General features: G+C 51.2%; 1 protein-coding gene, 1 long non-coding RNA gene and 1 pseudogene across 5 annotated transcripts; 1 reads left to right on the plus strand and 2 right to left on the minus strand.

The window, feature by feature from the left end:
* Nucleotides 1-245: 245 nt before the first annotated feature.
* On the minus strand, nucleotides 246-25,459 carry LOC127034050 (C-factor-like; annotated as a pseudogene).
* A 912-nt stretch (nucleotides 25,460-26,371) lies between these two features.
* LOC127034059 (uncharacterized) lies at nucleotides 26,372-48,363 on the minus strand. Of its 3 annotated transcripts, XR_007769276.1 has the most exons (6): nucleotides 47,739-48,363; nucleotides 43,958-44,230; nucleotides 41,242-41,327; nucleotides 28,792-28,969; nucleotides 27,760-27,847; nucleotides 26,372-27,496 (listed from the first exon to the last, which is right to left on the minus strand). It is a non-coding gene; the product is annotated as an uncharacterized LOC127034059 (long non-coding RNA). The 3 variants fall into 3 exon arrangements; XR_007769278.1 differs by lacking the exon at nucleotides 41,242-41,327; XR_007769277.1 differs by lacking the exons at nucleotides 26,372-27,496; nucleotides 27,760-27,847; nucleotides 28,792-28,969; nucleotides 41,242-41,327 and adding an exon at nucleotides 41,923-42,938.
* Nucleotides 48,364-52,272: 3,909 nt separating this feature from the next.
* LOC127034030 (C-factor-like) lies at nucleotides 52,273-68,080 on the plus strand. Of its 2 annotated transcripts, XM_050922449.1 has the most exons (6): nucleotides 52,273-52,490; nucleotides 59,118-59,169; nucleotides 59,878-60,065; nucleotides 65,765-65,923; nucleotides 66,651-66,770; nucleotides 67,876-68,080. In XM_050922449.1, the coding sequence occupies exons 1-6, from the start codon at nucleotides 52,344-52,346 to the stop codon at nucleotides 67,987-67,989; spliced, it is 780 nt and encodes a 259-aa protein (XP_050778406.1). In that variant the 5' UTR covers nucleotides 52,273-52,343; the 3' UTR covers nucleotides 67,990-68,080. The 2 variants fall into 2 exon arrangements, with proteins under 2 accessions (XP_050778406.1, XP_050778407.1); XM_050922450.1 differs by lacking the exon at nucleotides 65,765-65,923.
* The last annotated feature ends 2,160 nt before the right edge of the window (nucleotides 68,081-70,240 follow it).

Here is a 70,240-nt window from a genome sequence, read left to right on the forward strand (position 1 = left end):
AGCACCCCTGTACCTTTCCCTCTCCTGGCTGGTCTCACCCTGTGCTTAAAGCCCACTCAGACTCCATGAGCAAACCGACCCCTCTGGGGCCACATGGTGTGTGTGTGTGCAGCTCCTCCAGGCTCTCCTTCCCACGCCCAGGGAAAGTGTGACACCCCCCCAGTCTCCACCTCCCAGGGCACTGTCCTCCTCCAACCAATGGCAGCGGGCAGGAAGAACTCCCCCATCCCCAAGGGGTCCCTCGCCCCATGAATTAAAAGAGCTGATATAGCCAGCGGCTCCTGGCTGTCCCCTTCCCAGTGCCCTCTGTGCTGTTTTGGGCGTAGGGGCATCTCGGATCAGGTTACAGAGCGTTGGCCTGTATATCTCAGCCTGGCTAAGTCAATACATTGCACTAGTGTGGGGGAAGGGGTGTGTGTAATGTCCGGTGGGGTCTCCATGGGATCTCTTCCCTGAGGCAGTGACTGCTCAGTGTGGTTCCTGTTCCTGGGTGAACTGGGCTCTCCCCAGATGGGGGCCTGCTCACCCTTCTCCATCCAGCAGCTGCTCAGCTCCTCCCACACAGGCCAGCTCTGGGCTTTGGCTGTGGTGGGAGGAATCAGTGAGAACTACCACATAGAGCCGCCCCCCACACGGCAGCTCCACCCGTAGTGCAGCCTGTGGCTGTCACGCCAGGCCAGGCAGGGCTCAGACTCGGCTGTTGCATTGGAACACTGGGTTTATTGAGGACACGGGCACGGCTGACAGCGTCGTCACTGGAACGGCCTGACCCAGGGCTCCTGTCGTGTGGCCAGGGGGTGTCTCACCAGGGAAGAACTTTCCCTTCCCAGCTCACGAAGGCCCCATTGTCCTTCTCAGAGAGCGTCGCGAGCACGTTCAGGATCCCTTGGACACTTGCATCCACTGTCAGTGGGGCCTGCATGGGGCAAAGGAGAATGAGGGGGAGGAACTTGCCCTGGGGATGGCCAAGGACACCATGTGCCCAGGGGAAAGATCAGGATCGGCTCCAGGGCTGGCCCAGGGGAAGGTGTCTAGAGTCTTGCAACCAGACTGGAACCTGACGGGACACAACTACAGGTGTCAGACTTGGGTCAGGTGGAGTCTGAAAACAACCTGACACACTCTGACTGGGGTCTGGGGTCTCTCATTACCTTCTTCTGCCGTAGGATTGGTGAGGTGGTGGCTGCATTTCTGTGCTCCTGCTGGCCACCACCGCCTCACTGCGCTATGCATGCTGTGGAGCGAGTGTGCTGATTACTGATTACTGGCAGCCCCTCTCTCCCGGCAGCACACACTGCACAGCGAGGCGGTGGTGGCTGGCATGAGCAGGGCATGCTGATCCCACGGGCGTGAGGCAGCTGGAGATGGGGGGCTGGCATGGGGCGTGTGAAGGGGAAGCCCCCACCAGGCCGAGCCCCAAGGACAAGGTGGCAGAAGTGATATAGACAGAAATTCAGGGGCAGTGTCAGGTTCAGATTGGATCTGGTTTGAAAACAACCTGACATTCTTGGATTGGTTCGGGTCTAGCTGGGCTTAAAATCGGGCCCAAACTATCAGATCTGGCCTGGTGCAGGTCCAGGCCGCTAGGTGCCCATGGGTGAGGCCAGGATCTCCATGGGGCCAGCCAAAACCATGAGAGGCCAACCCAGGTCACTGTCCCCTGATGCTGGGTGGGGAGTTGGGGCAGGATCCCCATGCAGATTCCTGCATACAGATGCCCATGATGACCAGGTCCCACCTCCCCCAGCGCCCCATAGCAGCAGCTCTGCTGACATTTGCTTTGTGAAGCCAGGAGCCAGAGGAACGAAGGAAGTAGCAAGAGGGGGTCAATGCTCAGGACACAGTGCTGAATCCCCAGGAGGTGGGATCTGATGACAGGCTCATTGCGACAGTTTTCTTCCATACAGGTCAAAAGTGGAGGGGGCGACAGGTTACTGCGTAACCATTCCCCCTACGATGAACATCTCCCCATGACATGAAGCGATGATCGGCCTCTGCCAGCGAGGTACCTACCTTGGGGGAGAGTGAGCTCCCCATGTCAGTCTGCACCCAGCCAGGATGGACAGTGATGCTCAGGATCCCGTCTCCTCCATACCCCAAGGATTGGCACTTGGTGAGCATGTTCAGAGCAGCCTGTGGGCAAGACATCATGAGCAGAGACAACAGTATGTGGGGATGGGGAATGAGCCCTACAGGAAATGACCCCAGATCCTGAGGGAAGGGAAAGGAGAGACAGCCAAGCGGCTGAGGACCCTGGTGTGAGCTGCAGTCTCTGATGCTCGATGGGGACAACAAGGTCCTCTCAGGGGCATGGCCATGGGGAAGGGGATGTAGCTGCACTTCGATCATCCACAGCTACTACATAGCTTCAGGGGGGCTGTGACAACTGAGTACAAGTTAGAGCAGTGCTGAGGCTGCTCTAGGTTTTGCATGATCATTGGGTGGCAGAGGGAAGTGTAAATGTGGCATCGATTCTCCTTTGTTTTCCCCCAAAGGTTTCACCAGGGGCAGAAGAGGATCTGCTCCCCTCCATTTAAACCTAGTGACGGTCTCTCAACTGGGTGTATTTGCCCCTAGGAAGGGCTATAATTAATAGCTCCGTAGTGGCCCTCCCCTGTCTCTGCCAAGACTGGCTAGTGTAGGGCTGAGGGGCCCCATGCGCCTCCCAGTGTGGGGATTTCCCTGATGGGATACACACGATGGAAGGTTCCTCACTGAGGGGAAATCCCGGAGCTGACCTGAATTCCAGGCAGCTGAACAACAGCTGGTCCCACCTGGCACAGCAGTGGAAGCTAGAAGGGCTGGGCAGGAGGGCGGGGAACATGGGGAAAGCACTGAGTGACACTGAGCATGTCCTGTATCTTGCTGCAGCGATAGGCGATAGCTTGGCCCAAATGCCAGATAAAGACATTCTGGATGGAGCCAGCCTCGCTGGACATGTTGACAATGGCTGCCTTGCTACAGCTCAGCCCTTTCTGGTTGCTTCCCTGGGCAGCCTTCTTCAGCAAGGGCAGGAACGCCTGGGCAATGGGGAGAAAAGATCACTCCCAGGTTAGCTTAGGAGAAAGGAGCCCGGGTTGTGAGGCAGTGGCACCGGAACAGAGAACGCCAAGGGGCGTGGCCCTGCCACTTTTGAAAGTGGACAGGTCTGGCTCATCCACTTTTTGCCATGGACCCAATCCCCTGCTCTTCCTCTTCTCCCTCAGGTCCTGCCCTCTGGCCCGACTGGAAGCTGGAGCCTGGCCGGGTAAGAGTGGACTGGGGAGTGATGGACCCTCCACCTGCCTGTAGCAGGGAGAGGCAAGAACTGCCATAGGTCTCTGTCCATACCCTGCAGCTCCTCACGCTCCTCCTGTGGCTAGGCGCAGCTGCGGTGTGTGCTCCTGCAGAGACCCTGAGGTCTGTCACCCCACCGCTGGCACCCAGGAGTTCGAGGTATGTGTCCCTGCCTGTGAGTGCTGGGAATGGGGCTGCTGTAGGGGACAAGAGAATAAGGCCCACTGGGATGCGAGGAGGTGCTGGGAAGCAGAAAGACAGTCCCTCAGGGAGGTAGGGCTGTGCCCAGCTGAAACTGGGATGAAGACTGGATAACTGGAACGTCCGGTCGAAAAGGGACCCTGGCGGTTCCGGTCGGCACTGGCGACTGGGCCATTAAAAGTCCAGTCGGCAGCACAGTGGGGGCCTGGAGGGCTCCCTGCTTCTGCACAGCTGCCAGCAGTGGCTACCAGGTTCCTGCAACCCCTAGGCACCTGGGCAGCCAGGGAGACTCCATGAACTGCCCCTGCCCAAATGACAACTCCACAACTCCCACTGGGTGGGAACCATGACCAATGGGAGCTGTGGGGTTGATGCCTGGGGCGCCAAGCTTCACTGGGAAAAGGAGGCCCCAAGGTATCATTCATACCATGACAAATAACACAGGTTACTGGAGACCTGCCAGTGCCAGTGTCTAGTTCCCAGCCCAGAAGCCAGAGGGGCTGCACCAAAGTGGGCAGGTCGAGGAGCTGCCTGGCATGGACGCTCTACCTGGTGTCAGGGGCGAGGCGCTGGGCAGAGACATTACAGGGGAGAGGTGCTCGATTATTGGCCCGATGTCCTTGGCAGCCAGCTGTAGCCAGGCAGAGAGCGGCTCTAACCCCACAGACTGCCGGACAGGAGCCGAGCTGCACTGGACAGAGAATGGTTCTCCCCAGCCTTGCCAGCCCCTCCTTCATCGGCAGGTCTCCAGGGAGCCAGAGCAGCCTTGCCCGTAGCTCCCGCTCTCACTTCAGCCCCTTGGCTCTGCTGTAGTACTGAGCCCGGGCTCTGCTCTCCATACACTTAGGGCTGCCCCGGTTCCCCTGCAGCAGCTGCTATTTCAGTTTGCTCTCTAGAGGCGTCTCTGGGCCCGTCCCTTCCATTCGCTGGCTCCCTGCAGCCCGCTTTGTCTGGCAGACTCTTTCAGCAGGAAGTTTGAAACCAGCTTCCTGACCACTTGGCTCCTGCTGCTCTCTGGGTGCTGAGCTGCCCTGATCTCACCTGCCACGGTCCTGGCACCAGCACAGCCCCGGCATTGGGAGTCCAGTCTTTCCGCTCTGCTGGGAATAGGGGGGTTAGTGCTTGCCCAGCTTTCAGGCTGGCTAAATGGCACAAAACCAGCCTGTGGAGCCCAGGCCAGGCCAGGCAGGGCCAGGCACGGCTGTCACATTAGAACAGTGGGTTTATTGAGGACACATGCATGGCTGACAGCACAGTCAATGGAACGGCCTGGCCCAGGGCTCCTGTTTCATGGCCAGGGGGCGTCTCACCAGGGAAGAACTTTCCCTTCCCAGCTCACAAAGGCCCCGTTCTCCTTGGAGAGTGTGGGGATCCCTCAGACACTCACATCCACCGTCAGTGGGGCCTGCACAGGGCAAAGTGAGGGGAAGGAGCCTGGTGGGAGGGAAGAAAAGAGCACCCACAGGGTCAGCTTAGGAGAAAGGAACCTGTGAGAGGGTGACAGGTCCACTAAGGGGAACTGGGCCCAGCCCCATCTCTGGCTGATCAGCTGCAGCTGCGGGGCAGAGATCAGACAGTTTGGAGATCCCCTGCAGGGGTGTAATCAGGAAGGCCAAAGCACAACTGCAGTTGCTGCTAGCAAGGGATGTGAAGGGTAACAGGAAGGGGTTCTACAGGTATGTTAGCAACAAGAAGAAGGTCAGGGAAAGTGTGGGACCCTTAATGAATGAGGGAGGCAAGCTGGAGGATGTGGAAAAAGCTGAAGTACTCAATGCTTCACAGACGAGGTCAGCTCCCAGACTGCTGCACTGGGCAGCACAATATGGGGAGGAGGTGAGCAGCCCTCAGTGTTGAAAGAACAGGTAAAGGTCTGTTTAGAAAAGCTGGACGTGCACAAGTCCATGGGGACGGGTCTAATGCATCCGAGGGTGCTAAGGGAGTTGGCTGATGTGATTGCAGAGCCATTGGCTATTATCTCTGAAAATTCGTGGTGCTGGGGAGAGGTCCTGCAGAATTGGAAAATGGCAAATATAGTGTCCATCTTTAAAAAAGGGAAGAAGGAGAATCTGGGGAAGTACAGTCTCTCCTCAGTCCCTGGAAAAATCAAGGAGCAGGTCCTCAAGGAACCCATTTTGAAGCTTTTGGAGGAGAGGAAGGTGATCAGGAACAGACAACATGGATTCACCAAGGGCAGGTCATGCCTAACCTACCTGATTGCCTTCTATGAGGAGATAACTGGCTCTGCGGATATAGGGAAAGTGGTGGACATGATGTACCTTGACTTTAGCAAAGCTTTTGATACAGTCTCCCACGGTATTATTGCCAGCAAGCTAAAAAAGTATGGATTTGGATTAATGGAATATAAGGTGGATAGAAAGCTGGCTAGATCGTCGGGCTCAATGGGTAGTGATCAATGGCTCCATGTCTAGTTGGCAGCCGGTATCAAGCAGAGTGCCCCAGGAGTTGGTCCCGGGCCTGGTTTTGTTCAATATCTTCATTAATGATCTGGATGATGGGACGGCTGGGGCACATGACTTGTGAGGAAAGGCTGAGGGAACTGGGTTTATTTAGTCTGCAGAAGAGAAGAGTGAGGGGGGGATTTGATAGCAGCCTTCAACTACTTGAAGGGGGGTTCCAGAAAGAATTGAGCTCAGCTGTTCTCAGTGGTGGCAGATGACAGAACAAGGAGTAATGGTCTCAAGTTGCAGTGGGGGAGGTTTTGGTTGGATAATAGGAAAAACTATTTCATAATGAGGGTGGTGAAGCACTGGAATGGGTCAACTAGGGAGGTGGTGGAATCTCTATCCTTAGAGGTTTTTAAGGTCAGGCTTGACAAAGCCCTGGCTGGGATGTGATTTAGTTGGGGTTGGTCCTGCTTTGAGGAGGGGATGGGACTAAATACCCTCCTGAGATCTCTTCCAACCCTAATATTCTATGATTCTATGGTCCTCACAGGAGCCTTCCTGAGCATGAGAAAGCCAGGAGGGGGCAGGCTCCGGGAGGGGAAAGCAGCCGGTTCATGTGTGACACAGGGTCGGTGCAGTGCTGCTGGGAGCAGGCTGGGAAGGAGAAGAAAGCACAGAGGGTTGGCTGGAGGCCCAGGCACGTGAGCTGTGGACAGGAGCCCTGTAGGGGTAGCCAGGTCCCTGCAGCAGACCCTGGGCTGGGGAAAAGGCCACAAGTGAGAAGCTGAACTTGTGTTAAATGGTTTGATTTGGAAGGGAAGGGAATGGAGCACAAGGACCTCAGAGCAGCCAGTCCTGGCCATTCTGCCCCATGGACCCAAATGTGACATACACCCCCGCTTTCATACCTCTACACCCCTTATGACAGCCAAGGAGAGTCAGTGCCGGGGGAGCGCCATTGCCGAGTCTCCTCTCACCCCGTTCCAGCCAAGGGCTGGCTAGACCAGCTGCCACTTCGGCTACACAAACCCTGCCTGCTACACTGCCTCTAACAGCCCCATCAGCTGGGCCTCTCCAGCCTGACAGCCTGGGCGTCTCTGCCTCACACTGCCCTATGCTCCGGACACGGGTTCCTTTCTTCCCCTGCCTCTCACCCATGGAACTGAGGACGAGCTCCCAAGGGGACGGGAGCAGAGATTCAGAGTGAGTCCCAAGAGCTGTCCCTGCAGCTGAGACAGGTTCTTGGCTTGCCCTGGCCATCCCCTGGCCCAGTCAGCCACCACTGCTGGGGAGTGATAGGGAAAGGAGCTGGTGCGCTGCAGCTCAGCACACACTGCACTCACTTCACAGCAAAGTTAGCCTGTCCTGTGAATCACACCTAAGGGAGGCTGGGCTGCTGCTGGGAAGGAAAAGGTAGAGGGAGAAGGGACCAGAGATGCTGAGGCACATGAGACAAGGCATGGCATGTTTGTAGAAATTTTGGGGGTGCCCAGAACCCACCAATGCCCAAACTCTGCCCCCCCAAAGTCCGCCCCCAACCTGCCCAAGGCTCTGGGAGAGAGTTTGGGTGAGGGAGGAGGTCTGGGGTGCAGGTCCTAGGCTGGGGCAGGGGATTGAGGTGCAGGCTCTGGGAGGGAGTTTGGGGATGGGAGGAGTGCAGAGGGATGGGGTGCAGGCGTGAAGGCTGTGGCTGCAGATGAGGGGTTTGGGGTGTGGGAGGGGCTCAGACTAAGAGGAGGAGTGTGGGGGGCGAGGGCTCTGGCTGGGACTGGGGGTAAGGTGTTTGGGGTGCTAGAGGGGCTCAGGGTTTGGAAGATAGTTGAGGATGCGGTGGGGGTGAAAGCTCTGGCTGGGGTGTGGGCTCTGGGGTGGGGCAGAGCTGGGGATGAGTTTGGGGTGCAGGCAGGCTGCTCCGGGACATGGGCCAGAGAAGAGGACTCCCCCAGCCCTTTCCCTGCCAGCAGCAGCAAGCTCTGGGGGAGGATCCCCCCTTCCCTGCCCTCCCCCAGGAGCACACAGTCACTGTAGCCTCACTGGGGGTGAGGGATGGGGCTGCCTCCTTGCATGGGGCAGGAGCGGTGATTGCAGGCGGGGTGGGGGCTGTGCTGGTGGAGTGTCCTGCTGGAAAAGGGAAGCGTCTGAGGGGGAAGGGCAGGCTCAGAGTCAGTCTGCCCTGGCAGTGGACATGGGGGCGCTAGGACCCTGCCGCAGCAGTTGCTGCAGGGAGGCAACATGCAGCTGCACAGGGAAGAGACAGTCAGTGATGCTCTGCTCTGGGCCAGAAAGGGTGTCAGGGGCAGCAAGTCGGGGCCATGAGACACTCGGGGGAGACATGGGGGGGCCACAGGTGTGGGGGGACACCCGGCCCCACATATTGCTGGAACTGGGCCCCTGGCTCTGAATATTGCTGGGGCCCGGGCACCACATGGGTATGGAACTCGCTGCCTATGCCTGAGACTGAAGCTAACCAGCGAGAGATGCAGTTTGCACAGGAGGGGCCCTTCACCCGAAAACCCCCTTTCCATCATGCTGGCTAACGATTCCACTAGGGACTATTTGTCACAGAGAAAGGATACACTGGAAACCATCACCACCTCATCCCGCGGGAGCCTGAATTTCTGCTGGAAAAGTTCCCTGGGCCCCTGAGTGAGACAGGCGCCTGGGGGTGTTGCAGGCACAGAGACTGCCCGAGGCAAGCACCAGTGTTTTGTGCCCGGAGTGCTTAGCGCCAATAAACACACCAGGGTGGAGAAGCAAAACACAAGTTTATTTGAGCTTAAAGAGGTGCTGGGAGACTTGGCACGCCTTAGATTCAGCACACCTAATACAAGCAGTTTACCTTTTTATACTTTACTTTTAGCTAAGCTTGTCCCTTTTTTTTTTTTCCTCTTTTTTTCCTCGTAGCAGTTACATTAAGCAGTTACACTAAACAGTTAATTAAAGCTGGAGACTACAAGTCTGTCTTGTTAGGTCCACTCCTTTGAATTACGACCTTGTCCTTTTTTTTTTGTGAACCGTTATTTCCTTTTTCTTGGCCAAAAGTATGCAGGCCTCATTAGTTTTGCCTTATACTGGTTTGAGCTGTATGGCAACTGATAACGGATGAAGCACCTGGCCTTTTTTATTTATTGGCCTGTTAGGTCAATTAGAGTTTAAACATGGAGGAACTTTTGCTCATCTGAGGCCTAAACAGGGAGATTCCATATCCTTATTGCCTTTTACCCTTTAAGTTACTTAGGGTTATGCTATGTGACACCAACAATTCCCTCCTTTGAGAATAATTAACAAGCTTTTAGCTGAGTTTTTTTATACTTTGCGGACAAGATATGATTAAATGCCATGGAGCTGAGGTAACTAATAAGAGGGTACATTGGGAGTTCTAGGGTACGGGGGGCACAAGGCTTACGGAGGAGCATTTTAAAACAAGCAATTAGGATGAGGGTGACCAGGCACAGCATTACCCCCGTGAGGAGGAGCCGCATGAGGCCCCCTCCTATTCCTCCCAGGTTGGGCAACGAACTTTAGAGGAAGTTAAAAGTGACAGGTTTTCTTTCTTGGGCCTTTTACTGCTTTAAAGCTTGTTTTGCCGACAGGATGTGTTTGTTAATGTCCTGTGCATTTTCTGGGACATAAGTACAGCATTTATTTTTAATAAGGGCACACACTTTGCGCTGTGAAGCCAGAACATAATTTAGGGCCTGGCGGTTTTGCAGGGCCAGCAGTCGGAGCTGATAAAGCTTAGAGCTGATGCCTTTTTTTATAGTCAGGGTGTTATTGGCAAACTTCGTGAGGAACACAGAAAGCCTCTGGTAGAGTTGGGCCAGTTGTTCCACCCCATATGATGGAAGGAGGATCATACCAAGCCTGTTTTCCTTACTAATGGGCTTTGGGGTGGCGTACAGCGACCTGCGCCGTCTGGGGCGGCCATACGGGGCTTGGGCCAGGACCCGCAACGGAGGGGCAAGGAATTTCAGGTAACAGCTTTCATACCACTTATGAGGGAGCCACTTATAGGCGTTTTGACCACATATGTGATAGAGCAGGCCATTGCCCAATAAGCCATTATATTCCTGAGCCATTTGTGCAGTTTTTGCAGGGGTTCAATATGCAAACCCATTTTCAGAGTTCTGTTCGGAGCTGTTATAAACTGGAATGGGCACATTAGTGGTCGGGGTTAAATAATATTGACAGGTGCTGTTACCTGCAAACCATGTGTGGTTGGCCGTCCTATTTTGCACACGACAGAGAAGGCCAGGGGGAACGGCACAAAGCCTGATGGGCTGAGGGATAACAGCGCTGTTCCAGATGGGCTTCCAAGGATAATTGGTGAGGCTAAACTGGGCTTCCTTGGAACAGTTTGTGGCTAGAGTAGGCCATTCAGGGGCAATTCTTGGGATGAGTGGGGGATATTGAGAGCCATTAATGCTTTGCCATACCTGGCAAATATTCGACCAATTTTGGAGAACTGCTTTTTATGGCAATCCTGCCGCATGGTGCGGGATTTGGGAGCATATTCAGCAGTTAGAAAGGTTAAACTTTTGGGCAAAGGCAATTTTTAAGGCTTTATAGGTGTTTGTTTTCAGGTTAATGAGATTTTTTTTTTACCCCGCATGGGCTGGGAGGGAAGCGGGGACTAACAAGAAAAGTGCTCCCATGGCAAAAAGTAACATTATGGCAGACTTTGGACCTGGACCCATACCAAGTAGGTGACCTTAGGGCCTAACAACTACAATTTTTCAAATATTTATAAAATAACAATTACTAATAGCAGGCAAATTAAGAACAGGAGGGACCAGGCCAACAAGTTAGGCCGGCCCTTTGAAAACAAACATAACCAGGTTTTAGGGTTTTTTCGGGGAAGGGAATCAGGGCACCCAAAGGGGAAACACTGCATTTATTATTTTGTACCGGTAGGGTGGAAATAATAGCGGGGCTGCTCACGAACCTGTACCCAGGTGGGACCCACAGGAGGTAAGCAGGGTGATAAGAACCCGTGAACCCTTTGGCTGGGGCCCCTGTGTACTGTGTGTACCAGTACGTGCACTGCCCACCGCTGGTGAAAAGAGCAATATTGTGGTCGACAAATAGGAGGATGTGAGACCACACTAAAGGGCTTTTACGCATATAAGGGCCTAAGAGATTGGAGAGGGTGAGGCTTGGCCCTTATGTCATTTAAACAACAGTTTAAGTTCCAGATTGTTGCTGGCAGTTTTTGGTGCTGGCTGGACGGTCCACTGCTCAGGAGCTGGCATTTTTTTTAGTTTCGAGCGGTGGATTTAGTTTTTATGTCCCTTAACCTTGGCCGCTGTGTGGGAGGTCAGCAGGACGGTGGGGTTTTTTTTACTTTTTTTGGAGAGGCTTGTTTTTTCAGGTATGAACGAGGACGGAGTTACCTGGCTGCAGGGAGTGGATAGGTTTGTTCAGTGGGAGAGGCTGCAAATTTTTGGTGTACCTGTGAAGAGAACAGAGAACAGCAGACAGAGAGCACGTACTGAGACATAAAGGCCTTTTGACACTCATCAGTCCACTTAACGGCATTTGGCTGGGTCTTTTTGGTCAGGTCGGTCAGTGGGGCAGCGATTTGGCTGTAGTGTGGTACAAATCGCCTGTAGTACCCGGCCAAGCCTAAGAAGGATTGGACCTGTTTCTTGGACTTTGGGACAGGCCACTTTTGGATAGCATCCACCTTGGCCTGTAGGGGGTTTATGGTTCCTCGACCCACCTGGTGCCCCAGGTAAGTCACTCTGTTTTGGCCTATTTGACACTTTTTGGCCTTAACAGTTAGTTCTGCCTGCCTGATGCGCTCAAAGACCTTTTCCAGGTGTAGTAGGTGTTCGGGCCAGGAGTCTGAAAAAATGGCCACATCATCGAGGTAGGCAACTGCAAATTCTCCCAGTCCAGCTAGTAGACCATCTACCAGCCTCTGGAAGGTGGCGGGTGCATTTCGAAGGCCGAAAGGAAGGACATTGAATTCATACACCCCCGCATGGGTGACGAATGCTGACCTCTCCTTGGCAGGTTCATCTAGCGGTACTTGCCAGTACCCCTTGGTTAAGTCTATTGTAGAGATGAACTGGGCACGTCCCAACTTTTCCAATAGCTCATCGGTACGTGGCATTGGATAGTTGTCCGGACGAGTTACAGCATTTAGCTTACGGTAGTCCACGCAAAAGCGTATTTCCCCATCTGGTTTGGGTACCAGAACCACTGGAGATGCCCATGCACTGGTAGATGAGCGGATTATACCCATCTGTAGCATGTTCTGGATCTCCCGTTCTATAGCAGCTTGGGCATGAGGAGACACTCGGTAGGGTGGGGTTCTGATTGGGTGAGCATTACCTGTATCAATGGAGTGGTATGCCCGTTCAGTCCGTCCTGGGGTGGCTGAGAACAATGGGGCGAAGCTAGTGCACAGCTCCTTGATTTGTTGCCGCTGCAGACGTTCCAGGGTGGTTGAGAGGTTCACCTCTTCCACGCCACCGTCTTTTTTCCCGTCGTAGTAGACACCGTCAGGCCACTCAGCATCATCTCCCTGGACTGTAAACTGACAAACCTGTAAGTCTCTGGAATAGAAAGGCTTGAGAGAATTAACATGGTACACTTTAGGCTTTAGTGAGGAATTGGGAAATGCTATGAGGTAGTTTACAGCTCCCAGGCGCTCTTGGACCGTGAATGGCCCTTCCCATGATGCTTCCATCTTATGGGTCTGTTGCGCCTTCAAGACCATAACCTGGTCTCCTACCTTGAAGGAACGTTCTTTGGCATGTCTGTCATACCAGGCCTTTTGCTCTTCCTGAGCATTCTTTAGGTTCTCTCTAGCAAGGGCTAAAGAGTGTCGGAGGGTGCTTTGTAGGTTGCTTACAAAGTCCAGAATGTTAGTTCCTGGAGAAGGCGTAAACCCCTCCCATTGCTGCTTCACCAACTGTAATGGCCCCTTAACCTCGTGACCATACACAAGTTCAAATGGTGAAAACCCTAAACTGGGATGCGGTACAGCCCTGTAGGCAAACAGCAACTGCTGCAACACTAGGTCCCAATTATTGGAGAATTCGTTGATGAATTTTCGTATCATGGCCCCCAAAGTTTCATTGAACCTTTCCACCAGGCCATTGGTTTGATGGTGGTACGGGGTGGCAACCAAGTGATTCACCCCATGAGTTTCCCACAGTTTTTCCATGGTCCCTGCCAGGAAATTAGACCCTGAATCTGTAAGGATGTCAGAGGGCCAACCTACCCTGGCAAAGATGTCTGTTAGGGCCAGGCACACAGTGTTAGCCCTGGTGTTGCCTAGAGCTACTGCTTCTGGCCATCGGGTAGCAAAGTCCACTAAAGTCAGTACGTACTGCTTTCCTCTGGGCGTCCTTTTTTGGAAAGGGCCCAGAATATCCACAGCTACTCGCTGAAATGGGACCTCAATTATGGGGAGTGGCTGGAGAGGGGCCTTGACCTGGTCTTGAGGCTTTCCCACTCTTTGGCATACCTCACAAGACCGGACATACTTGGCAACGTCCTTGCCCATCCCCTCCCAGTGGAAGGACTTCCCCAACCGGTCCTTGGTTCTGTTCACCCCAGCATGGCCACTGGGATGATCATGGGCTAAGCTTAAGAGCTTCCCCCGGTACTTAGTTGGAACCACCAACTGTTTTTGCGGCTGCCATTCTTCCCGGTGTCCACCAGAAAGAATTTCCTTGTATAAAAGTCCTTGGTCTATAACAAACCGGGATCGATTAGAAGAGCTGAGAGGCGGTGGGGTGCTCCGTGCCGCCGCCCAAGCTTTCTGAAGGCTGTCATCCGCTTCCTGCTCAGTCTGGAACTGTTCCCTTGAGGCTGGGGTCACCAGTTCTTCCTCAGACTGTGGACTTGGGCTTGGTCCCTCTGGAAGCGATGTAGGTGATGGGGTTGTTTCCGTTGCTGGTGAACCGCTCTCCGCTGGTGCACCTGAGGGTATTTCAGGCTCTGGCTGAGCCTTTTGGGTATGGCTGTCTGTTGCTTCTGCCAGTTTTGGCTCGCTGGCGCCCTCTGGCGTTGAGTTTGAAGATGGGGTTGCAATGGCTGGTGCTGGTTGCTGTTCCAGTTCCGGGCCTGCGACGGGAGGTGCTGTGGCCGTTTCAGTGGTTGGCATGGAATCCGGGTCTACTACCTCTGTCTGGGTCTCTGGTAACACAGACGGGGCCTCTGTGGACGGCTCAGGAACAGGAATGGGGCTGGAAGCTTGCCTGGTTTGGCTACGTGTAACCATTCCCACTCTCTTGGCCCGCCTCACCTGGTTGGCCAAGTCTTCCCCCAGTAGCATGGGGATAGGATAATTGTCATAGACTGCAAAAGTCCACATTCCTGACCAGCCTTTGTACTGGACAGGCAGTTGAGCTGTAGGCAAGTCTACAGCTTGTGACATGAAGGGGTAAATTGTAACTTTGGCCTTTGGGTTGATGAATTTGGGGTCAACGAAGGATTGGTGGATAGCTGACACTTGTGCCCCCGTGTCTCTCCACGCAGTAACCTTCTTTCAGCCCACTCTCAAATTTTCCCTTCGCTCCAAGGGTATTTGAGAGGCATCCGGGCCTGGGGATCTTTGGTGTGATGGTGGTGTAATGAATTGCACTCGCATGGTGTTCTTGGGACACTTGGCCTTGATATGTCCCAGTTCATTACACTTAAAGCATCTTTCATCTGATGGGTCACTGGGCCGAGGTGAGTTACTGGAGACTGGTGAGGTTGAAGGGTAGGGTATCTGTGGCTTTACTTGGGTGGTATGTGGGGTCTTTGGCTGTCCTCGGGTCTTTTTTCCCGTCGTAGTAGAAGATATCACACGGTACATACAAGATGGAAATCCCAAAGATATCGCTGAGGCGGGGGAGATTGGAGCCAAATGGATGGAACTGGCAGAAAGCAAGAAAGCTACTGTCAAGGGGAACGATTACCCCAGGGGGCACACAGACCATAAACCCTCGGTTGTAGGGTTTATGGTCTGTGTGCCCCCTGGGGTAATCGTTCCCCTTGACAGTAGCTTTCTTGCTTTCTGCCAGTTCCATCCATTTGGCTCCAATCTCCCCCGCCTCAGCGATATCTTTGGGATTTCCATCTTGTATGTACCGTGTGATATCTTCAGGAACACCATTCAAGAACTGCTCCATTTGTATGAGGAGGTTCAGTTCTTCCAAGGTTTGAATGTTGTTTCCTGTTATCCAGGCCTCATAGTTTTTTGCAATGTAGTAGGCGTGTTTGGGAAATGACACCTCTGGTTTCCACTTTTGGGTTCTGAAGCGCCGACGGGCATGATCTGGGGTTATTCCCATTCGGTATCTGGCCTTGGTTTGAAAAAGTTTATAGTCATTCATTTGCAGCTTAGGCATTTCAGCTGCCACCTCTGCTAAAGGTCCACTGAGCTGTGACCTCAATTCTACCATGTACTGGTCTTCGGGGATGTTGTACCCAAGACAGGCTCTTTCAAAATTTTCCAAGAAGGCCTCGGTGTCATCACCTGCCTTGTAGGTGGGAAATTTCCTGTGCTGTGGAGCAATATTTGGCGCCGGGTTGTTAGGGTTGGCTGGCACAGGCAGCCCAGCTTTTGCCAACTCCAGTTCATGTTTTCTCTGTTTTTCCTTCTCTTCATTCTCTTTTTGTTGTTTTTCCATTTCTTTTTGGTGTTTTTCCATTTCTCGGTGGTGGGCTGCCTCCTCTTCTTCTTGCTTCCTTCTGTGGGCCAACTCTTCTTCTGCTTGTTTCCTTCGGTAGGCTACCTCTTCTTCTTCTAGTTTTCTTTTGTGTGCTGCCTCTTGGGCTGCCTGTTCTCTTTGGAAGGCTGCCAGTTTCATGCTTTCTTCCTTTTCTTTCATCTCCATCTCTCGCCTGTGTTCAGCTTCTTTGATTTGTTCTTCGGCCTCAATTTTTGCCTTAGAAGTCATGGTTCCTGTTTTCTTGTGTTGGGGTGCCCTCCGGTGTTTATCTTCTGAACTGCAGGCTCTGTTCCCTCCTGAAGTCTGCCTAGCAACAGTGCTTTTTTCCCTTTCTCTCTCTAGCTAATGTTCAATGAAGGGAAACCAGAAAAACCACTTTATTTGCATGCATATAAGTGCTGGTACTTGCCTCCTAATGGGAGGGCTATTGCATGACAAAAGACCCTTAACAGTTTGGTAATGGCTTCTTGCTTAACATGCAAGCCACAAACTGCCAGAGAGAGCAGAGAAAAAAAAAATTCTCTCTGGTTCTCTTTTAAAACCAACTGTTTCTCTCTGCTAAAAAGCCCTTAGCAGAGAAAAGAAAAATATAATATTCCTACTGGCTTCTGGATTCTGTCTACATCCCACCTGCTGCCACTCATATCATAACCTTAGTCCCAGATTTGGACCTTAGCGTCCAAAATATGGGGGTTAGCATGAAAACCTCCAAGCTTAGTTACCAGCTTGGACCTGGTACCTGCTGCCACCACCCAAAAAATTAGAGTGTTTTGGGGCACTCTGGTCCCTCTGAAAAACCTTTCCTGGGGACCCCAAGACCCAAATCCCTTGAGTCTCACAACAAAGGGAAATAATCCTTTTTCCCTTCCCCCCTCCAGGTGCTCCTGGAGAGATACACAGACACAAGCTCTGTGAAACTACCCAAAGTGACTTCCCCTCTCCGTTCCCAATCCTGGAAACCAAAAGTACTTTCCTATTCCCCCAGACGGAATGCAAAATCAGGCTAGCAATCCAACACACAGATCTCCCCTTGATTTCTTCCTCCCACCAATTCCCTGGTGAGTACAGACTCAATTTCCCTGAAGTAAAGAAAAACTCCAACCGGTCTTAAAAGAAAGCTTTATATAAAAAGAAAGAAAAATACATACAAATGTTCTCTCTGTATTAAGATGATATAACACAGGGTCAATTGCTTAAAAGAATATTGAATAAACAGCCTTATTCAAAAAGAATACAAATCAAAGCACTCCAGCACTTATATTCATGCAAATACCAAAGAAAAGAAACCATATAACTTACTATCTGATCTCTTTGTCCTTACACTTAGAAACAGAAGACTAGAAGGTAGAAACTGCTTCTCCAAAGCTCAGAGAAAGCAGGCAGGCAGACAAAAGACTTAGACACTCAATTCCCTCCACCCAAAGTTGAAAAAATCCGGTTTCCTGATTGGTCCTCTGGTCAGGTGCTTCAGGTGAAAGAGACATTAACCCTTAGCTATCTGTTTATGACAGGAGAGGCTGCAAATTTTTGGTGTACCTGTGAAGAGAACAGAGAACAGCAGACAGAGAGCACGTACTGAGACAAGAAACTACATTCTACTTCCCACTCCCCTAACAGAACCGGTGTACCATTTATAGGCCATGCCCTTCCAAACATAATGTCGAAGGGACTAAGCCCTAATCTACCCTTTGGGAGAGCACGGACACGGAGTAAAACAAGGGGCAGAGCATCAGGCCACCGAAGAGAGGCCTCCTGGCAGACCTTTGAGAGATGTTGCTTGACTGTCTGATTGGTGCGTTTTACTACTCCACTGGCCTGAGGTCGCCATGGAGTGTGGAGCTTCTAGGTGACCTGTAGGACATCCGAGATACTTTGAATGATTTTTGATGTGAAGTGTGGTTTATTGTCAGATTTTATTCACTGGGGAAGTCCAAATTGAGGAATGATTTTCTTGACAAACTTTAAAGCCACTGTTTCGGCAGTATTATTTTGGCATGGGAAGGCTTCGGGCCATCCGCTGAATCGGTTTACTAAGACGAGGAGGTATTTGTACCCTTGAGTAAGAGGGAACTTAGTAAAATCTATTTGCCAGACCAGTCCTGGGCCCGGGGTGGGTTCCAGAGTAGCAGGTGGCACTGAAAGTCCTGGTTTGGGATTGTTTTTTTGGCAGATTAAGCATTTGGCCTGTACCTGGGAGACCAGAGGTCTGAGTCCAGAGGTTAGGAAATATTTATTTACAAGCTGGGTCAGAGACACTTTGCCAGCGTGAGTGGTTTGATGTAGTCTTTGCAGCACTGGCCGCATTAGGCTTTTTGGTACGAGGATTTTTTTTTCCATGGAGTGAAGCCATTTCTTTTTTTTCCTGGAGCCCAAGTGTGTCGGCCAGGTTTCTTTCCTCGTGAGAGTGCTGAGGGGCTGGGCGCTCCCCTACCAATGGGATGAGGGCATGCATCTGGGCATTTTTAGTTTTCAGTGGTTCCAGGGTAGCAGCTTGCTTGGCCTCCCTATCCGCTCTGGCGTTGCCCCTGTTTACATCATGGTCTTCTTTTTGATGAGCCTTGCAGTGTATCACTGCTACCGCTGAGGGGAGCTGTACTGCTTCCAGAAGCTGGAGAATCTGGGGTCCATGCTTGACCAGAGAGCCCTGGGCGGTCAGCATTCCCCTCTGCTCCCACAGACCTGCATGAGCGTGTAGCACTCCAAAGGCATATCTGGAATCAGTGAAAATGTTAACTCTTTTCCCTTTTGACAGCTCAAGTGCGTGGGTTAAGGCTACTAGTTCAGCCAGCTGGGCTGATGTCCCGGCAGGCAAGCTTTCTGCTTCCACTGTCTCGTGGAGAGTTACAACAGCATAGCCCGCCCTCCTCTGTCCATTTGTAACAGTCGGTGTACCACTTAATTTGCATTTGGGAGTGGTTGATTTTTTAAGTTCAGGTGGCTGGAGTATTGGGCATTTATGACATCTAAACAGTCATGTTCCTGCTCCTCTGTTTCTGGCAGCAGGGTGGCTGAGTTAAGGGAGGGGCAAGCCTGCAGGGTGACTTTGGGGTTTTCCAAAAGGTTAGCCTGATACCGAGCCACCCGAGCCTGTGTGAGCCAGAGACCATCTTTGGCATCCAGCAGGGCTTGTACCATGTGGGGAGTATAGACCTGCACAGTTCCTTCCAAATTTAGCTTTTCAGCTTTTTTAAGGACTAGGGCAGTTGCAGCGACTGCTCATAGACACGCCGGCCACCCCTTGGCAGCCTGATCCAGTTGTTTGGAAAAGTAAGCCACGGGACGCTTCCAGGTGCCTAACAACTGAGTAAGCTCTCCCAGAGCCACTCCTTTCCTTTTATGCACATACAGCTGAAACGGTTTAAAGAGATTTGGTAGACCCAGGGCTGGGGCTCTTATTAGTTTTTCTTTTAGAATTTTAAATGCCCTGTTAGCTTCTGGGAACCAGTGAAAGGGGTTGTGGTTCGCTTCCTTAACACACTTGTACAGTGGTTTTGCCCACAGTCCGAATTCAGGGATTAATATCCTGCAGAAGCCTGCCATTTCCAGAAATGCCATGAGCCCTTTACGATTGTTTGGGACAGGCACTTGACAGATAGCCTTTTTTCTTTTGTTTGAAAGCTGACGCTCCCCCTGCCTTAGGTGAAATCCTAAGTACTGCACTTTTGTGAGAGCAATTTGAGCCTTGTTTTTTGCTACCCGATATTTCCGGAGTTCAACAAAGTTTAAAAGGCTCACAGTTGCTTTAAAGCACAGGTTGAGACCCACAGCAGCAATTAACAGGTTATTTACATATTGCAGGAGGAGAATTTTATTCTCATTGTTTCACTTTTTCAAGTTTTTAGCCAGGGCTTGACCGAAAAGGGTGGGGGAATTTTTCAACACCTGGGCTAGCACTGTCCAGCAGAGCTGCTTTTTAACCCTTTTTTTGTTCTCCCACTCGAAGGAGAAAATTTCCTGAGATGCAGTATTGACTGGAATTGTGAAGAAAGCGTCTTTTAAATTTAGAACTGAAAATGGGTGTACTGTCCCCCTACAGAGGCCAACAGTGTATAGGGGTTTGGGACCAGGGGGTGCAGAGTTTTAACTCGTTCATTAACTGCCCTTAGGTCCTGCACTAGCCGGTACCTGCCATCGGGCTTCTGCGCAGGCAGGATGGGGGTGTTTCAAGCTGACTGACATTTTTGAAGCACACCACACTGTAGAAAGCGGTTTATAGTTTCCTGCAGACCCTCTCTGGCTTTTCTTTTGATTGGATACTGCTTGATTTGCACCGGACCTTTCCCTGGCAGGAGCTGAACATTAATGGGGGTTTGATGGGTAGCCTTTCCTGGGACCCCTGATGCCCATACCAAGGGGTACACTTGGTCCTTTCACTGGCTTCACTTTGGGGCTTGCATAGCTGAAGGTTTAATTGCAAGGGCCATTACCCAGGCATTCTCGGGGGGTAAGGTAAGGGTTATTTTGTTTTGGGTAAAATGCAGGGTGGCTCCTAAGCGACAAAGCAGATCCCGTTCTAGCAGGGGTGTTGGGCAATCAGGGAGGTAGACCAGCTTGTGAGATATAGTTCTGTTTCCCAAGGCACATTCCACTGGGGCATACACTGGACACTCAGCTCCTTTTCCTGTAGCACCCACTACTGTGAGAGAATCTGCCACTGGCAGCTGAAGGGGTTGGTTTACAGCAGTTTGTGCTGCTCCAGAGTTTATTAGAAAGTTTATTTCTGAATTTTTTACCCGCATTTTTACTCGGGGTTTTGGGGACAGGATGGTCCGACTCCCCTGACACCCCTAGTCTTGATTTTTTGCTGCCATTATAGGGGTACTTTCCCTCTCGGGGCACTCATTTTTTTAGTGTTTTTTCTGTTTGCATATAGCACACTGGTTGCAACCCAGACTCCTTTCCTGCGAACCAGGGCGTTCACGCCCATGGCCTTTCATTCCCCAGCCCCTACCACCTTCCTGAAACCTTTTGCCACCAGCCTGTACTGCTGCAACCATTATTTTAACTTTTTTTTTTCTTTTTTAAGGCTATAAGCCTTATTGGCCGTTTTTAGAATTTGTGCCATGGTTATGCCCATTAAATCCTCCTTTTTTTGTAATTTTTTTTTTAATATTAGGGGCTGCACGGCTAGTAAAGATGCCCTTGACAATTGTCCTAAGTTGCCTGGTTATTGGGGTTTGCATTAGTATGTTGCTGGATTGTATTCCGAATATGCTGCAAAAAGGCAACTGGGCTTTTCTTTGACTCCTGCACGATTTTATAGGGCTTGGCCCAGTTATTGTGTTTAACCACTGAGTGCTGGAGACCATATAAAATTAAATTCTTATAGGAAGTGAGGAGGGTGAATTGCGGGTCAGTATTAGGGTTTTACCCGGGATCAGCCCCGGGAACCGCCACATCAGGATGGGGAGCATGTAGGTTATGCTTATGTTTTTGTTGTGCTTCCTCCCTTGCCTTAGCTATAACCTGATTCCGCTCTACTTTAGACAACAGGGTTCTTAGAAGGATTTGACAGTCATTTCAGTCAGGCTTGTGACTAGCTAGGCACCCCTTAAAAACTGAGATAAACTGGCTTGGGTTTGTTGAAAATTTCCCAGCCTGTGTTATAAAGGCTGCCAGTTCCACGGGGCTAAAAGGGACATGGTTGTAAACTTGCAGGATAGTAGCCTGTTCATCATCTCTCTCTGGCACGCATGCTAACCTGGCATTTGTAACTAATGGATAGAGTCCCACCAGGGGACACTTCCTGGGGCTTTAGGCACCTTTTCGTTATACGGTGGGGGTGTTACAGCCAAAGGGGACACTGAATCTGTTATTACAATCGGAGGGGAGTTCTGGGGAATACCAGTAGCAACTACCGGACCTGCCGGAGTCAGATTACACTTTTGCAAAAGATCTGATTTATTTTTTAACAACCTAAACAGCTGTGCATACATATGTTCGTTTTATTTACCCGTACGCTGACAAAACAAAAGTAACTGAAGGATTGTGTTGTAATTAGGAGATTTCTTTGGTGGCCACCTCTCCTGACCTTCCAGTTGATATTGAGGCCAGTCTACTGTACAGAATTTTTTAAATTTGCTTTTAGTTAGTGGATTTGATTTAAACACTTTTCAATTGGCTAGAATGCATTTTAAGGGTGTACACTGTGCCCTGCCTGTACTCTGTTTCTGCCCCATATCCTAGAGTGACACTGGGCGTTCCCAGGTTCTAACAGACAAAAGGAAAAAATCCAGACAACTGGACTGTTTTTACCTTATCGGAGGGACCGGTTTTGCACCATTGCCCGCAGCTGCTTCTCCACTGTCCGAGCGCGTTGCACCGTTGTGCCCTTCGGGGTAGATCAAACCGCGTCTTTGCCGAGGCCCCCGATGAAGTCACCGGTGCGCGCTGGGTGTCGGTCGTCGTCGCGATCCGTCGGCCGCTGAGAGGGGTCCAGGTAAGGCTGATTTTAGCCTCGATGCCCACCCAGGGACGCCAAAAACTGTTGCAGGCACAGAGGCTGCCCAAGGCAAGCAACAGCGGTTTGTGCCCGGAGTGCTTAGCGCCAATAAACACACCAGGGTGGAGAAGCAAAACACAAGTTTATTTGAGTTCAAAGCAGTGCTGGGAGACTTGGCATGCCTCAGATCCAGCACACCTAATACAAGCAGTTTACCTTTTTATACTTTACTTTTAGCTAAGCCCGTCCCTTCTTTCCTCCCTCCCCCTTTTCCCCCTCGTAGCAGTTACATCAAGGAGTTACACTAAACAGTTAATCAAAGCTGGAGACTACAGGTCTATCTTGTTAGGTCCACTCCTTTGAATTACAAGCTTGTCCTTTCTTTTTTGTGAAACGTTATCTTCTTTACCTCGGCCAAAAGTATGCAGGCCTTATTAGTTTTGCCTTATACTGGTTTGAGCTGTATGGCAACTGATAACGGATGTTGCACCTGGCCTTTTCTATTTATTGGCCTGTTAGGTCAATTAGAGTTTAAACATGGAGGGACTTTTGCTCATCTGAGGCCTAAACAGGGAGATTCCATATCCTTATTGCCTTTTACCTTTTAATTTACCTAGAGTAATACTTTGTGTCACCAACAGGGGGGCCCAGTGTGGCCGTTCTTATAACGTGCCTGGGTCTGTGCATCACATCGCTCTTCCCCTGGCTCTCTCGGGAGCGTCACAATACCTAGGCCACTTGTGGATCTGGGACTCTGGGCCCATTTCTCAGGTGGGATGGGCCCTGCCCCCACCCCAGGGCCCTGCCCGGATTGGCTCATTGATCCTGTAACCAGATCCCGTAACCCCAGTGCAGCTGGCGACCTGCCCTCTGTCAGGGCCCTTACCTGGCTCACCAGCAGGGGCCCTGTCACGTTGGTTGTGTACACCAGGGACATGTCCTCCGGTGTCTCAGACTCTAGTGTGCTCAGCTTTAACACTGCAGCGTTGTTTATCAACAGATTGAGCCCCGAGCCTTTCAGATGCTCCTCAACTCTGGTTCTTGCTGCCTTGATGCTGGCTGGGTCTGTAGCTTCTATAGAGACAGAGCAGGGGGTTCAGATGCATGATTCTTCCTCACTCATGTCACCCCATAGCACACCCCACTCCCAGGCACCAAGGGGCTTCTTCCAGCCGGAATGAGAGGTAGGAGAGGCGGTGGAAGTTGGGAGGAAAAGTTGCTGCTGGGTCCAGAGAAGTGGAGTTGTACTGGGGCAACAATAGGAAAGGATAATGAAAATTAAAAAATAATAATTATTAGTTATTTGGACAAACTTAGTAGTAGATTTAAAAACCCCAAATTTATTGTAATTAGTGAATACTTCAGATGTGTGTAGTTGATCTACATTAGACAAAGAACTGGAATGATCTAAAACTATTTTTGAATGCATTGTAGGTGAGAGAACTGATCAGCTGGATGTGTGAAGCTCCATCCCAGAGGCGGGACTGCATGACAGAGCTCCCCTGGTGTGATTGTCACACGGGGGACCTGGCATGTGGTGGTCCTGAGGCTTTCCCAGCCCACCCAGGTCTATCCGACCTCTGTAGGGCTCCCCACTCACACCCACCTTCTCTGGGGCTGAGTAAGGAGTCAGTGGGCTCCGAGTGATTATTGACTCTGGTCCTGTTCTCCCCACTGAGATCTGGAGGGCAGGGAACGGGGCTATGGAGGGGGACAGGGAACGGGGACCAACATAATCCAGAGAAGGGAACCTTAACTCTGGGTCCAGGGCAGGATACCCACCTAGCACAACGATCACCAGGTTTGGATGCCTGGACACCAAGTTCTTCAATTACTGGAAAAGAATAAAGTCAATGATTATTGAGGGAGTCGCCACCCCTGGGGATGGCCAGGCTGGGCAGAGTCCAGCTCCCTGCTGCTACCTGGGGCCAAGTCAGTATCTTATTGTGTTGACTCTGCAAAGCCCCCACGTGCAGCACCCAGCTCTGGCTTTCCGGGTCTGTAGGAGGCGTCTGTCTGTTTCCTGAGCATTTAAAACGCCATCATCTAACTCAGTGCGATCAAGTCAGGGACACAAACCACTTCCCTGTCAGTAACACACCTGTGCTCTCTGCCCTCTCCCTGCGTGCGCTCTGGGAGTCTGTGACGCCGGGGGCTGGACAGGGCACAGCAACTGCAAGGAGCAGCTGGGACATTGTGAATGAGGACCCTGGAGAGGAGCAGGGCACTGGGGGGCAGGAAGCAGGTTTAGGAATTATATGGGGATGGGGGGCAGGTGTGAGGCTGAGTAGTTCAGAAAACAGGGATGGGGTTTGGGGCAGCTCCCCTAAGATGGGGCAGTTGTGGGGAAGAGGAGTCCTCGCTCAGGAGCCAGGGGAAGGGAGTGTGGCAGTGTTGCCAGCTCTCGTGAACTGGTTGTGAGTGAGGGTTTCGGCGATGATACGAGAAGGAACTCTGGTTCTGCAGTTTCCCAGGGTGGGCATGTGGGCAGAGCTCAGTGCAAGAGCCTCGGGGCTGAGGACACAGAGCAGCCCTGCCTCTATGTAAGCATGGCCCTAGAGCAGACAGAGGGTCTGGGGCAGTGGCAGACAAGGGAGGGGGGAGTCAGGGAAGTGGTGCCGTGGAGGCTGAGCAGAGAAGTGCTGCTGCTGGGTCAGACAGCCATAGGAAATGGATGGCCGTTCCCCTGTGTGAGGGGGAAAGAGGCGGAAGATGGGGAGTGATGTTGCCATCGGAGCAGCCAGGGAATGCCGTGCATTTTGTGTGCATTAAAGATTGACTTTTCCACCTGAAATGATCCACGCACACATTGACAGAGGGATAGAGGGGAGTTACAAAGTCACAGGACAGACTAAAAAACTGATTTTCTAAAAAGTATCATGATTTTGGGGGTCGGACGCATGATTGTGTCTCTCCTGAGGCTGGCAGTACTGGGTATGTTTCCATCGCAATCACAACGTGTAGAAGCTGTACAAGCCGGCCAGGAGCCCCTGGGGAATTACTCAAGGGCTAGCCTGTGCTGCCGCATCCTCACTGCTCCGGGACTCGAGCTACCTCTGTGAAAGCTAGCTCGGGTGTAGCTACAACCCTCAGCCTGGATCCGTGTCTGCAGTCGCCTCCTCCCCTGGCACATTGCTCTCGGAGCTGAAGGCTTCTTCAGATTCTCCCCCCCTCCGCACCACCAGGTACAGCTAACTCCCTCTCACCTCGCCCCGTTCTCACCTGCGCTCGCTCTCCCTCCGGGTCCCGGCAGGTCGCAAAGACCCACTCGGGTGGGTTTGATTTCTCCAGAAACTGCTTGACGAGCTCCAGGCCGATTCCCCGATTGGCCCCAGTCACCAGAACGCTGCGGACATTAAAGCCAGCCATGGTCCTCGCCTGCCGGTGCCCCAGCTGTCAGGGCCTGTGCTCAGCGAGAGCTGGGCTAGTTGTGGCCCCCACGCCCCCTGCACCTGGGTTTTATAAAGCTAGGGCTTGGGAATGAGCTCTCTGCTGCCATCTAATGGAATGAGACAGATCTTATTTGTGTATTTGTTACCCATCATAGAATCCTAGAATATCAGGGTTGGAAGGGACCTCAGGAGGTGTCTAGTCCCACCTCATGCTCAAAGCAGGACCAATCCCCAACTAAATCATCCCAGCCAGGGCCTTGTCAAGCTAGGCCTTAAAAACCTCTACGGATGGAGATTTCACCACCTCCCTAGATAACCCATTCCAGTGATTCACCACCCTCCTAGTGAAATAGTATTTCCTTATATCCAACCTAGACCTCCCCCACTGAAATTTGAGACCATTTCTTCTTGTTCTGTCATCTGCCATCACTGAGAACAGCTGAGCTCTATCTTCTCTGGAACCCCCCTTCGGGTAGTTGAAAACAGCTATCAGATCCCCCCTCACTCTTCTCTTCTGCAGACTAAAGAAGCCCAGTTTCCTCAGCCTCTCCTCATAAGTCATATGCCTCAGCCCCCTAATCATTTTCCTTGCCCTCCGCTGGACTCTTGCCAATTTGTCCACATCCCTTCTGTAGTGAGGGGACCAAACCTGGACACAGTACTCCAGATGTGGCCTCACCAGTGTCAAATAGAGGGGAATAATCACTTCCCTCTATCTGCAGGCAATGCTCCTACTAATACACCGCAATATGCTGCTGGCCTTCTGGGCAACAAGGTCACACCTTTTTCCAATCATCCAAGACCTCCCCCGATCGCCACACATTTTCAAAGATAGTGCCCAATGGCTCTGCAATCACGTCAGTCAACTCTCTCAGCACCCTTGGATGTGTTAGGGACTCTTAACCCAGATGACAAAGTTCATTGTCTGACCGTGAGAGAGACAGGCAACACCAGCAAGGTTCGATCAAAAGCTCTTTATTGACAAGTGCACGTATTAATAGAGAGCAGCTCATTTTTAGAGAGAACCAGCCTGCTTTTTACATTTTAGTATAAGCCTATATAGACAGTTTTGTTGCGTTATAAATTATTTACTGGAGCAACCCACCCCCTTTTTTTAACAACTAGAAACTAGACATTTTTAGTATACATGTTTTACAGCATTAGGTGATTAACAATATTTTAGCAAGCACCAGAAGTTAGGAATGTAGAGGAGTTAAAACAGACAGAGAACTGAACCAAGGAGTGAAAACAGGGAGGCTGGGATTTCTTATCAGTTCTTCAAAGGAACTGCTCCTAACACAGCACAGTTGGTACTATACCAGGAATGCAGCCCCTTGCTTATTTTACTTTTTCCCAGCGCTTCGTGAGATATGCTGCTTTTCAGTTCTTTTTTACTTAGGGATTACCCACAAACCTTTGTTAGCCTGACTCTGGTCAGGTTGGCGTACCTGGTTTTGTCTGCTACATCTTTATTCAGGCCTAACAGATGCATTATATCTGGACCCATGGACTTGTGCACGGCCAACTTTTCTAAATAGTTCTTAACCTGTTCTTTCAACACTGAGGACTGCTCACCTCCTCCCCATACTGTGCTGCCCAGTGCAGTAGTCTGGGAGCTGACCTTGTTTGTGAAGACAGAAGCAGAAAAAGCATTGAGTACATTAGCTTTTTCCACATCATCTGTCACTAGGTTGCCTCCCCCATTCAGTAAGGGTCTCAGGGTGAACAGTTTGGTTGTTTTGGTTACTAGTTATTGAAGATTTGGGAGCAGGGCCTTTGAAGGGTTGGTCTCCTTATTGTGTGAAAGGGCAGAACAACTGTACTCAGCACGCTCTGAGTAAGGAGTCACCACAACCATGATCTATTTTCCACAGCTGGGCAGTGGTGCTGGAAACAAAACGGAGAAACTGGGTGGGGGAATGGCATGTGCTTGGAAATAAGGATTTTGCTCTAGAAATCTGTGCAATGTTTAATTTTCTCTACAAAGTGACGATAAGACTGTGTGAACTGGGAAGGGTGAACTCTGGTAAGGACGTAGATCGGAAGTTGTAGAGGCAATGACATGTGGCCAGGTGCCCTGCTAGAGCTGTAGTACATCGAACACTATGGAAAGAGGAGAGGTAGCGTTATTGGCAAGGCATCTCTTTCACAATCTAAGATAACACCTCCCCTGAGGGACTGGAGACAGACCTGCCTGAGTGCGCGCCCATGCTTGGGAATTTCACTAACTACTAATAACAAACCATGAGTGGGGTATAGATGGGACAAAGGGGATATTTGTCCACTGGCCATTAACACAAGCTGGTGAGGAAATTGAGACTAAAGTCTACTGACCAAGATACTGGGGAGGTCGGTATTTTACTTACAATTCATCTAAGGACACGGTTGATTTCTTGTTGTCATGTTTTCCCAGCTGAATGCTCTGTTCCTTTGTCTTATGTCCAGACTCAGTGCCTGCAAGAAGGTGAGTATTGCCTGTAAGAGGACTGTTGTATTAATTCTGATGGAATATGTAGGCCCAAAGAGTCAAAGGCGTTAACATGACCCTGTTATGTTCAACATTAAACAGCTGTAAATAAGGTTCAGTGTTTGGTACCCAGAGACCTTAGCCAGCGTAATACCATGACAAACACCATTAAAAATCCTTTAAAACCCTTATCAGAGACAGAAAAGGAGGAAAAAACAGTTCTAGCATTTGAATTGTAAAATATTAAGATCAGCTTTTATTTTAACAACATTCCTTGTTCTCTTTCCCTTTGGCTGGAGAGAGTTTTTAGAAAGAACCCCTTTCCCCCGTATTTGACAGTTGTATAGATGGTGTCACGCTGCCTGGAGTGGCTCACAGTTGTGAGTGCCAATCTCAGGTCACGGTGTCAGAAAACAAAGGCAGACACCCCAAATTGGTGATTTCACCAAGCCAGTAACAAACGTGCACTCTGGGATCACTCTACCAGTCTTACCATGGAGTCACCGACAATCCCCTTAGACTCCAGCCTACCTTGCCACCCAGACAAACGGAACATTTTAGGTTTAAATAACCTTTTGTCACAATCACACCACATCAGGTTTCTTCCAGTCCCAACAGATGTTGACCTGAATTTTATCGGCTAGTTGTTATGGCTCGTCACTAATCACCTCCAACCAGAAGATCTATAGGTTCTTGTCCAATTCAGACTACAGGATCCAAGAACTCAGAGAGTTCTATTTCGGGGGAGGACTCTCGGGGTGCTCAGCAAAAACACTTACACTGAGGACAATACCAAATTGATAAAAGCTTTACTAAAAGTAACACAGGAATAATAAATGCTATGAAACTTATGACTGCAAAACAGTAAAGGAATTCCAGAGCTCCTGGTGGTCACATTCCTATTATAAGTACCTTAAGCTAACATACTCACACTCTTCCTTGAGGACCTGGTAATAGGAGGTGAAGGACTAGCCTCACTCCTGGCATGCCCGATAACACCATGGTTCTGGCTTCCCCAATGGTTAGGAATGTTGAGTGGTTCTACTGTACTGCACAAGCTCAGCTGATAACGTGATGGACGGTGGAATGTTAGGTAGATAGAGGATAGTCTATAGAAGAACAAAGAAAAGAAAAAAAAGCTCCCTAAGATATCCTTACATAGTGTCAGGAGCCTATAAACTATCACGCAATTCAGGCCCAACCTACTAGACCCAAATCTTATTTCAGTACCCTAAGAAATGTATGGGTACTCTTCTCCTATAGGTTAGTGGATTATGACTCTTACTCTCTAATATTAATAAGGATTATCTCACTCCAAAAACTGCCAGCCTAGGCTCTCTTGGCCATTTCCAGGTTTGTGGTGTACCCTGTGGTTACCAACCGATTGCAGATGCCAGATAAACCTATTCAGGGTTGTGTGTAGTTCCTCCCTTCGGTTCCCCAAAATTCAGGGACCATTTCTATCTTTACTAAAGGTTGCTAGTTTTGTGCTGACTTACTCTTAACTGATCATACTTTTAGCTATATAGCTGATCTTGCTGGATACAGGCCGGTAGCCTTCCTGCATTTTAGCAAAACTTATTTTATATATAATTATTAGGAAACACATATCATATGCCTCAACATACCCTAATTTCATAGGAATTAATACTGATAAAATATAAGAATCATATATGAAATGGATTAATTCCGAAAGAGAAACATTATTTGATACGTTTGGGTGGATCAGTAATATATAACAGCTAGCAAAGTAATCCTATGGGTTACAAATCCCTTCTTTGATGGGGTGATTACTAAAGAACCCCATCACACTGACGAAGGGACAGACAGTTCATGTGCGGGAATTGGCGCTATTTCTTGATATATCTCTATCATGGGCAGGGCCGGTGCAAGGATATTTTGCGCCCTAGGCGAAACTTCCATCTTGCGCCCCCCCGCCCCCACCAAATCACATACATTATACACAATACACAGTCACAGAATAACATGTTATAATTTAGAATTTATGTTTCTGTGCTTTAAGTTTAGCAAATTTAGAAACAAGTTCCTCCAAGTCAATGCTGTGAGCAATGTCATGTTCTATTGACAAGGTAGATAGCCCAACAAGTCTTGGTTGCAACATTGATGTTCGCATGTATGTTTTTATCAACTTGAGCTTCGAGAAGCTTAGCTCACCACTGGTCACAGAAACTGGGAGAGTCAAGAGGATGCGAAGAGCAATAACTGTGTTAGGGACACTATCTGTCAGCTTATTTTCCCATATGAAGTTCAATACATCTTGTGGTGATGAACTCCTTTGGACTCGTCTTGCAATAGCTTGCAATTCACTGCACAAGTCAAAGGCATCAATATCTTTGGATTCACCATGTTGCAAAGCTTTCTCCAGATTCAAGCAATGTTCCATAATTTGCTTTGGTGTTTTATTTTGCAAACTATAAACATCATATATGAAGCCAAATACTGAATTAATTTGCTGCATCAATGTGAATCTTACTTCAACCGAATGTATTGCTGTGTCAATGACTGCAAAGTAAAAGTTCACTTTGAATTTTTCTTTCGGATCATAAATAGGTTCGTCATCTGCTTCATATGTGAATGGCTTCCTCTTCTTTCTAATACGGATTGGATCTAGTTCAAAAAGTGCCGGTACATCCAACTCCTCCGCAAGTTCACCTGCATCTACCAATGTTTTCTCAAAGGCTGCGTCACTTCTGCAGCCCACAAGAAACCTCTTGGTTTCTCCAAGTTGATTAATGGCATCACATATATCAAATTATTTTGCCTGAAGTTGTTTGCTAGTTATGTTGATCTCAAACAATATGTCAGACCACAAAACAAGAGAAACAAGAAACTTGAAACTAGAAATGGCTTTTGTAAGAGCCTTTGCATCAACTCGTGATGTATTGCCAGATGATCCTGTCAAAGTTAGAATCAGGACTCACAATTTGTCAGACCACTCTGTTTATTAGCGCAGCGCTCTGCCAATAACATTCAGAATATGTGAGTGGCCATGCAAGGCCAAAACAGTCTTATTTATACAGATAAAAGAGCGGGAATCAGACAAAGGAACAAAGAAAGCAAAACTGTAAAATTCACCTGGGGCACAGCATGCATATCCTACTTCCTTACTAACTCTTTATGGATCTGAGGCTAATACTTCACCAATTGCCCTTAAATGGTGCAGTTGTTCTATGTGAATGTCTGTATTCCTGACACCTGGATTGCAGCATTCCAACAGTTTTTCTTAAAGGTACAGACAGCATTTCTTTAATCCTTTCTATTTTCACAATATAATTCATTCTACTTTCACAATCCCTCCTTTTGGTCAAGCGCACGCCATGACCAACAATTACTGAGTTCCACAAATTAACTGTTCCTTATCTCTTAGTTCATCAGCGATATTCAAAATCATCATATTAGCACTCTGTTTTGGGGCAGTCATCTGGGTGACACAATTGTGAATACAACAGGAGATTAACTGAAAGCATACAAAAATCACCAAGATTCCAAACAGGATAGTTAGGGCTCCCTGAAACAACCAGTTTCCTATGCCAGAGAAATTGAACAGGTTACTTAACCACTTTCATAAAGAACTCAGCTCTTCATGGGGAAGATATGCGATTTGTTCTAAGTGGCTATAGCGATCTATTACCTCATTGGTATTGTATAAACACACAACATTGTTTTCCAGTGAGAGCACAGGTCCCTCCTTTGGCCGTCAGCACTATGTCCAATGCCTGATGGTTCTGGAGGGCCACCTGTCCGATCGCCCCTGTTTCTTTGCTCAGGGCTCTTAAACTTTCTCTGGTTTTATTTGCCATTATTTAACTACTTAGGAGCCTTTTTTTGCCTGGTGTATTGCTCCCCCAAGTGGGATAAAGGAACTGCCAATAGCCTCTTCCCAGGTGTCATGACTGTTCCATATTGTGTTAAACAGACAAGGTCCTCCAGTGAGGTCTGGGGAATTGAGTGGGATAGCCAGAACAGGAACACCAGTTTGAGAGTGGGCTGGGATGTGGCTGCAGACCCAGCATTTAGAAATAATAAGGGTCTGAGCTATCCACACTTGCTGCTGGATAAAAGAATTGTCATTGTGGATTCCCCAGACCTTAAGATACCAGCAGCCAAAGAACAGGCACCACCAGAGGCGTATGTTGGAGGCAGGGCCCTTCTGGTTCTGACAACCTCAACTGAGGGAACTGCAGTTACAGTTTTATGTCCACCAGGCAGCAGGCGCTGAGCTCACTGCTGCTTCTTCTTGGGCCTTGCTTTATGTAGTCATCTGCTTCTGGCAACCCTTACGAGAGCGTAGATTGTAAGTTATTGCAGGCTGTTCCTCTACGTCTTCTTCTGGAGTCAAAAAAAATTGACTCTGCGTGGTCCTGAGGTGGTGGTGGTTGGTTCACTGGGGGTGGTGCATTCTTACACTGCGAAGCATGTATCCACTCTGAGATGCCAGACAGTTTAACAGCTGTCCCTTGACTCTGGCTGTAACAATGGCCTTCACACCTTGTCTTTTCCTGATGCATACATTCCTCATTCACACAAATAGATTGAGAATACAAACAGTAGTATTTTATATAGAACAAAAAAAGGCATTGCAAATTAAACCTTGCTAAGTTTTACAATTGATAACTAAGACAATTTACATTGAGACCCAGGCCTTCAATGTTTCTCTAATTTACTTAACACAGACACAATAGAGAATCCTGTCTCTTACTACCTAAATCTTAAAACAAAGAGTTAGAGAGGGCCCAATTTGTAATGCATATGGGAAAACAGAATCTTATAGTCCCAGAGGGTCATTTCTTTCTGGTATTTAAAAAAGGTGGCTAGCAGGATGAAATCAAATTATACCGTAATTCTTATGGGACATTATAAAATCCTGCTCCTACATATCCCCCTTTTGACACTAAGATTATTAATCGCCAGTGTCACTTCTTATTTAGTCCATGTAATAGAAAATACTGGGAGATGATTTGGGCCTGTGGCTTTAGCTTTAAATACATTTGTTTTATCCACCAGCACATTTTAAACATTTCAATTAAACACATACAATTTAAAACCAAAAACAATTAGGGGTAGTAACATTAGTATGCCAGTAGTTGTGGGAGACCATCCAGAAAATATGTTATACCAATGGTAAGCTGTTATGCTTTTCTGCAGTGGCAATTCTTAACATGTCCCCATTTGCGTGTATAATATGAATAGTCCAGTTTTCCACATTTTTGTTTTTTTTTTTAGGAACCATGTTACCTTTTTACCTTTTAACAGATTAATTCAGTGCCAAGATTGATAGAGAACTCAACTAAATCAGTGCTTACAGTAAGCTGAGACTCTTTTGGTGTTGTTGTTGTTGTGGCAAATAGTAAATGTGATTATTGGTAAACACAGTACTTACATTACATTTACATTTGTCTTCTGGTAAGTTGCTAACACTTTTTAAACACTTTTCCCCAAGAATTAACACATACACATAGTCCATTATACAGTACTTTGGATTATCTGAAAGACAAAAAGAACATTTTTCTACCCCTTTTGGGGTGGCATTGATTATTGCTTAAAGATTCCATTCTTTTACAAATACCCTTCCTGACTGCAGGCAAAACAGAGGAATTACCCCCTTATTTTCTTGTGGTTTTTTTTTTCTATAGGCAGGCCAGGTTTTAATGGGTTCTACTTTTTAAGGGTTATGCAAAAATTATTCCACTGTTTAGTTATTAAATTCATGAGGTGGTGTACCTCAAGTTTTGCCTCTTATATAGCAGACCAAGTTTGTAATGTTTTTCCTGCTGTGTTAAGCTTTAAGTTTATTCACAGGTAATAGCTGAGAAGCATCATTACCATATTACTTTAAAGGATTTTTCCAAAAATCATACACACTACAAGTTGTTACAGGGGTACTCACTAACATTAAAGTTATTTTAGTTTAATATTAACAGTAACATTAGCATCAAATCTATTAAAGGTATCTTGTTATACCATGCCTTTTATGTAGGCAGTTTGTTTGCTGACCAGGTATTTTCTTTATTTGCAGCTTCGTTTGTGCAGGCAGTTCTCACCTTTCTTTATCAGTTAGGTAATCTGCATCAACACAGGCTTGGCTTTTGGATTCAAAGCCATCAGCAGAGCTCAGAGACTCTGTCTTAACACACAGGGATCTGAAAAAGAAAACACAGCCTATTGCGGCTCTTTTTGGAGCCCTAATAGGATTTTAATTCAGCAGCATGTTTCATTTGCATTTTTTTTTACATCCCTTTCTACAATATACACTGCACATGTCCTACAGAAAATGCACATTTTTTCTATACTATAACTTTTCAAAAACATTAGCCATATTAATTTTTACATAAGGTATAACTGTTTGTTTTGTTTTTACAGAGTTTTCATGTACTTTTATTAAAGTGACAGCCTGATTACACAGAGTCATTTTAAGGCTCAGTGTTTTTAACATTGCTTCCTTTTGTTTTGTGCACCTCACTTCTGCTGTTGCTTCAGAGGGTCACTGTTAATTTCTTATTCTGTCATTACAGCTCTTATCTGCTATTGTTACAAAAAAACACCAAACCAAACAAACAAAAAGACTCCAGAATCTCTACCTATTCTCCTGATTCTGACTGCCCTATTGCAGCCATGACTTGGTCTTTATTTAAAAACATTTTAATTTTTGTAAAGAATCAAGTTACCCCTTAAGGGTTAAATGCTAAATCCCAAAGCCAAACAACACTAATTACCTGTGTCTTGCAAACAGGTCTGTCAGTTTTGCAACTTTGAATTAAAGAGTCAAATGAATTTTTAGTGGCATTAAAAACAAAAACAAAATCAATCTTACACTAGTGGCATTAAAAACAAAAACAAAATCAATTTATCTTACATCTACAAAACAGTAGTTTTACAAACCAGATGTGTTGGTTTAGATTCTTAGAACTTTACATATTTTCACAGACAAATAGATACATACACATTTTCTTTTCCTTAACATTTTTTTTACACTGCTTTGTTTTTGCATAGCTGTATATATATATATGGATTATTTACAGGCACTCTTCTGGAAAAGGGCCCATTTTCCCTTCAGAATGGCTGCAAAGAAACAAAGAATTCTCTCTCTTTAACATGGTCCTTTTTAACATTTTCCACAAAATTTAACTGCTTAATTCTCTCCAGCCTCTATAGAGTTAACTTTTACTCTCTTTTCTTAAATCACTTGTTTATGTCCCAAAATGACACCTTTGTCACCTCAGATTTCACCATTTTAAGTATTGTTCCAGGGATTTATGCCTGCACTTACTGCCTTTTTTTTTTTTTTTTTTTTTTTACTTCTGACACTATGCCCTTAGGGCTTCCAACCTGTTTTTCAGTTTCTTTATCTGTGGCTTGCCTGCTTGTCTGGGCCCGATCCTGCTTTTTTTTCATTGAACCATTTGTGAGTGATATTGTGGTCATTTCACAATTTTGAAAGAAATGTTCAAGGAAAGGGACCAGGAAGGGTGGGGGCTAGTTGAGGAGCTCCCCTCGCCCCCAGCCTTGCTGAATTGGTAGTGGGACACTATAAAGAATCAGTTTCTGAGGCAGACAACAAAGGGGAACAGAACAAGGGACTTTTTGTCCTTTTTACAATGAGATGGGAGTATGAAGGGGTTTGGATCGATCCGGGGTTTGGAGAACGGGGTAAAGGGGAGCGCTCGGTCTGGTGGTGGGAGAGGAGGCTTTTAATAAAGCTTTTAACTTATTATTTGAATAATTGAGAGAGGCCAGTTTTGATTTTGTCCACCTATGATTTGCCTCTTGCCACAACTGCATGAAACAAATAACCTCTCCTTTAGCCAATTTAGTTTTAGGTTGGCCGAGTTTGTCCTTTAAGACGTCCACTCAGTCTTTGTTCCAAGATTTTAACAGTGGCCACTGAGTTTTGGGATCCCCCTGAGTTAGCCTAGACCATTTTCCCAGAAATTTACAGGAGTCTGGACCCTTTTTACAGGAGTCTGGACCCATCCTAAATACATAAAATGAGCCGGCGTTCATTTAGGGAACTGTCCCGACTTAGACGTCTGTTTACCAATACAGGAGGACGTCACACACCAATCACACAAGAAGGAAATTCAGGTTCGTCAGAGCGATGCCCAGTGCAAACACACAAAAGGAGCCCACAGGCTACTGCCTCAATTGCCCTTGCTTTCACACCAGGGGTTTTACCCAAAGTGCGGTGCGGCTGCAATTGTGCAGATTCCACTCACTCAGACCGCGGGGACAGGAACCCCTTGGTCAGCCGATCCCCAGACAGAGACGGCACCCAGACTCAAACACTCCACAAGAGGACAGATAGACACAGAGACAGGACAGTCCTCAGTCCGAACAAAATACAGAAATAATTACCTGACCAGATTCCTGATGTCAGATCCCGGGATCCCTACCAGAACAGAGTGGGAACCAACAGGTTCGATGGCGTAGACCTCACTGTGGCTGTGCGCCTTTCCGCTCTAGTGGAGGACCGCTTGGGCCAAACGCCCAGGTGCCGGCTGCCACGGTCATCCCACAAAAACAGTCAGGAATCACACAGCCCCAGTGAAGACGGTTGCCATCTCGGTGGAACCTCCAAATTGTCAAAGTTAGAATCAGGACTCACAATTTGTCAGACCACTCTGTTTATTAGCGCAGCGCTCTGCCAATAACATTCAGAATATGTGAGTGGCCATGCAAGGCCAAAACAGTCTTATTTATACAGATAAAAGAGCGGGAATCAGACAAAGGAACAAAGAAAGCAAAACTGTAAAATTCACCTGGGGCACAGCATGCATATCCTACTTCCTTACTAACTCTTTATGGATCTGAGGCTAATACTTCACCAATTGCCCTTAAATGGTGCAATTGTTCTATGTGAATGTCTGTATTCCTGACACCTGGATTGCAGCATTCCAACAGTTTTTCTTAAAGGTACAGACAGCATTTCTTTAATCCTTTCTATTTTCACAATATAATTCATTCTACTTTCACAATCCTGTCAGAGTATTGTCTTCATAGATGTCTACCAGAGCATCACAGATGTCACCAATGAAAGCAGGATGGAAAAGCTCCCCTCGCAGAAGACCTAAGACATGATGGCTGGATACATAAACAGACACCTGTCCCTCACAGGCACTACCTCATAACATGCCAATTGTGCTCAGGACAGAACATCATAGAGGAATACTATGCATTCAGTGGTCTCTACACTGGCCAAGCAACAGCATAACAACTAACCTAACCAGTCCATCCAACTTTTTTGACTGCTTCTTGGGCACTGGTGAGGGGTAGCGGTGCCAGACTGAGCCCAGTGATGGGTGCACTACAAATCTACAAACTGAGGCAAGGTGCTGGGCCTAGAGTCCTGCTGAGACTGCTGTCCTGCACCAAGTGGAGCACAGCCTCCATGAGGAGAGAACTCAAACAAATATCACGCTCCTTCTGCACGATTCCCCCAAGCACTTCTTCAGGCAGCTGCTATGGGGGTCACTCACAGGCTTAGGCCTGCCTGTTGCAGGCAAAACACAGCAGCAGGGCTTAAAACTCACACAGGGCCACCCAGAGGACTCAGGGGGCCTTGGGCAAAGCAAAATCGGGGGCCCCTTCCATAAAACATTTGCAATACTATAGTAACAAGTATTAGGAAATGTAAAAAATAACTAGTGAAATACATTCAAAAATTAATTTGTAATAATTTGAAAATAAACTAAATACATTATTTAAAAACATTAAAAGCTGTAATGGTGTGTATACATTTGCAATTACATAATGGGCAGTTGCTGGGTGATTGTGATGGTTGGTACCAATGGGCTGTCGTTGCCTGGGGGTGGTGCTGTTGTTGCCCACGGCTGGGTGGGGAGCTGGGCTCTGGGTTCAGGGGTGCCCAGCTCACAGGGGCTAGGCTCAGGGATGTGGGGAGATAGGGTCAGGGGGGTGTCCAGCTCAGAGGGGCTGGGCTCAGAGCTGGGGGTCAGGGCTGTTGGGGGGATGGGGTCAGGGGGTTTCCAGCTCAGAGGGACTGGGCTCGGAGCTGGGGGTCAGGGCTGTGGGGAGGATGGGGTCAGGAGGTTTCCAGCTCAGAGGGACTGGGCTTGGAGCTGGGGGGTCAGGGCTGGTGGGGGGGATGAGGTCGAGGGGGTTTCCAGCTCAGAGGGACTGGGCTCGGAGCTAGGGGTAAGGGCTGTGGGGGGATGAGGTCGAGGGGTTTCCAGCTCAGGACTAGGCTCGGAGCTGGGGGGTCAGGGCTGTGGGGGGGATGGGGTCAGGGGGGTGCCTGGGGGCACTGGGGCAGCTCAGCTCTGCAGGCTGCTGTTCTCTCCAGCCGTCCAGGCACAAGGGGAGCAGGAGCAGGGACCAGCTAAGGACCAAGGGGGCAGAAGCACAGGCACCTGAGGCCGACCTGTGGGGAGGCACTTGCTTACCTTGCCCAATGCATGAGCGCTAGGGTCCTCTTTCTTCCTCCGCTCCACCAGACCACTGCTGAGGCTCTTTTCTTCTCCGTGCCACTCGCTGGGGCTGACGTGGAGGCTGATCCAGGGGGCAGCCGTGGCTTTCCTCCAGAAGCGAAGCCCTAGTGTTGCGCCGCTGTCACAGGGCCCCTGCCACGTGCCCTAAGCAGAGCTGCGCAGCTCTGCCCAGCCGCCGGCGCCCCCGCCGGGCAACGAGAAAAATTGCAGAGGCTGGAGCCCCTGCTCTGGGAGGGAGAGGGATTCTGAGCCTCTGCTTGCAGCCCAGGGATTCCCCTGGGTCAGCGCAGCCGTCGTCAGCCCGAACCTCTGGGCTGCCGCGGCGGCGCGCTGACCCTGGGGGCACCCTGGGCTGCTGGGCTGCCACGCCGGCACCCTGACCCCAGGGGTGCCCTGGGCTGCCGGGCTGTCGCAGCGGCTCCCTGGCCCCGGGGGCGCCCTGGGCTGCCGGGCTGCCGCAGCGGCTCCCTGACCCCGGGGGTGCCTCTGGCTGCTGGGCTGCCGCACAGTGGCGCGCGCTGACCCGGGGGCGCCCTGGGCTGCCGGGCTGCCGTGCCAGCACACTGACCCCGGGGGGTGCCATGGGCTGCCGGGCTGCCTCAGTGGCTCCCTGACCCTGGGGGCGCCCTGGGCTGCCGGGCTGCAGCCCTGACCCTGGGGGCACCCTGGGCTGCTGGGCTGCCGCGACGGCGCGCTGACCCCGGGGGCGCCCTGGGCTGCCGCGGCGGCTCCCTGACCCCGAGGGCGCCCCGGGCTGCCGCGGCTGCGCGCTAACCCCGGGGACGCCCTAGGCTGCCGGGCTGCCGTGGCTGCGCCCTGATCCCGGGGGCGCCCTGGGCTGTTGGGCTGCCGTGGCTGCCGTGGCTGCGCACTGACCCCGGGAGCGCCCTGGGCTGCCGGGCTGCCGCACCGGCGCTCTGACACCGGGGGCGCACCGGGCTGCTGGGCTGCCGTGGCTGCGCGCTGACCCCGGGGGCACCCTGGGTTGCCGGCTGTAGGTAGCTGCTGCTGCGGACAGCTCAGACTACCTCTCCAGCAGCAGCGGCTGCAACCATTTAAAAACTTTTTTTGGGGGCGCCGCTTTTTGGTGCCCTCAAATCTTGGTGCCGTAGGCAACCGCCTAGTTCGCCTAAATGGTTGCACCGGCCCTGATCATGGGCATTATAGAGGCATATTCAGCTGGTTGTACCAGAGGTGTTTGCCTTTGTCATTTTTGAGTTTACACTGCATACATCCTAAAGTGATTAAAACAATTCCGGTTGCAACATCATCTCTAATAATCCATCTCTTCAATCCAATTTCCTCCTAGGAAGAATCTACTTCTTGGCCTTCCTGTAGCGGGCTGCTTACCCCGCTCCTGCCCAGAAGGGCTTAAAACAGCCCTGGGAGAGGGCTGTGGCAGGGAAAGCAGCTACTAGGCTGAATGGGGAAGCAGGGGCGGCTGGGCCACACCCCAGTGAGGCTGGCCTTATATAAGAGGCTGGGAGCTAGAAGCTCAGCAGTCTCTCTCTGTGTTCGGGGAGAGAAGGATCTGGCTGCAGGGAGGGTAAGCAGGTATCTGGCGTGGAGCAGGGCTGGGGAAAGGCCAAAGGAGCCGCGGAGCTCTGGCCTAGGAAAGCTCCAGGCTGCAGGCTTGGTAAGGCCTATTAGGTACTGGGTTACAGGGGCAGCCCATGGGTAGCCAGAGGCAGCAAGTCCGACCCTCTTTGCCTGTGATGAGCAGCTTATACTGCAGTCTGCCCCAATGAACGGGGGCCAGATGGTGCCTGGGCAGTAGCCAAGACTGAGCTGAAGTGGAGATAGTGGGTGAGGATTCCCCTGGGGAGGGGAGACCCAGAACTGTGGGGGTACTTCCAGGGGGCAGCACCCAGTTAAAGGGGCACTGGGGTCCTGCGAGGGACATGGGGGCCAAGCGGCAGCAGGACACCGACCGGCAGAGCGTGCTCTGTAGGCTGGATGAGCTAATTCCCACAGAGGACTAGCAGAAGGTGCCGCCAGGTGAGTGTGTGCCCGTTTACACTTCCCCATCTAATAACTGGACAATAGCTTGTTCTGCCGTATCCATGTCATTTGTAATTTGGATAAGGTGGGTTTCCTTTCGGGATACCAATTGTTTTAATTGTAGGCCCAGAGGGGGAATATGTACTAAAAACAGGGGTGAAAGTGAGCTGGTACTGTGTACCGGTAAGAACCCGCACCGGCCCATTCCCAGCCCTTTGCCACGGTAGCACTTTAATGTTGCTGCATACCACCCCGCTGTTGGCGAGGGGGGCACAGCAACGTTAAAGCGCTGCCACGGCAAAAGAACCTGCAGCACTTTAACGTCCGTGCCCCTTTTGCTCCCACCCCAGCTGCTGATGGGTGGGGGCAACGGGAGCAGCTACCCTGGGGCCCCCCATTTAAAAGGGCCTGGGGATCGAGACACCACTGCCGCCACTACTCTGGGCCCTTTAAATCAACACGGGAGCCCCAGGTGGCGCAGGCCAGGTGACACGGAAGAGCTGGCTGGGGGATGCTGACTCCCAGCCCTGCCCCTTCTGCCCAAGCTCCCCTCCAGCTGCCCCCCCATACTGGTAAGTGTCCTCAGTTACTTTCACCTCTGGGTGGAATACCAAATATTGGGAATCCTCGGTCTCTCTTTTAGAGCCAGAATACACAATTCCTTTCTGAGGGGAACTGACACCACTGAATACATCACGGGTCGGCAACCTTTCAGAAGTGATGTGCCGAGTCTTCATTTAGTCACTCTGATTTAAGTTTTCACTTGCCAGTAATACATTTTAACGTTTTTAGAAGGTCTCTTTCTATAAGTCTATAATATATAACTAAACTATTATTGTATGTAAAGTAAATACGTTTTTTTTAAAAATGTTTAAGAAGTTTCTTTTAAAATTAAAATGCAGAGCCTTCCTTACCGGTGGCCAGGACCCGGGCAGTGTGAGTGCCACTGTAATTCAGCTCGCGTGCCGCCTTCGGCATGCGTGCCATAGGTTGCCTACTCCTGGAACAGATGATATAAAACAGGGTGGCTGAGAAAATCAGAAAGATAAGTTTGATTTACAGCTTGGGGAACTGTTTAATGATTTTCCTTGTGACTTATGTTCCTGAATTTCACAGGTGCTTTTGAAACTCCCCCACTCCCACAGTCCTTTGGATCAAGCACCCATAGAGACACCGGAGGGAAATCAGAGTCCTGTGGCTCATGAGTTACAAGCTGGACACGGTTGACGTTTGTGGTCAAGAAGGGGCAGTGTCAGCTAATCAGCTCGGTTAGCAGAATAGAAATCACCAGGAGGTGCTGGGATTAATGGGAGGTGGACCCTTGGAAATGTCAGCCCAGTGTACAGCAGTGACTAGAAAGCTGGGAAGTATTAGATGGGGAGGGGAGGAAAGGAAAGCTCAGGAAAGGTTTTGTTAGAGTACGTTTAGCTAAGCAGACACTGTGCGCTACACACAGTGTCCATGTTGGTCTGGAAGAGAGCAGCAAGAACATCGAGCTGGTAACGTCTGGGGAAAGGAGACAAGATCTGGGTCTGGCTATGCCCAAGGATGGAGGGAGTGAGACTGACGACTGTCTTCCAAAGACTTAGGCAGGATCACGTGGTGAGACAAACCTGATATGAACAAAGGATAAATCTCTGCTCAAGAGAGCACTGGGTGAAAATAAAGAGCCAGCCAATCATACACAGATTAGCTACCAAGAGTAGCTAACACCAGTGCGTTATCCTCCCCGACCCTGCCAAGAGAGCGGCAAATGCTGGCGTTCTCCAAGTCCCCGTCTCTCCCCAGCAGGGGACCCTCTCCCTGTGAGTCCTCTTGCATAAGGACGGGAATTAGAAATAGAGTGGGTTCCTGGCTATGATTTTTTAATAAGCTCCAGGATGCTTTTCTGGCTCACAGCTGTTGGACGCTCTCTGTGGGAGTCGTGCCAAAGAGGAGGGTAGGACTGTGGGGGCAGGGAGTGCTTTTCTGCACAGCAACAGTGAACTGGTGCCAACTGGCAAGGGAACCCAGAAGTTCTGGCTCCACGTCTGTGCTGCTCCCTTCCCAGTCTATTGTCCTCTCTAGAAGGGTCAGTGTTGCAGAATGTTTTTTGTTACAGTGAAATGGTGTAACCCGTTTTATCTAGTCAGTGCCCGACTGTCATAAAAACACAAACCTTACAAAGGAATTTCACTTAGAAAGGCTCCAGCAGAGCACGTGTTAGGGAGCTTCCCAGGAAGGAGAGGAGGAGGCTGGCTAGGAGCTGGGCTATTGACTATTTGCAGAGTCCTTAAGGACTCCCAAGGGCGGAGTGGAATAAGTAGGCCAATTCCACGGAAATGATCTTGGCTACAAAGGATCCTTCACAACTCCTTTGAGAATCAGGGATGGATGATACCATGGCTATCACATTCTTTATGGCCTGTGAGCTTGTGATGAGATCTCCTTGGATTTCTGAGGCCAGGAACTGCTGGAATGCAATGGGAAACCTGCAGCCAGGAGTTAGATAGGGGTGGTAATCTCCTTTTTTGTCACTCAGGACATAGGAGATAAGATTCTGGATGCAGCCACCAGGAAAAAATGCCGGCTTGTCAGGAATGGAATTCCATGCCCAATGGAATCTCTGCCTCTAGGGAAAACAGAGAAGTTGTGGAAAGTTGCATCAGTTATTCATGAGTAAGGCACCATGTTTGTCACGGACGTCATGGAAGTTACGGATTCCGTGACTTTCCATGGCTTCTGCAGTAGTACCAGGACCTTGGCTGTGGCCTTTGCAGTATTGGTCTTCAAAGGAAAGGCCTCCACCCATTTTGAGAAAGGATTGACAACCACTAACAGGTATTGGCTGTTCATGTGCATCATGCACCTTTCCAGGCAAGCCTGCATTAATGTCAATGAAACACCCATGGTGATCCACTGATTCACGCCAGCTGAGGATCTGGCTCAGGGCCGCCCAGAGGAGTCAGGGGGCCTGGGGCAAAGCAATTTCAGGGGCCCCATCCATAAAAAAAAGTTGCAATATTATAGAATACTATATTCTCGTGGGGGCCCCTGTGGGGCCTGGAGCAAATTGCCCCACTTTCTCCCCCCGAGCGGCCCTGATCTGGCTTATAAATTAAAAGCAGTAATAGTATGTATCAACTAGAGCTAAGGGAAAACTATAAGTGAATGGTAAGAGTGGGACTGTCGCTTTTCTATGCTTGCACCAGCATCCAGTACCATAGGGCACCAGGCCTTTGGATGCTACTGTAATACAAATATTTATCACTACCAATGTTTAGCAACACCTATGCCCTATTTGCACTAGCAGATCTGCCATTGCTACCATGGTGGAGCTGCTTGGGTGCAGATTTCTCAAAATGCGTCTGCATGTAAACCTGGGCAGAGCTTTGGACCACCATAGGAATGACCAATCAGGTGCTTTCTTGTGCTTAAGCATTTCTGCCAGGTGTGCAGAAGACAATGGTTAAAAAGAACTACATGGTAGCTTCCTTCTATCTGCCTCACTTGAGAAATGCAGCCTTCACTGGCTTTCTAATGTTTTTAAATTTCTAATGTTTTCTAATGTTTTTAAATTTCAGTCCAATTTTTTTTAAAAAGACCCCCCCATTGTGCCAGGCATTAGCCAGATGCAGAGGACACACTTACAGTCTCGGTGTTTTAGTCTTCGTTTCAGGGGAACTGGTGCTTTAAAGAGGGAAAGGTGTGCTCCCACTCATTCTGGCTGCAGGGAAGGTGGGATTGGGTGGGCTTCCATCCATCCTGAAATCTTGTTTCCGGCTTTGCACTGTCACTGTGTGATGACGTTGCAGTGATAGATGGTAAAGCAGTGCCCCATGCACGGAAGCCATATCGTGATGTGAAGATTGTAATGCAATCCAAGGTGCCAGACTTGCTTCGCTAAGAGCTCGTAAAACCAGCCTGTAAAAAACACCAGGGAATCGTCAATAAGTGCAAGAGGGCATTTTGTCTGAGAGACAGTTTGCCACCCCTGCCTGCATGCTCGTGCCCTGGATCAGCAGAACTGGAACTGGGGCACACGAGCACCTCATGAATAAGACAATGTTTTAGTCATGAACATTTTAGTAAAAGTCATGGACAGCTCATGGGCAGTAAAAAAAAATTCACAGCCTGTTACCTGTCCTTGGTTTTTACTATATACCCCTGACTAAAACTTGGGAGCGGGGCAGTTCAGAGCGGTTTTGCCTGGGGGCACCATGGGTCTTCGGGGGGCACAGCCTGGCAGTGCCGCGTGTGCTTGGGGGGCAGGTCGTGGCCCAGGGGGACACCGCAGGTGCTCAGGTGGGGGCAGGTTGGTGGGGCTGAGGCAGGTTCCGTACTTGGCTCCTGGGAAGCGGTGACTTCCTGCTCCCACTGCACATGTTGCCTCTGCCCCGCTCTGCCCCGCATCCCAATTCTGCGTCAATAAGAGCTGCGGGCGCGGTGCCTGAGGGCAGAGGCAGCACCTGGAGCTAGGAGCTGAGGGAGGGGAGTTCCTGTCGCCCTCCTGGGGAAACCCGCCCCACATAAGCACTGCCCCGCACACCCTCAGCCCTGAGTCCCCCCAAACTCCTGTTGCTGGGGGTGGGGGAGTCCGAAACTGCCCCAGCAGCAGCCAGTGCGACTGGCCCAGGGGCTGCCTGAGCTGCTCAGGCGGCTCCTGGGCCAGCCACAGGGGCTACTGCAGAAGCCATGGAAAGTCAGGGAATCCGTAACTTCCATGACGTCCGTGACAAACATGGTGCCTTACTCATGAATAACTGATGCAACTTTCCACAACTTCTCTGTTTTCCCTAGAGGCCGAAATTCCATTGGGCATGCTCACAACAACCTGACAAGCCGGCATTTTTTCCTGGTGGCTGCATCCAGAATCTTATCTCCTATGTCCTGAGTGACAAAAAAGGAGATTACCACCCCTATCTGACTCCTGGCTGGAGGTTTCCCATTGCGTTCCAGCAGTACCTGGCCTCAGAAATCCAAGGAGATCTCATCACAAGCTCACAGGCCATAAAGAATCTGAATGCCATGCTATCATCCATCCCTGATTCTCAAAGGAGTTGTGAGGGATCCTTTGTAGCCAAGATCATTTCCGTGGAATTGGCCTACTTATTCCACTCCGCCCTTGGGAGTCCTTAAGGACTCTGCAAATAGTCAATAGCCCAGCTCCTAGCCAGCCTCCTCATCTCCTCCCTGAGAAGCTCCCTAACACGTGCTCTTCTGGTGCTTTTCTAAGTGAAATTCCTTTGTAAGATTTGTGTTTTTATGGCAGTCGGGCACTGACTTGATAAAACGGTTTACACCATTTCACTGTAACAAAAAAACATTCTGCAACACTGACCCTTCTAGAGAGGACAATAGGCTGGGAAGGGAGGGTTTTGCTGGGTGGAGCAGCACAGACGTGGACCCAGAGCTTCTGGGTTCTCTTGCCAGCTGGAACCAGTTCACTGTTGCTGTGCAGAAAAGCACTCCCTGCCCCCACAGTCCTACCCTCCTCTTTGGTCCGGCTCCCACAGAGAGCGTCCAACAGCTGTGAGCCAGAAAAGCATCCTGGAGCTTATTAAAAAAAGCACAGCCAGGAACTCACTCTATTTCTAATTCCCATCCTTACACAAGAGGACTCACAGGGAGAGGGTCCCCTGCTGGGGAGAGACGAGGACCTGGAGAACGCCAGCATTTGCCGCTCTCTTGGCAGGGTCGGGGAGGATAACGCACTGGTGTTAGCTACTCTTGGTAGCTATTCTGTGTATGATTGGCTGGCTCTTTATTTTCACCCAGTGCTCTCTTGAGCAGAGATTTATCCTTTGTTCATATCAGGTTTGTCTCACCACGTGATCCCGCCTGAGTCTTTGGAAGACAGTCGTCAGTCTCACTCCCTCCATCCTTGGGCATAGCCAAACCCAGATCTTGTCTCCTTTCCCCAGAGATTACAAGCTCGATGTTCTTGCTGCTCTCTTCCAGACCAACATGGACACTGTGTGTAGCGCACAGTGTCTGCTTAGCTAAACGTACTCTAACAAAACCTTTCCTGAGCTTTCCTTTCCTCCCCTCCCCATCTAATACATCCCAGCTTTCTAGTCACTGCTGTACACTGGGCTGACATTTCCAAGGGTCCACTTCCCATTAATCCCAGCACCTCCTGGTGATTTCTATTCTGCTAACCGAGCTGATTAGCTGACACTGCCCCTTCTTGACCACAAACGTCAACTGTGTCCAGTTTGTAACTCATGAGCCACAGGACTCTGATTTCCTTCCGGTGTCTCTATGGGTGCTTGATCCAAAGGACTGTGGGGGTGGGGGAATTTCAAAAGCACCTGTGAAATTCAGGATCAAAAGTTCCAAGGAAAATCATTAAACAGTTCCCCAAGCTGTAAATCAAACTTATCTTTCTGATTTGCTCAGCCACCCTGTTTTATATCATCTGTTCCAGGAGTAGGCAACCTATGGCACGCATGCCGAAGGCGGCACGCCAGCTGAATTTCAGTGGCGCTCACACTGCCCGGGTCCTGGCCACCGGTAAGGGAGGCTCTGCATTTTCATTTTAAAAGAAACTTCTTAAACATTTTAAAAAAAACTTATTTACTTTACATACAATAATAGTTTAGTTATATATAATAGACTTATAGAAAGAGACCTTCTAAAAACGTTAAAATGTATTACTGGCACGTGAAAACTTAAATCAGAGTGACTAAATGAAGACTCGGCACATCACTTCTGAAAGGTTGCCGACCCGTGATGTATTCAGTGGTGTCAGTTCCCCCCAGAAAGGAATTGTGTATTCTGGCTCTAAAAGAGAGACCGAGGATTCCCAATATTTGGTATTCCACCCAGAGGTGAAAGTAACTGAGGACACTTACCAGTATGGGGGGGCAGCTGGAAGGGAGCTTGGGCAGAAGGGGCGGGGCTGGGAGTCAGCATCCCCCAGCCAGCCCTTCTGTGCCACCTGGCCTGCACCACCTGGGGCTCCCGTGTTGATTTAAAGGGCCCAGAGTAGTGGCGGCAGTGGTGTCTCGATCCCCAGGCCCTTTTAAATGGGGGGCCCCAGGGCAGCTGCTCCCATTGCCCCCACCCATCAGCAGCTGGGGTGGGAGCAAAAGGGGCACGGACGTTAAAGTACTGCAGTGTCTTTTGCTGTGGCAGTGCTTTAACGTTGCTGTGCCCCCCTCGCCAACAGTGGGGTGGTATGCAGCAACATTAAAGTGCTACCGTGGCAAAGGGCTGGGAATGGGCCGGTGCGGGTTCTTACCGGTACACAGTACCAGCTCACTTTCACCCCTGTTTTTAGTACATATTCCCCCTCTGGGCCTACAATTAAAACAATTGGTATCCCGAAAGGAAACCCACCTTATCCAAATTACAAATGACATGGATACGGCAGAACAAGCTATTGTCCAGTTATTAGATGGGGAAGTGTAAACGGGCACACATTCACCTGGCGGCACCTTCTGCTAGTCCTCTGTGGGAATTAGCTCATCCAGCCTACAGAGCACGCTCTGCCGGTCGGTGTCCTGCTGCCGCTTGGCCCCCATGTCCCTCGCAGGACCCCAGTGCCCCTTTAACTGGGTGCTGCCCCCTGGCAGTACCCCCACAGTTCTGGGTCTCCCCTCCCCAGGGGAACCCTCACCCACTATCTCCACTTCAGCTCAGTCTTGGCTACTGCCCAGGCACCATCTGGCCCCCGTTCATTGGGGCAGACTGCAGTATAAGCCGCTCATCACAGGCAAAGGGGGTCAGACTTGCTGCCTTTGGCTACCCGTGGGCTGCCCCTATAACCCAGTACCTAATAGGCCTTACCAGGCCTGCAGCCTGGGGCTTTCCTAGGCCAGAGCTCCGCGGCCCCTTTGGCCTTTCCCCAGCCCTGCTCCACGCCAGATACCAGCTTACCCTCCCTGCAGCCAGATCCTTCTCTCCCCGAACACAGAGAGAGACTGCTGAGCTTCTGGCTCCCAGCCTCACTGGGGTGTGGCCCAGCCGTCCCTGCTTCCCCATTCAGCCTAGTAGCTGCTTTCCCTGCCACAGCCCTCTCCTAGGGCTGTTTTAAGCCCTTCTGGGCAGGAGCGGGGTAAGCAGCCCGCTACAGGAAGGCCAAGAAGTAGATTCTTCCTAGGAGGAAATTAGATTGAAGAGATGGATTATTAGAGATGATGTTGCAACCGGAATTTTTTTAATCACTTTAGGATGTATGCAGTGTAAACTCAAAAATGACAAAGGCAAACACTTCTGGTACAACCAACTGAATATGCCTCTATAATGCCCATGATAGAGATATATCAAGAAATAGCGCCTATTCCCGCACATGAACTGTCTGTCCCTTCGTCAGTGTGATGTGGTTCTTTAGTAATCACCCCATCAAAGAAGGGATTTGTAACCCATAGGATTACTTTCCTAGCTGTTATATATTACTGATCCACCCAAACGTATCAAATAATGTTTCTCTTTCGGAATTAATCCATTTCATATATGATTCTTATATTTTATCAGTATTAATTCCTATGAAATTAGGGTATGTTGAGGCACATGATATGTGTTTCCTAATAATTATATATAAAATAAGTTTTGCTAAAATACAAGAAGCCTACTGGCCTGTATCCAGCAAGATCAGCTATATAGCTAAAAGTATGATCAGTTAAGAGTAAGTCAGCACAAAAGCTAGCAACCTTTAGTAAAGATAGAAATGGTCCCTGAATTTTGGGGAACCAAAGGGAGGAACTACACACAACCCTGAATAGGTTTATCTGGCATCTGCAACCGGTTGGTAACCACAGGGTACGCCACAACCTGGAAATCGCCAAGAGAGCCTAGGCTGGCAGCTTTTGGAGTGAGATAATCCTTATTAATATGTGGAGAGTAAGAGTCATAATCCACTAACCTATAGGAGAAGAGTACCCATACATTTCTTAGGGTACGGAAATAAGATTTGGGTCTAGTAGGTTGGGCCTGAATTGCGTGATAGTTTATAGGCTCCTGACACTATGTAAGGATATCTTAGGGAGCTTTTTTTTGTTTTCTTTGTTCTTCTATCTTCTATCGACTATCCTCTATCTACCTAACATTCCACCGTCCATCACGTTATCAGCTGAGCTTGTGCAGTACAGTAGAACCACTCAACATTCCTAACCATTGGAGAAGCCAGAACCATGGTGTTATCGGGCATGCCAGGAGTGAGGCTAGTCCTTCACCTCCTATTACCAGGTCCTCAAGGAAGAGTGTGAGTATGTTAGCTTAAGGTATTTATAATAGGAATGTGACCACCAGGAGCTCTGGAATTCCTTTACTGTTTTGCAGTCATAAGTTTCATAGCATTTATTATTCCTGTGTTACTTTCAGTAAAGCTTTTATCAATTTGGTATTGTCCTCAGTGTAAGTGTTTTTGCTGAGCACCCCGAGAGTCCTCCCCCGAAATAGAACTCTCTGAGTTCTTGGATCCTGTAGTCTGAATTGGGCAAGAACCTATAGATCTTCTGGTCGGAGGTGATCAGTGACGAGCCATAACAACTAGCCCATAAAATTCAGGTCAACATCTGTTGGGACTGGGAGAAACCTGATGTGGTGTGATTGTGACAAAAGGTTATTTAAACCTAAAATGTTCCGTTTGTCTGGGTGGCAAGGTAGGCTGGAGTCTAAGGGGACTGTCGGTGACTCCATGGTAAGACTGGTAGAGTGATCCCAGAGTGCATATTTGTTACTAGCTTGGTGAAATCACCAATTTGAGATGTCTGCCTTTTTTTCTGACAGCGTGACCTGAGATTGGCACTCACAACTGTGAGCCACTCCAGGCAGCGTGACACCATCTATACAACTGTCAAATACGGGGGAAAGGGGTTCTTTCTAAAAACTCTCTCCAGCCAAAGGGAAAGAGAACAAGGAATGTTGTTAAAATAAAAGCTGATCTTAATATTTTGCAATTCAAATGCTAGAACTGTTTTTTCCTCCTTTTCTGTCTCTGATAAGGGTTTTAAAGGATTTTTAATGGTGTTTGTCATGGTATTACGCTGGCTAAGGTCTCTAGATACCAAACACTGAACCTTATTTACAACTGTTTAATGTTGAACATAACAGGGTCATGTTAACGCCTTTGACTCTTTGGGCCTACATGTTCCATCATAATTAATACAACAGTCCTCTTACAGGCAATACTCACCTTCTTGCAGGCACTGAGTCTGGACATAAGACAAAGGAACAGAGCATTCAGCTGGGAAAACATGACAACAAGAAATCAACCGTGTCCTTAGGTGAATTGTAAGTAAAATACCGACCTCCCCAGTATCTTGGTCAGTAGACTTTAGTCTCAGTTTCCTCACCAGCTTGCGTTAATGGCCAGTGGACAAATATCCCCTTTGTCCCATCTATACCCCACTCATGGTTTGTTATTAGTAGTTAGTGAAATTCCCAAGCATGGGCGCGCACTCAGGCATGTCTGTCTCCAGTCCCTCAGGGGAGGCGCTACCTTGGACTGTGGAAGAGATGCCTTTCGAATAATGCTACCTTGCCTCTTGCCACAGTGTTCCATGTACTACAGCTCTAGCAGGGCTGGGTACAGGCACCTGGCCACTTGTCATTGCCTCCACAACCGCAGATCTGCGTCCTTACCAGAGTTCACCCTTCCCAGTTCACACAGTCTTATCGTCACTTTGTAGAGAAAATTAAACATCGCACAGATTTCTAGAGCAAAATCCTTATTTTCAAGCACATGCCATTCCCCTACCCAGTTTCTCCCTGTTTTGTTTCCAACACCACTGCCCAGCTGTGGAAAATAGATCATGGTTGTGGTGACTCCTTACTCAGAATGTGCTGAGTACAGTTGTTCTGCCCTTTCACACAATAAGGAGACCAACACTTCAAAGACCCTGCTCCCAAATCTTCAATTACTAGTAACCAAAACAACCAAACTGTTCACCCTGAGACCCTTACTGAATGGGGGAGGCAACCTAGTGACAGATGGTGTGGGAAAAGCTAATGTACTCAATGCTTTTTTTGCCTCTGTCCTCACAAACAAGGTCAGCTCCCAGACTACTGCAGTGGGCAGCACAGCATGGGGAGAAGGTGAGCAGTCCTCAGTGTTGAAAGAACAGGTTAAGAACTATTTAGAAAAGTTGGCCGTGCACAAGTCCATGGGTCCAGATATAATGCATCCAAGTGTGCTGAGAGAGTTGGCTGACGTGATTGCAGAGCCATTGGGCACTATCTTTGAAAATGTGTGGCAATCGAGGGAGGTCCTGGATGATTGGAAAAAGGTGTGACCTTGTTGCCCAGAAGGCCAACAGCATATTGGGGTATATTAGTAGGAGCATTGCCTGCAGATAGAGGGAAGTGATTATTCCCCTCTATTTGACACTGGTGAGGCCACACCTGGAGTACTGTGTCCAGGTTTGGTCCCCTCACTACAGAAGGGATGTGGACAAATTGGCGAGCGTCCAGCGGAGGGCAAGGAAAATAGTTAGGGGGATGAGGCACATGACTTATGAGGAGAGGCTGAGGAAACTGGGCTTCTTTAGTCTGCAGAAGAGAAGAGTGAGGGGGGTTTGATAGCAGCCTTCAACTACCCGAAGGGGAGTTCCAGAGAGGATGGAGTTCGGCTGTTCTCAGTGGTGACAGATGACAGAACAAGGAGTAATGGTCTCAAATTGCAGTGGGGGAGGTTTAGGTTGGATATAAGGAAACACTATTTCACTAGGAGGGTGGTGAATCACTGGAATGGGTTATCTAGGGAGGTGGTGGAATCTCCATCCACAGAGGATTTTAAGGCCTGGCTTGATAAAGCCCTGGCTGGGATGATTTAGTTGGGGTTGGTCCTGCTTTGAGCAGGGGGTGGGACTAGACACCTCCTGAGGTCCCTTCCAACCCTGATATTCTAGGATTCTATGATGGGTAACAAATACACAAATAAGATCTGTCTCATTCCATTAGATGGCAGCAGAGAGCTCATTCCCAAGCCCTAGCTTTGTAAAACCCAGGTGCATGGGACGTGGAGGCCAGAACTAGCCCAGCTCTCGCTGAGCACAGGCCCTGACAGCTGGGGCACAGGCAGGCGAGGACCATGGCTGGCTTTAATGTCCGCAGCGTTCTGGTGACTGGGGCCAATCGGGGAATCGGCCTGGAGCTCGTCAAGCAGTTACTGGAGAAATCAAACCCACCCGAGTGGGTCTTTGCGACCTGCCGGGACCCGGAGGGAGAGCGAGCGCAGGTGAGAACGGGGCGAGGTGAGATGGAGTTAGCTGTACATGGCGGGGGGGGGGGGGGGCGGAATCTGAAGAAGCCTTCAGCTCCGAGAGCAATGTGCCGGAGGAGGAGGCGACTGCAGACACGGCTCCAGGCTGAGGGTTGTAGCTACACCCGAGCTAGCTTTAAGAGAGGTAGCTCGAGTCCCGGAGCAGTGAGGATGCAGTAGCACAGGCTAGTCCTTGAGTAATTCCCCAGGGGCTCCTGGCCGGCTTGTACAGCTTCTACAGGTTGTGATTGCAGTGGAAACATACCCAGTACTGCCAGCCTCAGGAGAGACAGAATCATGCGTCCGACCCCCAAAATCATGATACTTTTTAGAAAATCAGTTTTTTAGTCTGTCCTGTGACTTTGTAACTCCCCTCTATCCTTCTGTCAATGTGTGCGTGGATCATTTCAGGTGGAAATGTCAATCTTTAATGTGCACAAAATGCACGGCATTCCCTGGCTGCTCCAATGGCAACTCCACTCCCCGTCTTCAGTCTCCTTCCCCCTCACACAGGGGAACGGCCATCCATTTCCTATGGCTGTCCAACCCAGCAGCAGCACTTCTCTGCTCAGCCTCCACGGCACCACTTCCCTGACTCCCCCCTCCCTTGTCAGCCACTGCCCTAGACCCTCTGTCTGCTCTAGGGCCATGCTTATGTAACCCTTCTGCCCTCTGAGTTGGCAGCAACAAGGGCCGGGTTCAGTATCCAGGGGTTCTGTTTCAATAACAAAATGCATAACCGACTCGAGCCCCCACCCAGAGACCTGGGACACTTACATACCACACCCCCCTGGGCGCCTCTGTCACGGAGACCCCGGGCGATGCTCTGGAACTGCTCCCCACCAAGCCAGTCAGGACTTTGGGGAGCCTCCTCTCCCTTGGAGCAGACTTGTTCAGGGCAAGAAGCTCCCATGGCTTCACCTCCTGGGTCTCTCCTTGGAGCATTCAGCAACCTCTGCCCCTCCTTGCGCTTCCCATGGCGAGCCTGCCCCAGCGAGGTTCTGGGGAAGCCACAGGGTCCTGCACCCCCACTTCGCAGTCAGACGTGACTCTCAGCCAGCCAGTAAAACAGAGGTTTATTCGATGACAGGAACAGGGTCTAAAACAGAGCTTGTAGGTACAGAGAACCGGACCCCTCGGCTGGGTCCATTCTGGGGGGCAGTGAGCCAGACCCCCAGGTCTGCCCTCCACCCTTGACCCCAGCCAGCTCCAGACTAACAACCCCCCTTAGCCCCTCCTCTCTGCTCAGCCCCTTTCCCGGACCAGGAGGTCACCTGATCCCTATGTCTCCAACACCTTCAGCTGGCACCTTTGCAGGGGAGGGGCCCAGGCCATCAGTTGCTAGGAGACAGAGTGTCAGGCATTTAGGTGCACTGGCCCTTTGCTCTGCCAGATACTTAAGAACTGCCATGGGGACACTGAGGCACCAACACAGTATTCAGAGCAAACATATAGAACTTTCCCAGTTCGTTACATCTCTCCCCCCTTCGAGACCGAACTGAGCGAGGTCACTCCAGCCAGTGACCTGGAGAAGTTCGAACCCACCAAGGTTCCTATGGATGCCCCAGCATCTCTCCCATTCCTCGGTGTGAGTTACACCAGGACTGTCCAGTCTCACGCCTTCCCTTAGGTCAGGTGTGCTTGATGGCACTTGCATGCCGCATGTGGGAAGGTTTATGCAGCCCACACCCTTTGCCACCCCAGTACCCCTGGGGTTCAAGCTGGGATTGGGTCTTTCCCCAGCCCTCTGGGCTGCAATTCGGGCTGTCTTGGTTAAGAGCCCCCATCTTGGCCTTGGCCAGCTCTGGGCTTTGGCACCCACTTCCCACTTTGTGGCCCAGACACAACACCTCTGCCGTCCCCACCTTACACTTTCCAGCTTTTACCGTCAGTCCCACCTCCTTGAGGCAGCCCAGCCCCCTCTTCACCTGGGACACCTGTTCCTCCCAGGTCTGGCTAAAGATGCACATGTTATCAGTGTCTGCCAGGGCCACGTTCTCCATCGCCCTCTGCTTGTCTAGAATCTCCCCAGGCCTAGACATGGGGTCGGCATCGGACACTGTGATGGCTTTAAGCTTCTGATAGCCCCCACAAAACCAGATCATCCTGTCTCGCTTGGGGATCAGCCCCACGGGTGAGGCCCATGGGCTGTAAAATGGCTGGATCCCATCTAAAGCCAGCATGTCCTTGACCTCTCTCTCCAGGTTCTGGCTGCTTTCCCAGTGACTCTGAATGGGGAACACCTGATGGGGAGATTGGCTCCCACCTCAGGGAAGAGATCCCCCAGGGGGTTTTCCCCCTTCTCCATCCAATCCTCCCCCTTCAGGTCCAGGGGTCCCCTCACTCTCCTCCCATCCAGCAGCTCGAATGGGAAGAACCTTGTGGATTCCTGGGGCACCACCAGCTGCCTCCCGATTCCCCCCAGTTCTACTTCCCCTTGAGGAGCCCATTCCCGGTACAGGAACCCCTCCTCTTGCAGGACTCTGTCCCTGCAGCCTTCCCCAAGGGGGTTTGCAGCGCTGTAGCCAGCAAGTTCCCTCAACTTCTTCAAGGAGGGATCCTTCTGCAGCTCGGTCTGGGATTCAGCTGCTGGGGCAGGGAGTGGGACCTGCTCTCTCTCGCTGGCTGGGCCTGGGGTCACAGCCCCACTGAGCCTTGTCCTTGGTAGCTCCCTCCCTGCTGTGTAATCACTTCCCAGCAGCACATCTGGACCAGGCAAACCTGTTTGGCAGCTGACCTGCCCTGCCTGGGTGTCCCCGCACTCAGCTGGGGTCTCAGCTCCCACCGTGCTCAGCGCTGCCCTTGCTGTCCCAGTGGGGCCAGGCAGCGAGCTCTCTGCTCTGGTCACAGCATCAGAGCCAGTGTGAGCCCCCTCTCCGGTGTGCAGGGGGCGGGGAGCATCTCTCCCTCCCACTCATCCCCAGGGGGCTGGTTATAGGTAGGCAGGTATCCTGAGCCCAGCAGCCCCTCCCCCTTGCCAGCCAGGTTATTTGCATTTTCACTGACCATTTCCATCCTAGCCAATTGGTTCCCTGGATTTGAATTCAAACCCTCGGCCGTTACAGGAGCTGGGCCTGGATCCTGTCCCAAGGGGAGACAGTCACCCCCCAACAGGGCCTCCCAGCCGATATCCTGGAGAACCCCAACTACCAGCCAGCCCGACCCCTCCTGGGTCTGCACAGGGACCTGGGCCATAGGCAGGGCGAGGGGCTTCACCCCACGGAACTTCACCCAGGTCCCACAGTCCCTCAGCATCTGGGGCTGCACCACCACAGTTCTCTCTGTCCCAGGGTCTCGCCCCCGCAGGCGTGTTTCCCCACTGACCCCTGGGCAGCCCCCTATGTCTCTCTGCTCCACCATCACCAATCCACACTGCTGTCGCTTCTCATGCAGCTTTTCCTCGGACTCTGCTCCCATCCCATCCGTCTCCAATCTCCTGATAGGGAGCCTAATCGTGAAGACCCTCGTCTGATTGGGGACCAGACTCCCGGGGATGCCTGGCTGATGCTCCAGCTGCTCTCAGATCCTCTTGTAGCCCCATCTGGGCTAGGAATCTGCTCCTCAGAGCGGTCCTCCTCCTTCAACTGCACGATTAACTGTGCCTTGGTGAATTTCCCCACGCGTAACCCTCTCTTTGTGCACAGGATCACAATGTCCTTCTTAAGGAGATGGTGATAGACCATCACTTCACCGTTCCCAAGTGGCTCTGGACTCACAGGCCTGTGTGCTCTTGGCTCCCCCATGGTTTCCAGGAAGAACCCCTGGTGTGCCAGCCCTTCTCGTGATCACCGCCTCTTTGCCAGGGTTGAGCTGCAGACTCCTCCGCCCCTGGGACTGCTCCTGCAATCCCCAGGGGAACCCTGCTACTGCAAAAATCCTTCTCTCTCCCAGGGTCGAGTGGTAAGCTCCTCTGCCCCTGAGACTGCTCGCTGCAGTCCTCAGGGGGACCCCGTTACTCCAACAGTCCTTCTCGCTGGTCACACACTCCCAGAGGTTAACTGCCCCCTGAAACTGTCCCTCTCTGAGCCTTCAGCACGCCTGGTCCTCATTATCCCTCCTTTGTTTTACTGCTCCCCAGTCACTTACTGCAAGCAGCGCCATTCACGGGGTGCAGTACGTCCCGCCGCTGCCACCAGTTGTCACGGAGTCCCCGGGCGATGCTCTGGAACTGCTCCCCACCAAGCCAGTCAGGATTTTGGGGAGCCTCCTCTCCCTTGGAGCAGACTTGTTCAGGGCAAGAAGCTCACACGGCTTCACCTCCTGGGTCTCTCCTTGGAGCATTCAGCATCCTCTGCCCCTCTGTGCGCTTCCCACAGCAAGTCCACCCCAGCGGGGTCCTGGGGAAGCCACCCGGTCCTGCACCCCCACTTTGCAGTCAGACGTGACTCTCAGCCAGCCAGTAAAACAGAGGTTTATTCGATGACAGGAATTGGGTCTAAAACAGAGCTTGTAGGTACAGCGAACCGGACCCCTCGGCCGGGTCCATTCTGGGGGGCAGTGAGCCAGACCCCCAGGTCTTCCCTCCACCCTTGACCCCAGCCAGCTCCAGACTAACAACCCCTCCCAGCCCCTCCTCTCTCCTCAGCCCCTTTCCCGGGCCAGGAGGTCACCTGATCTCTTTGTCTCCAACACCTTCAGCTGGCACCTTTGCAGGGGAGGGGCCCAGGCCATCAGTTGCTAGGAGACAGAGTGCCAGGCATTTAGGTGCACTGGCCCTTTGCTCTGCCAGATACTTAAGAACTGCCATGGGGACACTGAGGCACCAACACAGTATTCAGAGAAAACATTAAGAACTTTCCCAGTTCGTCACAGCCTCTAGGAGGCAATACTTCCCCTCTCGCAAGCACGGAGTCTGAGTGTAGCAAAATCCTTTTAATGGAGGAAGGAAACAATGCGGCATCCCATTGGAGAAACACCACAAACAGGATTATAACACAAACCATAAACAAAAACCCACCTCCAAGTACATTTGGCAATGTCCTTTTCCCTTTAGGGTCTTAAGCCCAATCACCCCAAAGTCCAACAACCCGAAAGTCTCTGGTCAGTGCCACCCCAGAATTCAAGAGTTTATCTGCAGAGTTTTACCTCCCCAGCCTGGGTGGAAATCGGGGGGGGAGTCCACACAGGGTGTTAAGGGGCACCTCACGTGGGCCAGGGCCAACTGCTCCACCTCTCCGTGGAGTTCTGCTGCAGCCTTCACCATGACCAGCTCCACTACACCAGCTGTGCCGCTCCTCCAGCTGTCTGTGCAAACCACTTCACTCTGCTCACTGCTCCATGGGCTGCTCCAACATGCTGCAAACTGCTCTGCTCTGCAAGCTGCTTAATGATAGGTCTTCAGGCTCCTCCACTAGTTAACACAGCACTCAGTGATTTCAGCTCTTAGTAGGGGAGCCCTGGTACTGGTGCACCATTGGCCCAACCTGAATTCAGCTCAGCAGTCTCTAGATGGACTCCTGTTGGAACCAAAATTAGCTCTACTCTTTTACAGTGGAGAGAGGAGGATGTGCAATTGGTGTTGCAGGCCCTCAAAAGGGGCCCATACCAGCACACACACCAACCCCCAACCTCTCTCCATTCACTGGGTTTTGGAACCCATGTCCCTTGTCTAGCAAGTGTCACTTAATTGATATTGAGACATCTCTGACGTAAAGCAGTCTTCTAGTTCCTCATTCACATAATCAGGTGGCAACACTTTATTTATCCTGCCCCAATAACAAAGAAATTGGGGATCCCAGAGCTGTCAGAATAACCATCCCAGGCTGCCTTGGGCTATGCTGGGTGTGCCCACACAAATATCTGAGACTTCACAATTCCTGAAATTCTTCCCACACTTCCCATAATTCACCACCAGATGTCAGGGTAGAGCTCATCCTGACTCTGCTTACACTTACATAGAGGCAGGGCTGCTCTATGTCCTCAGCCCCGAGGCTCTTGCACTGAGCTCTGCCCACATGCCCACCCTGGGAAACTGCAGAACCAGAGTTCCTTCTTGTGTCATCGCCAAAACCCTCACTCACAACCAGTTCACGAGAGCTGGCAACACTGCCACACTCCCTTCCCCTGGCTCCTGAACGAGGACTCCTCTTCCCCACAACTGCCCCATCTTAGGGGAGCTGCCCCCAGCGCCATCCCTGTCTTCTGAATCACTCAGCCTCACACCTGCCCCCCATCCCCATATAATTCCTAAACCTGCTTCCTGCCCCCCAGTGCCCTGCTCCTCTCCAGGGTCCTCATTCACAATGTCCCAGCTGCTCCTTGCAGTCGCTGTGCCTTGACCAGCCCCCGGCGTCACAGACTCCCAGAGCGCACGCAGGGAGAGGGCAGAGAGCACAGGTGTGTTACTGACAGGGAAGTGGTTTGTGTCCCTGACTTGATCGCACTGAGTTAGATGATGGTGTTTTAAATGCTCAGGAGACAGACAGACGCCTCCTACCAACCCGGAAAGCCAGAGCTGAGTGCTGCACGTGGGGGCTTTGCAGAGTCAACACAATAAGATACTGACTTGGCCCCAGGTAGCAGCAGGGAGCTGGACTCAGCCCAGCCTGGCCATCCCCAGGGGTGGCGGCTCCCTCAATAATCATTGACTTTATTCTTTTCCAGCAATTGAAGAACTTGGTGTCCAGGCATCCAAACCTGGTGATCGTTGCGCTAGGTGGGTGCCCTGCTCTGGACCCAGAGTTGAGGTTCCCTTCCCTGGATTATGTTGTTCCCCATTCCCTGTCCTCCTCCATAGCCCCATTCCCTGCCCTTCAGATCTCAGTGGGGAGAACAAGACCAGAGTCAATAATCACTCAGAGCCCACTGACTCCTTAGCCAGACCCAGAGAAGGTAGGTGTGAGTGGGGAGCCCTACAGAGGTCGGATAGACCTGGGTGGGCTGGGAAAGCCTCAGGGCCACCACGTGCCAGGTCTCTCATGTGACAATCACACCTGGGCAGCTCTGTCATGCAGTCCCACCTCTGGGATGGAGCTTCACACATCCAGCTGATCAGTTCTCTCACCTACAATGCATTCAAAAATAGTTTTAGATCATTCCAGTTCTTTGTCTAATGTAGATCAACTACACACATCTGAAGTATTCACTAATTACAATAAATTGAGGTTTTTTAAAATCTCCTACTAAGATTGTCCAAATAACTAATTATTATTATTTATTATCATTGTCCTTTCCTATTGTTGCCCCAGTACAACTCCACTTCTCTTGACCCAGCAGCAACTTTCCCCCCCCTCGACTTCCACCGCCTCTCCTACCTCTCATTCCGGCTGGAAGAAGTCCCTTGGTGCCTGGGAGTGGGGTGTGCTATGGTGTGACATGAGGGAGGAGGAATCATGCATCTGAACCCCCTGCTCTGTCTCTGTAGAAGCTACAGACCCAGCCAGCATCAAGGCGGCAGCAACTAGAGTTGAGGAGCATCTGAAAGGCTCGGGGCTCAATCTGTTGATAAACAACGCTGCGGTGTTAAAGCTGAGCACACTAGAGTCTGAGACACCGGAGGACATGTCCCTGGTGTACACAACCAACGTGACGGGGCCCCTGCTGGTGAGCCAGGTAAGGGCCCTGACAGAAGGCAGGTCACCAGCTGCACTGGGGTTACAGGATCTGGTTACGGATCAATGAGCCAATCCGGGCAATGAGCCACCTGAGAAATGGGCCCAGAGTCCCAGATCCACAAGCGGCCTAGGTGCTGTGACGCTCCCGAGAGAGCCAGGTGAAGAGCGATGCGATGCACAGACCCAGGCATGTTATAAGAACGGCCACACTGGGCCCCCCCCAGGAGCCTGTCTCACTCAGGGGCCCAGGGAACTTTTCCAGCAGAAATTCAGGCTCCCGCGGGATGAGGTGGTGATGGTTTCCAGTGTATCCTTTCTCTGTGACAAATAGTCCCCAGTGGAATCGTTAGCCAGCATGATGGAAAGGGGGTTTTCGGGGGAAGGGGCCCTCCTGTGCAAACTGCATCTCTTGCTGGTTAGCTTCAGTCTCAGGCATAGGCAGCGAGTTCCATACCCATGTGGTGCCCGGGCCCCAGCAATATTCAGAGCCAGGGGCCCAGCTCCAGCAATATGTGGGGCCGGGTGTCCCCCCACACCTGTGGCCCCCCCATGTCTCCCCCGACTGTCTCATGGCCCCGACTTGCTGCCCCCGACACCCTTTCTGGCCCAGAGCAGAGCATCACTGACTGTCTCTTCCCTGTGCAGCTGCATGTTGCCTCTCTGCAGCAACTGCTGCGGCAGGGTCCTAGCGCCCCCATGTCCACTGCCAGGGCAGACTGACTCTCAGCCTGCCCTTCCCCCTCAGACCCTTCCCCTTTCAGGCAGGACCCTCCACCAGCACAGCCCCCACCCCGCCTGCAATCACCGCTCCTTCCCCATGCAAGGAGGCAGCCTCATCCCTCACCCCCAGTGAGGCTACAGTGACTGTGTGCTCCTGGGGGAGGGCAGGAAAGGGGGGCTCCTCCCTCAGAGCCTGCTGCTGCTGGCAGGGAAAGGGCTGGGGGAGTCCTCTTCTCTGGTCCCTGTCCAGGAGCAGCCTGCCTGCATCCCAAACTCATCCCCAGCTCTGCCCCTCTCCAGAGCCCACACCCCAGCCAGAGCTTTCAACCCCACCGCATCCTCAACTATCTTCCAAACCCTGAGCCCCTCCCACACCCCAAACACCTTATCCTCAGTCTCAGCCAGAGCCCTCATCCCCCACACTCCTCCTCTTACTCTGAGCCCCTCCCAGACCCCAAACCCCTCATCTGCAGCCACGGCCTTCACGCCTGCACCCCATCCCTCTGCACTCCTCTCATCCCCAAACTCCCTCCCAGAGCCTGCACCTCAATCCCCTGCCCCAGCCTAGGGCCTGCACCCCTGACCTCCTCCCTCACCTGAACTGTCTCCCAGAGCCTTTGGCAGGTTGAGAGGGGAGTTTGGAGGGGCGGAGTTTGGGCAGGGGCAGTTTCTGGGTACAGCAAAAATTTCTACAAACATGCCACGCCTGGTCTCATGTTCCTCAGCATCTCTGGTCCCTTCTCCCTCTACCTTTTCCTTCCCAGCAGCAGCCCAGCCTCCCTTAGGTGTGATTCACAGGACAGGCTAACTTTGCTGTGAAGTGAGTGCAGTGTGTGCTGAGCTGCAGCTGTGCGAGGGCACCAGCTGCTTTCTCTATCGCTCCCCAGCAGTGGCAGCTGACTGGGACTGGGGATGGCCAAGGTGAGCCAAGAACCTGTCTCAGCTGCAGGGGCAGGTCTTGGGACTCTGCTCCCGGCCCCTTGGGAGCTCGTCCTCAGTTCCATGGGTGAAAGGCAGGGAAAGAAAGGAACCCGTGTCCGGAGCATAGGGCAGTGTGAGGCAGAGACGCCCAGGCTGTCAGGCTGGAGAGGCCCAGCTGACGGGGCTGTTAGAGTCAGTGTATTAGGCAGGGTTGTGTAGCCGAAGTGGCAGCTGGTCTAGCCGGCCCTTGGCTGGAACGGGGTGAGAGGAGACTCGGCAATGGTGTTCCCCCAGCACTGACTCTCCTTGGCTGTCATAAGGGGTGTAGAGGTATGAAAGCGGGGGTTTATGTCACATTTGGGTCCATGAGGCAGAATGGCCAGGACTGGCTGCTCTGAGGTCCTTGTGCTCTATTCCCTTCCCTTCCAAATCAAACCATTTAACACAAGTTCAGCTTCTCACTTGTGGCCTTTTCCCCAGCCCAGGGTCTGCTGCAGGGACCTGGCTACCCCTATAGGACTCCTGTCCACAGCTCATGTGCCTGGGCCTCCAGCCGACCCTCTGTGCTCTCTTCTCCTTCCCAGCCTGCTCCCAGCAGCACTGCACCGAGCCTGTGTCACACATGAACCGGCTGCTTTCCCCTGCCGGAGCCTGGCCCCTCCCTGCGCTCTCACGCTCACTAAGGCTCCTGTGAGGACCATAGAATCACAGAATATCAGGGTTGGAAGAGATCTCAGGAGGGCATCTAGTCCAACCCTCTGCTCAAAGCAGGACCAACCCCAACTAAATCATGTCCTAGCCAGGGCTTTGTCAAGCCTGATCTTAAAAACCTCTAAGGAAGGAGATTCCACCACCTCCCTAGATAACTCATTCCAGTGCTTCACCACCCTCATTATGAAATAGTTTTTTCTAATATCCAACCAAAACCTCCTCCACTGCAACTTGAGACCATTACTCCTTGTTCTGACATTTGCCACCACTGAGAACAGCTGAGCTCCATTCTTTTTGGAACCCCCCTTCAAGTAGTTGAAGGCTGCTATCAAATCCCCCCTCACTCTTCTCTTCTGCAGACTAAATAAGCCCAGTTCCCTCAGCCTTTTCTCATAAGTCATGTGCCCCAGCCATGCCATCATCCAGATCATTAATGAAGATATTGAACAAAACCAGGCCCGGGACCAACCCCTGGGGCACTCTGCTTGATACTGGCTGCCAACTAGACATGGAGCCATTGATCACTACCCATTGAGCCCGATGATCTAGCCAGCTTTCTATCCACCTTATATTCCATTAATCCAAATCCGTACTTTTTTAACTTGCTGGCAATAATACCGTGGGAGACTGTATCAAAAGCTTTGCTAAAGTCAAGGTACATCATGTCCACCACTTTTCTTATATCCACAGAGCCAGTTATCTCCTCATAGAAGGCAATCATGTAGGTTAGGCATGACCTGCCCTTCGTGAATCCATGTTGTCTGTTCCTGATCACCTTCCTCTCCTCCAAAAGCTTCAAAATGGGTTCCTTGAGGACCTGCTCCTTGATTTTTTCAGGGACTGAGGAGAGACTGTAGTTCCCCAGATTCTCCTTCTTCCCGTTTTTAAAGATGGACACTATATTTGCCATTTTCCAATTCTGCAGGACCTTTCCCCATCACCACGAATTTTCAGAGATAATAGCCAATGGCTCTGCAATCACATCAGCCAACTCCCTTAGCACCCTCGGATGCATTAGACCCGTCCCCAGGGACTTGTGCACGTCCAGCTTTTCTAAACCGTCCTTTACCTGTTCTTTCAACACTGAGGGCTGCTCACCTCCTCCCCATATTGTGCTGCCCAGTGCAGCAGTCTGGGAGCTGACCTCACCTGTGAAGCATTGAGTACTTCAGCTTTTTCCACATCCTCCAGCTTGCCTCCCTCATTCATTAAGGGTCCCACACTTTCCCTGACCTTCTTCTTGTTGCTAACATACCTGTAGAACCCCTTCTTGTTACCCTTCACATCCCTTGCTAGCTGCAACTGCAGTTGTGCTTTGGCCTTCCTGATTACACCCCTGCAGGGGATCTCCAAGCTGTCTGATCTCTGCCCCGCAGCTGCAGCTGATCAGCCAGAGATGGGGCTGGGCCCAGTTCCCCTTAGAGGACCTGTCACCCTCTCACAGGTTCCTTTCTCCTAAGCTGACCCTGTGGGTGCTCTTTTCTTCCCTCCCACCAGGCTCCTTCCCCTCACTCTCCTTTGCCCTGTGCAGGCCCCACTGACGGTGGACACGAGTGCCTGAGGGATCCCCACACTCTCCAAGAAGGAGAATGGGGCCTTTGTGAGCTGGGAAGGGAAAGTTCTTCCCTGGTGAGACGCCCCCTGGCCATGAGACAGGAGCCCTGGGTCAGGCCGTTCCATTGACTGTGCTGTCAGCCGTTCCTGTGTCCTCAATAAACCCACTGTTCTAATGCGACAGCTGTGCCTGGGACCTGCCTGGCCTGGCCTGGGCTCCACAGGCTGGTTTTGTGCCATTTAGCCAGCCTGAAAGCTGGGCAAGCGCTAACCCCCCTATGCCCAGCAGAGCGGAAAGGCTGGACTCCCAACGCTGGGGCTGTGGCGGTGCCAGGACCGTGGCAAGTGAGATCAGGGCAGTTCAGCACCCAGAGAGCAGCAGAGCCAGGTGGTCAGGAAGCTGATTTCAGACTTCCTGCTGAAAGCATCTGCGAGACAAAGCGGGCTGCAGAGAGCCAGCAAATGGCAGGGGAGAGCCCAGAGACGCCTCTAGAGAGCAAACTGAAATGGCAGTTGCTGCAGGGGAACCGGGGCAGCCCTAAGTGTATGGAGACCAGAGCCCGGTACTACAGCAGAGCCAGGGGACTGGAGTGAGAGCGGGAGCTACGGGCAAGGCTGCTCTGGCTCTCTGGAGACCTGCCGATGAAGGAGGGGCTGGCAAGACTGGGTAGAACCATTCTATGTCCAGTGCAGCTCGGCTCCTGCCCGGCAGTCTGTAGGGTTACAGCCGCTCTCTGCCTGGCTACAGCTGGCTGACAAGGACATCGGGCCAATAATCAAGCACCTCTCCCCTGTAACGTCTCTGCCCAGCGCCTCGCCCCTGACACCAGGTAGAGCGTCCATGCCAGGCAGCTCCTGGACCACCCCACCTTGGTGCAGCCCCTCTGGCTTCTGGGCTGGAAATTAGACACTGGCACTGGCAGGTCTCCAGTAACCTGTGTTATTTGTCATGGTTTGAATGATACCTTGGGGCCTCCTTTTCCCAGTAAAGCTTGGTGCCCCCAGGCATCAACCCCACAGCTCCCATTGGTCATGGTTCCTGCCCAATAGGAACTGTGGAGTTAGCACTTGGGCGGGGGCAGTTCATGGAGTCTCCCTGGCTGCCCAGGTGCCTAGGGGTTGCAGGAACCTGGTAGCCACTTCTGGCAGCTGTGCAGAAGCAGGGCAAGTAGGGAGCCCTCCGGGCCCCCGCTGTGCTGCCGACTGGACTTTCCGGTCATCCAGTCTTCATCCCAGTTTCAGCTGCGCACAGCCCTACCTCCCTGAGGGACTGTCTTTCTGCTTCCCAGCACCTCCTCGCATCCCAGTGGGCCTTATTCTCCTCTCCTCCCCTCCAGCAGCCCCTTTCCCAGCATTTGCAGGCGGGGACACATACCTCGAACTCCTGGGTGCCAGCGGTGGGGTGACAGACCGCAGGGTCGCTGCAGAAGCACACGCTGCAGCTAGGCCCAGCCACAGAAAGAGCGTGAGGAGCTGCAGGGTATGGACAGAGACCTATGGCAGTTCTTGCCTCTCCCTGCTACAGGCAGGTGGAGGGTCCATCACACCCCGGTCCACTCTTACCCAGCCAGGCTCCAGCTTCCATCCGGGCCAGAGGGCAGGACCTGAGGGAGAAGAGGACAAGCAGGGGACTGGGTCCGTGGCAAAAAGTGGATGAGCGAGACCTGTCCACTTTCAAAAGTGGGAGGGCCACGGCCCCTTGGCCCTCTCTGTTCCGGTGCCACTGCCTCACAATCCGGGCTCCTTTCTCCTAAGCTGACCCCGGGGTGCTCTTTTCTCCCCATTGCCCAGGCGTTCCTGCCCTTGCTGAAGAAGGCTGCCCAGGGAAGCAACCAGAAAGGGCTAAGCTGTAGCAAGGCGGCCATTGTCAACATGTCCAGCGAGGCTGGCTCCATCCAGAATGTCTTAATCTGGCATGTGGGCCAAGCTATCTCCTATCGCTGCAGCAAGGTACAGGACGTGCTCAGTGTCACTCAGTGCTTTCCCCATGTTCCCCGCCCTCCTGCCCAGCCCTTCTAGCTTCCACTGCTGTGCCAGGTGGGACCAGCTGTTGTTCAGCTGCCTGGAATTCAGGTCAGCTCTGGGATTTCCCCCCAGTGAGGAACCTTCCATCGTGTGTATCCCATCAGGGAAATCCCCATACTGGGAGGCGCATGGGGCTCCTCAGCCTTACGCTAGCCAGTCTCAGCACAGACAGGGGAGGGCCACTATGGAGCTATTAATTATAGCCCTTCCTAGGGGGAAATACACCCAGTTGAGAGACTGTCACTAAGTTTAAATGGAGGGGAGCAGATCCTCTTCTGCCCCTGGTGAACCTTTCGGGGAAAACAAAGGAGAATCGATGCCACATTTACACTTCCCTCTGCCACCCCCTGATCATGCATAACCTAGAGGAGCCTCAGCACTGCTCTAACTTGTACTCAGCTGTCACAGCCCCCTTGAAGCTATGTAGTAGCTGTGGCTGATCGAAGTGCAGCTACATCCCCTTCCCCATGGCCATGCCCCTGAGAGCATCTTGTTGTCCTCATTGAGCATCAGAGACTGCAGCTCACACCAGGGTCCTCACCCGCTTGTCTGTCTCTCCCTTCCCTGCCCTCAGGATCTGGGATCATTTCCTATAGGGCTCATTCCCCTTCCCCACACGCTGCTGTCTTTGCTCATGATGTCTTGCCCACAGGCTGCTCTGAACATGCTCACCAAGTGTCAATCCTTGGGGTATGAAGGAGACGGGATCCTGAGCATCGCTGTCCATCCTGGCTGGGTGCAGACTGACATGGGGATTTCACTCTCCCCCGAGGTACGTGCCTCGCAGGCAGAGGCCGATCATAGCCTCATGTCATGGGCAGATGTTCATCGTAGGGGGAATGGCTACGCCGTAACTTGTCACCCCCTCCACTTTTGACCTGTATGGAAGAAAACTGTCGCAATGAGCCTGTCATCAGATCCCACCTCCCGGGGATTCAGCACTGTGTCCTGGACATTGACCCCCCTACTGCTACTTCCTTGGTTCCTCTGGCTCCTGGCATCGCAAAGCAAACGTCAGCAGAGCTGCTGCCATGGGGAGCTGGGGGAGTTGGGACCTGGTCATCATGGGCACCTGTCTGCAGGTATCTGCATGGGGATTCTGCCCCAGCTCCCCACCCAGCATCAGGGGACAGTGACCTGGGTTGGCCTCTCATGGTTTTGGCTGGTTCCAGGAAGATGCTGGCCTCACCCATGGGCATCTAGCGGCCTGGACCAGCACCAGGCCAGATCTGATAGTTTGGGCCAGATTTTAAGCCCAACTAGACCCGAACCAATCCAAGAATGTCAGGTTGTTTTCAAACCAGATCCGATCTGAACCTGACACTGCCTCTGAACTTGTGTCTATATCACTTCTGCCACCTTGTCCTTGGGGCTCGGCCTGGTGGGGGCTTCCCCTTCGCACGCCCCATGCCAGCCCCCCATCTCCAGCTGCCTCACGCCCGTGGGGTCAGCATGGCAGTGGCTGCATGCCTTGCTCAGGCCAGCCACCACCGCCTCGCTGTGCAATGTGTGCTGCTGGGCGAGAGGGGCTGCCAGTAATCAGCACAATCACTCCACACCATACACAGTGCGGTGAGGTGGTGGTGGCCAGCAGGAGCACAGAAATGCAGCCACCACCTCACCAATCCCACGGTAGAAGAAGATAATGAGAGACCCTAGACCCCAGTCAGAGTGTGTCAGGTTGTTTTCAGACTCCACCTGACCCAAGTCCAACACATGTAGTTGTGACCCGTCAGGTTCCAATCTGGTTGCAAGGCTGTAGATCCCTTCCCCTGGCCCAGCCCTGGAGCTGATCCTGATCTTTCCCCTGGGCACATGGTGTCCTTGGCTGTCCCCAGGGCAAGTTCCTCCCCCTCACTCTCCTTTGCCCGATGCAGGCCCCAGTGACGGTGGATGCAAGTGTCCGAGGGATCCTGAACGTGCTCCCGACACTCTCTCAGATGGACAATGGGGCCTTCGTGAGCTGGGAAGGGAAAGTTCTTCCCTGGTGAGACACCTCCTGGCCACGCGACAGGAGCCCTGGGTCAGGCCGTTCCAGTGACCGCGCCGTCAGCCGTTCCTGTGTCCTCAATAAACCCACTGTTCTAAAGCAACAGCCGTGTCTGAGCCCTGCCTGGCCTGGCGTGACAGCCACAGGCTGCACTACGGGTGGAGCTGCCGTGTTGCGGGGTGGCTCCATGTGGTGGTTCTCATTGATTCCTCCCACCACAGCCAAAGCCCAGAGCTGGCCTGTGTGGGAGGAGCTGAGCAGCTGCGGGATGGAGAAGGGTGAGCAGGTCATTGGCTGAGGGGGCAGGCAGGCGGTGGCTTTGGTAGCCGCCAGGTGTGCGAAGAACACCAGGTTGTTCAGATCCCCAGGGAACATCCTGCGGGAGGGCTTCTCTCAGGCCAACTGCAGCTGGGTTTCAAGAGTGTCTGGAAGGGACCCAGGAGTTGTTACGGGGTCTCCTTGTCCCACGTCCTGAACTCTGACTAAGTCACAACCCCACCTCTGGGGAGAGCCCAGTTCACCCAGGAACAGAAACCACGCTGAGCAGTCACTGCCTCAGGGAAGAGATCCCAGGGAGACCCCACGGGACGTTACACACCCCCGGGAAGGGGGCAGCCAGGAGCCGCTGGCTATATCAGCTCTTTTAATTCATGGGGCGAGGGACCCCTTGGGGATGGGGGAGTTCTTCCTGCCTGCTGCCATTGGTTGGGGGAGGACAGTGCCCTGGGAGGTGGAGGTTGGGGGGGTGTCACACTTTCCCTGGGCGTGGGAAGGAGAGCCTGGAGGAGCTGCACACACACACACCATGTGACCCCAGAGGGGTCGGTTTGCTCATGGAGTCTGAGTGGGCTTTAAGCACAGGGTGAGACCAGCCAGGAGAGGGAGAGGTACAGGGGTGCTGGAACTAGGGGGGTCAAGGTGCTATGGCCCTCCCATTTTTGGAAGTCCACTTTTTGCTGTGGGCCCTGCCCTCTGTCCCTCTTCTTCCCACCGAGGCCCTGACCCCTGGCCAGGCCAGAAGCTGGAGCCCGAGCAGCTGTGGGGAGCTGCAGACCCTCCTACTGCCTGGAGTAGAAGGCCCATGGCTACCCACAGCTTCCCAGGCAGCTCTTATCAGGTCCAGTTGCGGCTCTTCGGCCTTGAGCCCCCACCCCCATGCCAGGCTGGAACCGGAGCTGGGTCCAGGTAAGAGTGACGCAGGCATCTGAGGAGAGTCGCGGACCCATCACCTGCCCTGAGCCTCCCCACCCCAGGCAGGTGGAGGGACCTGGTTTCCTCGGCGTGGCTCCAGCTTGGTTAGGGACGGGGCCTTGGGAGAAAGAGGAGGAGTAGGGGTGGGACCGTGAGGGAGGCAGAGCCTGTGACCCCCACTTCTAGGAAGAATCCATCTCCCCTGGAGAGGCACCAACACAAAAGAGAGGAGCTCCCCCACAGAACAAAGGGGGGAAGACGAGGGGACCCTGCCCTGCGCTCGGCGGGAAAGAGTCAAAGCAGTGGCAGGAGGGGAGAGGCAATTCCTGCTTTAGTCATAGCACAGGATCTGGTCCAAGAGGTGCATAGAGCTGAACTGCTCAGTAAGAGCAACCATAATATAATTAAATTTAACATCCTTCAGGGCAGGGGGGGCAGAAATACCAAAGAAGCCCCCCACAGTAGCATTTTGGTTCAGAAAGGGGAGCTACACAAAATGTGGAAGCTTGTTAAACAGAAATGAAAAGGCACAGGCACGAAAGGGAAAAGCCTGCAAGCTGCATGGAAACTTTTAAAAAACACCATAATAAAGGGTCAGATTAAAAAACAGTAAGAGGACCAAATATGTGCCACCGTGGTACACAGCAAGGTAGAAGAAGTGGTTAGAGGTGAAAGGCATCTGTTCAAAATTTAAGGAGAAATCCTACCGAGGCAAATAGAAAGAAGCATAAGCTCTGGCAAGCAAAGTGTAATAGTAGACATAGCAGGCCAGAACGACTTTGAAGTGCAACTAGCAAAAGACTCAGAAACTAAGAGCAATTTTTTAAAAAAGTACATCAAAAGCAGGAAGCCTGCCAAACATCAGTGGACCCCTGGAAGATGAAGATGCTAAAGGAGCGCTCAGAGAAGATAAGGCCATTGCAGAGAAGCTAAATGAATTTTTTGCATCGGTTGTCACTGCAGAGGATGTGAGGGAGATTCCCACATCTGGTCTTATCGGTTGCAACTATATTAAAGAACAGAATGATCAGACACAGAGATGAACATGATTTGCTGGGGAA

This window comes from Gopherus flavomarginatus, chromosome 14 (genome assembly GCF_025201925.1).
Source record: "Gopherus flavomarginatus isolate rGopFla2 chromosome 14, rGopFla2.mat.asm, whole genome shotgun sequence".
NCBI lineage: Eukaryota > Metazoa > Chordata > Testudines > Testudinidae > Gopherus > Gopherus flavomarginatus.

What these genes read in the sequence shown, in the direction of transcription:
- LOC127034030 (XM_050922449.1), top strand. Translation starts at nt 52,344, where the DNA reads ATGGCTGGCTTTAATGTCCGCAGCGTTCTGGTGACTGGGGCCAATCGG. An exon ending in CCTGGTGATCGTTGCGCTAG is followed by an intron (nt 59,170 to 59,877) that starts GTGGGTGCCCTG and finishes CTGTCTCTGTAG; the next exon opens with AAGCTACAGACCCAGCCAGC. An exon ending in GGATTTCACTCTCCCCCGAG is followed by an intron (nt 66,771 to 67,875) that starts GTACGTGCCTCG and finishes TGCCCGATGCAG; the next exon opens with GCCCCAGTGACGGTGGATGC.